The sequence below is a fragment of the Lepidochelys olivacea genome (genome assembly GCF_965140295.1).
Source record: "Lepidochelys olivacea isolate rLepOli2 genome assembly, chromosome: 16".
Taxonomy (NCBI): domain Eukaryota; kingdom Metazoa; phylum Chordata; order Testudines; family Cheloniidae; genus Lepidochelys; species Lepidochelys olivacea.
The window spans coordinates 17,254,067-17,315,014 of NC_140426.1; the positions used below are offsets into that span (position 1 = coordinate 17,254,067).

Here is a 60,948-nt window from a genome sequence, read left to right on the forward strand (position 1 = left end):
CTGGTCACTGTGGGAGGGGAGGGTCCCCAGGCGAGAGGCTCCCACTGTCACGGACTGTTGGCCAAGAAGGCAGTAATGCTAGCAGTTGGTGGGTAGGCAGGGCTTTTCAGCCAAGGATCCCAAAGTGCCTTACAAATTATACATGGGGATTGCGGCTCCAGGGACTGAAATGCAGCTACCTCTGGGCAGGGACTGGCAGCTGCTTAACAGCGCACAGCAGTGCTTCAAAACAATTCAAGGTCCGGATCCTGTTTCCTGGTCCCACTGAAGTCAGTTGCAAAACTCCCATTGACTTCAATGGTACAAGACGGGGCCGGGCCTGAGGACAGGAACGGAAGGAGAATGCCACATCCAGCTGAACTGTATTAACCCCTTAGCAGCGGAGGGACAGTTCTGTGGTGCATCCAGAATGCAGCTACCAGAGTCCTGTAGCTGCCTTCAGTTCCCTGGCCCAGCTCTTGCAGCTTTCCCTCCCCTGAAGGCCTTGCCCACTTCCCCTCCACACCCAGCCATCTCTGCCCCTGCCTGTCAGTCACTAGGAGTGGAGGATGAATGGCACCTGCTAGCACAGGACCCCTAGAAGACAGCTGGAAATTGCTCCAAAGACCTTCACTGAAGAGCCCTTACCTAGTCCCTCCCCAACGGCTGCCATGCTGGGAAGAGCAGTCCCTCAGAGCTCCGAATACAGCCGGTCCCGGTGCTTGGATTGGGCCAGGCCATCCAGGCAGCTGGTCTGGTAGTAGCGTGTGGCAGTGAAAACCAGCCCAGCTCCAACCGAAGGCTGGCATCTGAGTTTGAGCAAAGTTGGGAAATTTTGGGGAGGGCCAGTTTAGTGGCTGCAGGAGGGAAGATTGTCCCAGCTGTGTCTTGTTGGACGGTCGCCAGTGAACTAGCACCCAGAATCCGAGCTCCTCCTTTGTAGATAGCTTTGCCTGGCTCTGATTTCCTGAGGGCAAGAGTGGCACAGACACCCTATGGATCAGATTTGCAGCTGCAAGGCCAGAGTCTCCCAGGTGCACACTGAAATTTAAGCCCACTTCTCCTCCTCCCCAGGGAGTGAATTGAGAGAGAGAGAGACCTCTTCTCACTTGCTGCTATGGGAAGTGCAGCTTCCAGGAGAGAACTTTATGTACAGGATTTATTTTCTTGCAATGGTTAAAGGTAGGGAAGGGCCCAACCCTGCACCCAAGCAGCTCTCAATGCTGGCCCCGTCTGGCTCCAGCTCCATACAGTGCCCGATTCAGGTGTGCCCACTTTTCAGGGCTGTGAATTCCTTCCCCCTGCTACAGACTGCACGCTACCCATTTTTTAAGATGGGGCCAGTGACCGAAGGGAAGGGAAGGGAGAAAGCAGGCAGAGCTGGAGAAGATAGATGGCTCCTCTGCAATAAAAAACTCTGGCTTGAGGAAAGGAGCCTCTGATGCCCAGGTGAGTGATCTGCCTTGGAACAGAGTCTGGTTCCTCTCATTCCTGTTCACCCCTCTCTGCAGCTTGGGACTCGGGTGTGACTGCAGGAATACAGGAGCTCCGTGTAACTGTCCCTGCTCTGATTCTCAGCACAGCACAGCTCCAGCCTCCCCTGTCCAACAGAGACCAGAGAGGCAGGTCAGTGGGTGTTTGTAGCAGACAGGATCCCCCTTCCCCTCAAAACTACAGAGAGCCACGCTGCATGCAAAGTGATTCCACCCCCGCACCTGAGTGCCCCTTCAAAAGACAGACTAAGCTCCATGCCGGCTACACTCCTTGCTTTGAACTGGGGGGCGGGGGAGGAAGGGGGATTTTCTGCCCTCGGACACACCTTGCCTCTGCCGGTGCCTGCATTGTCAAGTCTGATCAGGAGGAGGATCAGTTGGCCCTGCTCCCTCTCTCTCCAGATTTAATTAACGAGCCTTTCATCTCTACCCTGAAGGAATCTGCTATCTTCTGTCTTCTTAATTAACGTTCATTAAGCAAATCAGAGGAACGTTTTCTCCCAGCCGCCTGGAAGGCTCTTAACCCTTGTGAGGCACCTAGTTTGGGTTGGCTGGGGCTGGGTGGCGAAATGCTCGGGAAGGGATCCTGGCTCTGGGGCCTCGTGGCTGTGTGACCTGATGGTGACAGCGTACCATCGTGTGAAAGTCAAACCCATGCAGCTCTTCCTCCATCATGCTTGGAGAAACTGGACCAGAGCAGATGGGCAAAGGCTCCTTAGCTGGGCGTGGAGGTACCAGGCTGTGGATCAGTTCCATGCCATTGGCATCCCAATCTGACAGAGGGAACAAGGATAATTCCTGAGCTGCCCTCTGGGTGCCCTCCACCATTCTTGTCCCACTGCTTCTCCTGCCTTGAGAAGGCTGGAGTCCATTGGCTTCTCCCCTGTGGCATTTGGAAATTCCCATAATACTTTGAGGTGGCTTGGGGTCTCCCACGGAAGAACACGGCTTAGAATGAGACGGGGGGATCCTGTAACTATATTCAAGACCCCTCCCCTGCAAGAGGACGTTATCTTTCCAGGCTCTAGCCACATGAAATGAAAGGAAGAATCCTCTGATGATCTTGCTCTCAAAGGAGGAGGAGCGAGGGCAAGCCCAAAATAATTTTGAATTCAGTCACAAGACTTGTTGACCCAGAAAGACGTACTGATTAGAGATGGACATGGACCAAACCCCCTGGCTCGAGCTTATTTCTCCAATCAGCCAAGTCGAAGCTGAAGCCAGCTGTTGTCATTTGAAGGGGCTGTAAGTGTGATCGCTGACTGAAAACAGGAGCACGCGCTCCAGGGAGTTTACTCCCAGGCATGACACGAATACCCCTGCGGAAAGCAGGTGAACAATTTTGCCATGCTTCATAGAGGGGCCCCTGCTGCAGTAATCCAGCACAGACCTATAACAGGGTTCAAAAACCAACTAGATCAATTCATGGAGGATAGTCTGTCAATGGCTATTAGCCAGGATGGGCAGGGATGGTGCTCCTAGGTTCTGTTTGCCAGAAGCGGGGAATGGGCAGCAGGGGATGGATCATTTGATGATTCCCTGTTCTATTCATTCTCTCTGGGGCACCTGGCATTGGCCGCTGTCGGAAGACAGGACACTGGGCTAGATGGACCTCTGGTCTGACCCAGTAGGGCTGTTCTTATGACCTCTCGGTTAGCATCCAAAGTGGAGTCACCTGGCAGGAACTCCTCTTGCAACAGGGCAAACTGCTCTGCTGATTACCAAGCTGTGTGCTAACTCCGCTGCTTTTTCTGTGACCTATAACTGTAGCAGGATCCTGGCAAAAAGGGGTCTCTGGAAATGCTCTCTCTCTCCAAGTGTCTGCCGGATCCTGACAAACAGTGGAGTTCTCTCTGGGACATGTAAAAGATTCTGCCTCTTGCCAGCATGCCAATCAATCAACCAGTGCCTGACAAAGCCCATTCTGGGAACGTGTTAACAGTTCTCTGCCAGGGTGCCAACCGGAGTGTGTCTGACGAGCCATGAAGCACGTTCCAGGACACTTCCGTGGTCCCTTGCCAGACTGTCAGTCAGCAGTGGCAACGATAAATCATCACGCACTTTCAGCCATGTCAAAGTTTTCCTTTCTCTTGGCCAGCTGTGACAACCTATTGCTGCAAATCGTACAGACCTGCTGCTGATAGAACCTCCAGTCACTTCCAGTGTAAGTCTAGTCCAGCCATACTTATCCAGTAGTAGTAGAGTGGGCCTTAATAAAGGCCTTTATGTTCTGCTCCCTTTGGATCTGCATGGGTGAACGACACTGCCTTTTGTACTCAGTACAAGTCCGGCTGTTATGCCATTGAGCAAGATGCATCCTTCACCGCCGTCATTGTGAACAGCCCTGGCACTTGCCTCTTTGCCTACCTGCTTTGCAATGGTTTCTCATTCAGATTCTCATCTAGCATAGGGTGACCAGATGTCCCGATTTTATAGGTACAGTCCCAATTTTTAGGTCTTTTTCTTATATAGGCTCCTATTACTGCCCCCCCACCCCATGTCCCGATTTTTCACATTTGCTGTCTGGTCACTCTAATCTAGCACCTTTTCTGGATAAAGTAAAACAGATCTCAACACAAGCATTGGCCTGGCTAACTGGTTCTTGTTCATCTGTGTATCCCCGTAAAACTAAATCAGTAATGTCGTCTTCGCCTGAGTCCACAAACGGCCATCACCACCAGCCACTGATCCATGGTTAGCAACAACTCTCACTGCCCAGCCGTTGTACTGGCAGGTATCCCAAAAATGTCCTTCTTCTGCTATTATATGTATTATGCAGTGCCTAGAGGGCCCAACCAAGATCCCTGCCCCATTGTTTAGACTCTGTACAAATACACAGTAAAAAAAACCCGGTTCCAAAGAGCTTACAAGCAAGCTAGGCACCACAGATGAATGGTGGGAGAGAGGAAGGATTATCACTTCCAATTTTTAGCAGGGGAACAGATGCAGAGACTTGCCCAAGGTTACACAGCAGGTCTACAGCAGAGCTGGGAATTGAACCAAAATCTCCTGAATCCCAGTCCAGAACTGTCACCATGAGCTGCTCTTTCGGTCTCCCTAGTGCTTTGCAGAAGACAAAGTGGGTAAAGGAGTGGATGTTTGGACCATTCATAAAGGAGGACCAGGCTCACTGATCACAGAAGGTTTGTGCACACTTCCAACTGGGCCTGGAGCAGCTGCAGGGGCAAGGAAGAGAGCAGCTCGACAGCCTGTGCCCATCACTTCTGGACAGCACTGGACACAGGGCTGGGTGCTCATCTTCAGCAGCTCTTCCTTGTTCCAGCCAAGGGCAGCTCTCTGGCTGCTACCGCTGCAGGCTTCAGGGGCTCCTGGTGTGACGATGTGACATGTGACGCAGCAGGGAGAGGGGAGTGTTGACCGGGGAATGTGCCCCGGGGATGGGAGACCTGAGAGCCTGTCACCTGAGCCGGGAGAGGGAGATAACACCTCTGCCCAGGAATGTGAACAGAGGCTGCAGGAGAGAGCCTGCTGGGGGGGTTTAGTTTTCTGTCTACCAACCACAGCCTCAGGTCGGATGGGCACTGTTCATACAGTTGCTCCAGTACAATTAGGTCAAGCAGGTCCTCTTTAGCTTGGGCCCCAGCCGTCCACTTGCGGGCATACCCCTGCATTCGGTTGACCAGTTGTAGGTATGTGATCTCAGGCGTTTTACGCTGACTCCGGAACCTTCTCCGGTACATCTCAGGGGTCAGCCCAAACTCATGCAGCAGGGCCTGTTTGAACAGTTCATAGTCCCCTGCCTCCAGCCCTTTCATTCGGCTGTACACCTCCACGGCTTTGGGGTCCAGTAAGGGAGTGAGAAACTGGAGCCTGTCTGCAGGGTCAACCCTGTGCATCTCGCAGACATTCTCAAAGGCAGTCAGGAAGCTATCTATGTCCTCCCCCTCTTTCCGCTGGGCCAGGAAGCACTTATCAAAGCTCCTTGCAGTCTTGGGTCCCCCCTCACTCACCACAGCCGGGGCCCCACTGCTCCTCAGCCTGGCCAGCTCCAATTCATGCTGTCTTTGTTTCTCCTTCTCCTCCTGCTCATGCCTACGTTCCCGCTCCTTCTCCTGACGTTCCCGCTCCTTCTCCTCCTGCTCATGTTGACATTGTTTTTCATGATCCTCCAGCTCCCTCATTTTCATCTCCCTCTCCCATTCCAGCCGCATCCGCCCCAGGGATGGGGAGCTCCGCTGGGAGGATCCCCTGCTGGCTGCCGGGGTCAGGGTGCCCTCGGTATTCACCGGGCTTCCCCCAACCCCTCCCCCAGGCATAGGTAGGAAGGGTCTCGGGATGTCCTCGGCAGCAGTCTGACCCCTCCCAGCCTGGTCAGGCCCCAGGGCCCACGCTGCGTCCGCCGGGCGGCTTCCCTCCGGGACAGGGATCGGGTCATCCAAGCGATCCCTCTCCTCCAACTGGGCAATCAGCTGTTCCTTGGTGGACCTCCCAATGCGCAGCTCCACCAGGTCACTCTTAAGGCATTTAGCGTACATCTCCCTGCTGGCCACTCACAGGCCTGGGCAGCTTTCTACAGTTTCCAGGAAAAACCCCTCGTGTGCAAGTCCTTCTTGAGGTCACCGAGCTGCAGACTCCTCCACCCCTGGGACCGCTCACTGCAATCCCCCGGGGGACCCTGTTACTGCAAAAGTCCTTCTCTCTGGTCACACACTCCCAGGGGTTAACCGCCCCCTGAAACTGAAAGTGTCTCTCTCTGAATCTTCAGCACGCCTGGTCCCCGTCAATCCCCCTTCGTTTTACTGTTCCCCAGTCACTTACTGCAGGAAGCACCGTTCATGGGCTGCAGTACATCCCACCGCTACCACCAGTCATCGCGGAGTATGGGGGAGTCCAGGCCCTGCACCCCTCTTCCTGGGATTCACTGAGACTTTCAGCCAGCCAGTAAAACAGAAGGTTTATTGGACAACAGGAACACAGTCCAAAACAGAGCTTGTGGGTACAAATAGGACCCCTCAGTCAAGTCCTTCTGGGGGAGCAGAGAACTTAGACCCCAGCCCTGGGGTTCCCTGTGTTCCTCCACCCAGCCCCAAACTGCAAACTAAACCCCCCCAGCAGGCTCTCTCCTGCAGCCTCTGTTCACATTCCTGGGCAGAGGTGTTACCTCAGGTGACAGGCTCTCAGGTCTCCCATCCCCAGGGCACATTCCCAGGTCAACACTCCCCTCTCCCTGCTGCGTCACATCGTCACACCGGGGCAGAGCTTTCCTTCTGAAGTGCCCATGGTGTCAGTGACTCCCTGGCAGAGGCCCCTTCTTGATGCTGCAGCTGCTTGACAGGCAGTTTGCATTTCTCTTCCCTGCTTTTTTTATTACGTGGGGGAGCCTTCCCCATCCCATCCTGGACCCAGGCAGCTCTGTTTGGCAATAATGTGCCAGCCTGAGAGAGCACAAAGCACACCCAGAGGCCCTGATAAACTGCAAAATTTGTTCCCAAATATCCAGAGTCATGCGAAGAAGAGAGAGAAGTAGTTCTTCCCTGCCCCTTCTCTTCATCTCAGATTCTCTTCCCTCAGGGCACCCGGCAGCAATCTCCACCGCCCCAGGGCTCTTGCACTGCCCACTTCTAGCTGGCCAGCTTTTATATTTTGTGTCATTTCTCCCAGGTCCTGCCCGGGCTGGGTGGCATTGATAATAAGCAGTGGGTGGGTAAAGTGTCAGATTCTCTTCAGCTCAGTTCTTACGCTCTGGTTTCCTAGCCATCCTCCCTCCCTGAGCGTGGCCGCTCAGCTCAGAGCCTCTCTCCTGCAGTCTGTGTGCAGACCAGTCTATACCACGGCCTGGCTGAAGGGCCGGGCTCCGCAGAGCTGGGTGTAGAGGGGAGGACCGAGGTGGAGGGGGGAGGCAGATGCCCGTGTTGGGGCTTCATGCGCACAGCAGAGAGCGCAGGTTGACCAAGGCTGTGCTCCATGGAGGATGTGTCACAGCTGAGTCTGGGAGCGTGTAGGGTGTGCTCATTCTGGGGGGCTGGAAATGGGACAGCCCCCAGCTCTGCTCTTAGGGCGCGCTGTGCCAGTCAGTTAGCTGGCCCCATGCAGTGGGGGTCAGAAGGCCCGTCCCAGCACTGGCCACGAGAGAAGAAGCTGTTGGAATGAGAATGTGCTAGAGAGAGAGGGTCGGAGAAAACCCCCTGCCTGTTCGGCCTCCTTCCCCGAAACCGCTGGCCTGGCTCCTCATACCTCTCTGCCCTGCTTCCCCTCAGCTCAACTCACCCACCCCTCCTCGGCCCCACCTTACCCCACATCACTGTACTCAGTTTACCCCATGTTCTCCCAGCCCCCTCAGTCTCACCCCAAACCATCGTCCTTCCCCCCATGATCGTGTCTCCTCCCATCCCACCGCACCATGATCCCCACACACCCCAACTTCCCTCATCCTCCCCTGCCCTCCCTTTCCCTCAGCTTCCACCCCACCCCATCTGATCTCCTAGCGGTTCCCTTGCCTCAATTCCCTGGGGCCAGAAGCCCCCTAGCAATGTACTTTGAACAGCTCCAGCCCCGAAGGAAATGGTTCCTTCCTTTCCTTTCTGTGGAGAATTCATGCTCACCAACAATCCCATTCTCCCCCTCCCCCCCTGCTCCTCCCCCCTCCCCAAAATCCATAGGAGGAAAATGACTTTATTTAAAGGGGAAAAAATGGAGCACGGGGAAACATCAGCTGCTTTGCTACAGGCCATTTCGCCATGAGCAGCTGATGTGAAGTTTCTCAGCACTGGGAACTCTCCCTTCCTTGAGGAATCAGTTGCAGCTGTCAGAACTTGGGTCGATACATGCTAATGAGGCTTTGAAACTGCAGTGCTGTGGGAACTGCTTTTGGACTCCCTAAGACCTTGGTAATTCACGGCTGGTCTCCAGTGCCCTCTCCCCAGTGCTGAGAGGCAAGCTGTGAGACCTAAATAAATAAATAAGAACAAAAGAAAAGGCGAGGGAGGGAGTTTAAATTATAAATAAGGGCTAAGTTTCAAGAACCTTTCCAGAGAGCTTCTAAGGGCGAGTTATTCTAACCAGGGAGCACTGCTGTGGGTAACTGAAACAGATTATAGAAAAGCAAGGAGAGCTTGTCCAGAAGGGACAGTCTGTTCTCTGTCCTACTTCTTGGCTTGGCCATCGGCTTCTATTTATTTCTGAGTGCACCAATGGGCTTTCTTCTGCTCTGGTGCTTCAGGGAACGCATGGGTGAAGAGTTGAATCTTGCAGTGAGGCCTGAAGATGGAAAAAGCTGGACACTTCCTGATCTCCTTTGGGAGGGTGCCTGGCCCCATGCCCTTGAAGGGGCTAGCAGCAGCTCCATCAAGTCTATGCTCTTTCAGCCAACCTCCAGTTCCCTTCCCTCACCTGACCCTATTCTTGAAAGTTGAGACTGAGGTGTATTGGCAGAACTGAGAGGGGGGGTCTAGGCCTGGCATAGCAAGGGGTGTTAAATCAAGGTTGAGCTGCAAGGGACAAGCTGGCGGGTGAGGGGCTGTAATAGCTGGATGTTGTCGGCTGGGACTGAGATGTCTTGGCAAAGCAGCGTGGAGGCCCAGGGCTAGACTAGCTGTGGGTGCTCCGTGGCTGGAATGAGGAGCATGGACAGAGCTGTGTGGAGATGCTGGGATGGAATAAGTGGGGTTGAGCAGGTCTGGGGTGAGGTGCATTGGCAGAACTGTGCAACCTCAGCAGAGAAGGTGGGTGCTGGATGTGACTGAGGTGCATTGGTAGAATAGTGTATAGACCTAGGACACATTTAGAGGTAAAGGTTGAGCTGTGTGTATTCCAGGGTACAAGACACAACATATGTGCCCCAAAGCTAAAGAACATTTGGGGATACTGGCAGCTGGGGTGGGAGGATTGTTCAGGGTGGAATCGCAGCCTCAGCCTCACACCTGCCTCGCTGCAGGGAGTCAGGCGTTGTGAAGTGGTTGGCATTGGGAGTGAAGTTCTCTTAGCAGGACTGAATTGATGCTGTCATTTCCCCATGGTGAGGCTTACGCTGGCCGATAGCAGTTCAGAGGCATGCACCAAACCAAGCCTCTGTGTCCATCCAAGTGTCCGTGTCCTCAGCTACTCTGTGTCTCGGCACCCACTTCTTCATCAGCACCATTATGGCAAGCCATATAGAATTTAACAGCCAGGAGGGTGTATAGAAATTGCTCTTAAAAACATATAGAATGCAACAGAAAATGCAGACTTTTTTCATATTTTGTGACCCATCCTATTGAATCCTAGCGTGGGCCACAAAGACTTGTATAAAATAACTGCTCTCTGTTAAATTCTGTAGGACTCTTCCACAAAAAACTTGAAAGAATGACCAGAGGCTCCCTGTTGTGGATTATGGAGTGAGTCTGAGTGGGGGAAGCCTAAACAAGCTCCTAGCAAATCAGACAGAGGCCAGCATCTCCTTTCAGTCAGCAGCTGGGGACCATTGGGTTCTGGAGGTAAGTCTCGGGCCTCGTCTCCATTGTGGATTTAGCCACAGGAGTAGCTGAGTCAAAGTAGGTGCCCATGCCCCAGTGCAAACCCTCAGCAGACACGCAGTGCACCAGAATGAACCCAGACTTGTAAACCAAAATAAGCTGTTCCCGTGCAAGGATTGTGTTACGTGAGTGCAGCTCCTCTATGGTAGGCATTTGCATGACTGAGAAGGAGGACTTGTGGCACCGTAGAGACTAACCTATTTATTTGAGCATGAGCTTTCGTGAGCTACAGCTCACTTCATCGGATGCATACCGTGGAAACTGCAGAAGACATTATATACACACAGAGACCATGAAACAATACCTCCTCCCACCCCGCTGTCCTGCTGGTAATAGCTTATCTAAAGTGATCATCAAGTTGGGCCATTTCCAGCACAAATCCAGGTTTTCTCACCCTCTGCCCCCCCCCCCCACACACACAAACTCACTCTGCTGCTGGTAATAGCTTATCCAAAGTGACAACTCTCTTCACAATGTGTATGATAATCAAGGTGGGCCATTTCCTGCACAAATCCAGGCTTTCTCACCCCCCCCCCCCGCCCCGGAAACACACACACACACACACACACAAACTCACTCTCCTGCTGGTAATAGCTCATCCGAACTGACCACTCTCCAAGTTTAAATCCAAGTTTAACCAGAACGTCTGGGGGGAGGGGGGGTAAGGAAAAAACAAGGGGAAATAGGCTACCTTGCATAATGACTTAACCACTCCCAGTCTCTATTTAAGCCTAAATTAATAGTATCCAATTCGCAAATTAATTCCAATTCAGCAGTTTCTCGCTGGAGTCTGGATTTGAAGTTTTTTTGTTGTAAGATAGCGACCTTCATGTCTGTGATTGCGTGACCAGAGAGATTGAAGTGTTCTCCGACTGGTTTATGAATGTTATAATTCTTGACATCTGATTTGTGTCCATTTATTCTTTTACGTAGAGACTGTCCAGTTTGACCAATGTACATGGCAGAGGGGCATTGCTGGCACATGATGGCATATATCACATTGGTGGATGTGCAGGTGAACGAGCCTCTGATAGTGTGGCTGATGTTATTAGGCCCTATGATGGTGTCCCCTGAATAGATATGTGGGCACAGTTGGCAACCCCCCACAACCTGAAGCAAATACTCACCAACAACCACATACCACACAACAGAACCACTAACCCAGGAACCTATCCTTGCAACAAAGCCCGTTGCCAACTGTGCCCACATATCTATTCAGGGGACACCATCAAAGGGTCTGACGGATACCATGCTTCTTCTGGTCTCAATCTGAATCTCAGATGTCCCATGCCCACGCAGCCTGCGCTGAGTAGCAAGTGTTTGGCCAGGACGGCACCACTCTGATTCACCTCAGGGCCGGTGCTCTGTGGTTGAGACCCCTCACACTTCAGCCCTTTCGGCTCTTGGTTTTAAATCCTCAACTGGTCTCTTGGGTGAGGAACGCATCAGAAATGGGCAGCACAAAGGCAAGTGAAGCAAAATGTTCTTTTTGCCTGAGAAGCTGCTCAGGGAATCACGGCCTGGCGCTCCTTGTAACCCCGCTGGGCTCCTGCTTCCCCGTTCGGGTGACCTATTGTTCCTCTGAGCACCTCCATCCCACCCCAGTAGCATTTCCCTGCTAGTAGCTTGACAGGGATTAATGATGGTCTGTCCCTGCCACCTACTGGAGACACTTTTCAAGTCTGAGCCTCCCTAGAAGAAGAAGCTATCTCAACTCCTCAGAGCCCGGAGGCTTCCTTAAGTGCTTGGGGAAAGGGGCCTTGGAGCTCTCTGACTGCTCTGCTCAGTCGCACAAGAGGGAATGGGGATCCTGGAGTCCTGCACCCCAAACTTGCCTTCCTGCGGGGAACCAGAGAGGAGGAGTTTGGGCGACTCAGCCCAGTCCCCGATGGGAGAGTGCCTGGCCATCGTAAAACACAGTTCAGCACAGTTGGCGTCACTTGAATAACAAGGGTGCTGGAGGTTAGGGCAAAGATGGTGTCTGAGTGACGGGGTCCCTGCAAGCAAAGCTATGCGGGGAGCCCCAAACTGGAACAGCAGGGGTGCCCCTGGTCAGGATTGGGGAGCACTGACAGTGTTGGGGGTGTGAGAGCCGAGGCAGAGCTAGGCATTGTGCTCAGTGACACCCAAGGTCTCCCTTGCTCCTCAGTTTGGCACAATAAGAAATAGAGGGAGACTCTCCGTTTTCATGTAAAAAAAAAGAAAAGTTTCTTTCTAGCCCTCTTCTTGCAAAGAGCCTGGAAAATGTGACGGATGTGAAACATTACAGAGCCATTGCTGGGCTGATGGGAACAGACTGCTGGGCCCTATTCCCACAGCGGGGGCCCATACGCCTTTTATGTAAAATGAGTCCGGTTTGGGGGGTCCCTCCTATAGAATCCTTCCCAGAATTCTCTGGCTGGCCTTGTGCTTTGCCACAAAGGCCCACAGTGGTGAGACCAGGATGGAGGTGGTAAGGGTGGGTCAGGACAGGGGCTTCCAAGGATGTGCTGAGGCTCTAGGTGCGCCCCAACCACAGCCAGGGCCAGACACTTTTGGGGTATCCCTTGGCATCTATAGGCCATGGAGAGAAGAGGGGCTGTGGCCTCTTTCCGTCACTCCACGTCCAGTGAAGCCTCCATAGACCCTGGCGTCAATCGTGGGCCAACAGAAGGTGAATACGTTGTCTTGGATTTAAAAATAAGCCAGTTTTTTGGCATTTCCATCAGCATCCACAAGATGGAACCTGGAGCGAGTGGATCCGAGAGCGGGGCTGCTCTGGCAAAAAAGGAGGGACCTGCCAGAGTCTCCAGAGGCTGTGACTGAGAGAAGGAAGCTCAGTGTCCTCTGAGGCTCGCCATGGCACAGGCTCCTTGTCTGTGTGTCCTGGCCTTGCTGTCCCTCGGGCCGTACCCTGCCGCAGGGGGCATGGACTCCTGCTACGACCCTTGGGGGCGGGCACAGCACTGCACGCCCGCCTTCGAAAATGCAGCGTTCGGCAGGGAGGTGTGGGCGACCAACACGTGCGGCTCCCCGCCTGAGGATTACTGCCTCCAGATGGGAGCCCGGGACACCACCAAGCTGTGCCACCGCTGCGACGCGGGAGACCCCTTGCTCCACCACAACCCCACCTACCTGACCGACTTCCACAGCCAGGAGCAGAGCACCTGGTGGCAGAGCCAGTCCATGGCCTTCGGGATACAGCACCCCAACTCTGTCAACATCACCCTGCACCTGGGTAAGCGCGACCGGAACCGCCCTTTCCCAGGGAACCTTCTGCTTTCAAGGGGCCTGGCCCAGAGTGGCAGGGGCTGCTGGAAAGAGAAGGCCCTTGAAGTGAAGAGGGAGTTGGCTGGTCTGGTCGTCTAGGATTATCCCCCCCCTGCCCCGAGAGAGAGCAACATTATACACATGTATAGATGAGATTAAAAATGTGAGCTGGACCTGTGGGAGGAAGGATGGCCCAGTAGTTGGGGCATTAGTCTGAAACTCAGGAGAGCCAGGCTGAGTCCCCCACTCCACCATTCCTTGCGTAACCTGCATCTTGGCAGGGGGTTGGACTAGATGACCCTGATGGTCCCTTCTAACCCTGTGTTTCTATGATTCTATGGCTTTGGCCCATGCAATTAGAGGGATGACTGCAGCCCACCTAGGCATTCCCATGCTGGCTTTACACTAGTTAGTGTGGATAAAAGGAGTGGTGAAGATGCCCCCGTAAGGGCCAACCATGCAAGTATGTACCCAGAGTCCCGGTCAGGCTTGTACAGCCTCTGCGCCCTCGTCTTCACTGCTATGTTTAGCCATGCATGTATGGCTAAAAAAGCTAGTGCATGTATGCATGTTGCAGTCGCCCCTTGGATTGCAGTGTAGACGTACCCTTAGCCTCTGCATGCCTCAGCTCCCTATCTATACAGTGGGGATAACAGCACTTCCCTGCTTCTCAGGTGCTGTGAGGATAAATGCATTGAAAGCTGTGAGTTTCTCTGGCGCTGCGGTGATGGGAACCAGATAAGAACCTTTCTAGAAATAGCTGGGCCCATAGTGAAGTGGGGCAGGGCACTGGAAAGCGGGGTTTGTTTATGGCGAAGGGGGGACAGACTGCATAGGGCCCTGCCGACTGAATGGGATAATGTGATCCAGAAGGCATGTGAGTCCCAAACTGGCAAAACACCTTTCCCATGCTGCCATTTGCCAGCTGCATTTGTCCAGCCTCAAAACAACTGTGAAAGGATCATAGACTGTATCCTAAGTCTTTGCACTTCTATAGCACTTTCCATCTGTGATTTTATGAAGAGTAATTAGTGGAGCTGCATTCAGCCCCTGTGCCAACCATCAGTATTATGATCTCCAGCTCACAGATGAGGAAACCGAGGCACAGAAAAGTGAAGCAACTTGCCCAAGGCCACACAGTCAATCAGTGGCAGAGCAGAGAGTAGGTCGCAAGAATTTTGGCTCCCAGTCCAATGTGGTAACAACAAACCCCTTTTTTTTCTCTTGGGGAAAAATCATTATTTTCCACAGAGTTATATGTTGAATTAAATGAATTGCACAGGTATGTAAAAACAGATGGGATTCTATATAGCCAATAACACTTGGGTATTCAAAGTAGTCACCAACAGTTGAAGGTGTATGGTAGCTTGTGCTTCCTATTTAAAGCATCCGATGAAGTGAGCTGTAGCTCACGAAAGCTTATGCTTAAATAAATTGGTTAGTCTCTAAGGTGCCACAAGTACTCCTTTTCTTTTTGCGAATACAGACTAACACAGCTGCTACTCTTAAACCTTATTTAAAGCTGTGTATTATGGGCCGGGGTCACCAATGTTCTCCGTCAGTTTTACACTAGTGTGTATCTCCATTGACTTCAATGCAGTTCCAAGGGTGTAAAACTAAACTAACATGGTGGTGAATCAATTCCTATGGGATAGGTTTTCAACTGGTGTAAAGGAGCATAGCTCTGATTTCAGTGGAGCGACGCCAGTTTCCACCAACTGAAGATCTGGCCCATATATTTCAGATATTCTAAAACTGTCCCACTTTTTCAACAGTTAAAATGTAAGGGCTTATGCCTTCTATTATAAATAAAACTGAAAAGGTTTCCCTGCTATATAAACTCTCCTGGCAATTAGCCACCTCCGCAAATATTTTCATTCTTTCATATCCTGCCATCCACATTCTGAATACAAGAGATTACAGAGAGTCATTGTTGGAGCTAAACAAATAATAAATAGTAATAATAACAGCCAAAAGCTGTCAGAGTGTGTGTCTGTTTAGCTTGGGCTACTCTTGGGGGACATGCAATGGTGCATTTCCCAATGGAAGCAGTCGATAGCACCGCTCCTGCAAAGCCATCAGGGTGGAAGGTTCGTGCTGTGGCCACTGATTCCTAAGGGAACAGTGGGGGTAAGGGCAGAGGGAGACAGGAGCAGCTTGTTTCCAAGAGAGGTCACTCCTTTCCCAGCCCCCCGTGAACAGCCAGGCAGACATCTGTTCTGAATCGCCAGAAAGTTAGGACTGGGCTTCCTGCCTGGGATGAAAGGCGACGCTGGAGGAGCCGAGAAGCGCTCATTCCATGTTCCACCTCCATAAAACCCGGTTTTTCCTTTTACAGCTTCATAGATTGTAAGGCCATAAGGGATCACTGTGATCATCTAGTCTGATGTCCTGCGTAAGACAGACCCAAGACTTCTCGGAACTAATTCCTGCTTGAACTAGAGCAAATCTTTTAGAAAAATATCCAAACTTGCTTTGAAAAAATTCCAGTGATGGGAAATCCAGCACAACCACTGTTAAGTTGTCCCAACGGTTCACTACCCTCACTGTTAAAAACTTTTGCACCTTATTTCCCCTGTGAATGTGCCTTGTTTCAACTTCCAGCCAGTGGATCTTGTGATAGCTTTGTCTGCTAGACTGAAGATCCCTCTGTTATCAAATGTGTCTTCCCCAAGTAGGTATTTAATAGACTGTGATCAAGTCATCCCTGAACCTCTTTGTTAAGCTTAATAGAGTGAACTCCTTGAGTTTTTCAATATAAGGCATGTTTCCCAATCCCTTAATTATTCTTGTGGTTCTTCTCTGACTTCTCTCCAAGTTTTTTTTCCCCAACATCCTTCTTGAACTATCAACAGCAGAACTGGACACAGTAGTCCCACAGTGGTCACACCAGTGCCACATAGAGGTAAAATAACCTCTGTACTCCTACTCGATACTCCCATGATGAAACATCCAAGGATCACATTAGCCCTTTGGCCACAGCATCAAACTGGAAGCACATGTTCAGCTGATTATCCCCTCAAATCCTTTTCAGAATCATTGCATCCCAACATAGAATTCCCCATCCTGTAAGTATCACCTACATTCTTTGTTCCTAGATATGACTTTACATTTGATCTTATTAATACGCATAATTGCTTGCACCCAGCTTTCCAAGGGATCTGGATTGCTCTGTGTCAGTGTCCAGTCCGCTTCATTATTTACCTCTCCCCCAATCTTTACCTGCCAACTTTATTAGTAATTATTTTATGTTTTCTAGGTAATTGATAAATTACCTTGTTAAATAGCATAGGACTCCACTAGAAACATACCTGATGATTCCCTGTTTACATTTATATTTTGTAACCTATCACTTAGCCAGTTTTGAATCCATTTAATTGTGCCATGTTTTTGTATTGTTTTAGATTCTTAATCAAAATGTTGTGTTGTACCAAGTCAAATGCCTTACAGAAATCTAAGTATATTACATTGCTGTTATTACCTGTATCAACCAAACTTGTAATCTCATCAGAAAAGATGATGAATTAGTTTGAGATCTGTTTTTCCATAAACCCATGGTAATTAGCATTATTTATATTACCCTCCCTTAATTCTTTATTAACTGAGTCCTGTATCATCTGTTTTTTGACTGGCTCATCCTGTTTACCCTTTTAAATATTGACACAACAGCAGCTTTGTGTTAATCCCCTGGAACTTCGCTAGTGTTCCAAGAATTATTGAAAATCAACATTAATGGGCCAGAGTGCTACTCGGCCAGCTCTTTTAAAACTTCTGGATGCAAGTTAACAGGACCTGCTGATTTTAAAAATGTCCTGCTTCAGTAGCTGCTTTATAACACCCTCCTTATAATCTATGAAACATCTCTCTGTGCCTAAGAGGGGGAAGGAGGAGCCAGTTTGACTCTTAAGGGATGGATCCTTGTGTAGCAACTGTTCATGTCATTGAGGACTAATGCGTGGTTTCTCCATCTGAGGGTACAGCTGAGAGTGTAGGTGGATGTGACATTTACATATATACTCAGCCCATCTATAGTCCTTTTCATCCAGAGACCTCAAATAGTTTTACTGACTTAAACAGTTTAGCCTCCCAGCCCGGTGGATCTTTCTCATTTTACAGATAAGCAAACTGAGGCCCAAAGAGTAAGCAGCAGAGCTGGGAATAGCACCAGGAGTCCTGTTTCCCATTCTCCTCCTCTACCCGCCAGATCGTGCAACGTGCAGTGCTCATTTTCTTCCTCTATGCACAGTTTGCTGCTTGTCGGTTCTTTTACTCCTCCCCTCCCCTCCCCTCCGCCCCTGCTGGGCTACTAACGGAAAATCCTTATGTGCCAGAATTTTTGTTGGTGTTAGCCACGTCTGTAGTCAAATGAATTATCCAGATTCTCACAAGAACACAGTTTGGCCCATTAATTTTATCCTAGTGTCTTGGGCCAAGAGCAAACTCCAAAACCTTCTCTGATGTGCAGTCTTTTATTAATCTGATAGCCTGGAGATTGAACCTGGGATCTCCGATTCCCGCTGCTCCCACCGTCTGCTACTTAGCTGGAATCCAAGCTGATTCTGTGAGGGTCATTCAATGGTTGTTTATTGACACAGTGCAGAGACCAGCTCCCCTCCTAGAGGAAATTGTTTTGCGCATTGACAGCTGTGACCTCCTGCCATTTTGGTAAACGCCCCCAAGGAATTTCCTGTCTGGGAATAAACCCACCCAGGGTGTCTGGAATTCCACCCCAAAGACCTTCAGGAGTCCTACATGAGACCAGGGTGTGAGTCTTTCCCAGGACAGGCAGGACATGGGCATCATCAAGGCAAGCTTCAACAACGCTGCCCGTCCAGTGTGCCTCTGCCAGGATGGATTGATTTAAATCACCAATTTTAATCATGATTTAAACAGCATGGAGTTAACCTTGATTTAAATAATCAATTTTTAGTCTTGATTTGCACTTGTACTTAGTTGTTTTTTTTTTCCTAAAGAAGACTTGATTCTCATTGGTTGGTAACCACTGAATCATGTTGATTTGCAACTAAATATAGCTTTAGCCTAAATTTGGTGCTGCTTTTTTTGCTAACCAGAACAATACACTGTATCTATACGTATTTCTTTAAGCAATTATATAGCTTAACATACATGTATTCAGATTTGTAATTTTTACTTTTTTTATTGTTAGAAATGGTGATTGATACATTTCTTATTTACTAGATGGGAATTATTTCTTTTACTCATGATTTGCATCAAGCTGTTTGGAGGGAAAATGAAATGAAATTAATGCACAAAAACATTTAAATTTTTTAGAATTAGTTAAATTAAACCTTAAATGTGCTGGATACACAAGAAAAAAAGTTAATCAAACCATCTTTTGCATTTAAAACTGACTGACTTATTAAACAAAGGAAGTGTTATCTGTAGTTAGTGAATTAAGATGATTCTTTCTGATCACCATGTCCTTCAAGATTTTAGAACTAGTAGATCTCATCCCCTCACACCTCACTTTCATCCATAAATTGGGAGAGGAAAACAATTTTTTCTAATGTTTCAACTCCCACCGGGTTTCTTGACTTTGAATGAATTAGTCATTGAACTGAACAAGTTGAATAAACTGAAATGAAGAATATATTCTCACTGCATCTGCAGAAGAGGCCAATGCTGTCAAAAGCTGGTTTTGTACTTCAACGAATGGTGGTTCCAGGTGCTGAGCCAGTGACTTCCACCAGCTCAGTGCTTTGACTTTTGCCTAAAACTTTGTCAGCAAACATGTACTGCCTAATATTAATTTCTGAAGTTTAATTTACATTATCTTAATCGATCATAGTAAGTTTACCCCATAACATAGGTTATCATAATTTCAAATTTAAATAGGTTTATTTTTTAAAACAAAACTGTATTTAAATTAACCAAAAAAATCTGAAGATTATTATTTTTCATCATCCAATTTTATCCACCGTGGCCTCAATCTGGACCTGGAGGGAACCACTACTTGGGGTGAGAGGTCACCCGCCCCACCCCAGCCAATTCTGAGCCTCTGCAGAGAACACAAGTCAGAGCCAGTTGTCATGGTGGTTTGTGTTCTGCCTCCCTGGGAACTAGACTGAGACCCACCAAGTTAAAGAAGTATGGGCTGGATGAATGCACTATAAGGTGGGTAGAAAGTTGGCTAGATTGTCAGGCTCAACGGGTAGTGATCAGTGGCTCCATGTCTAGTTGGCAGCCAGTGTCAAGTGGAGTGCCCCATGGGGTCGGTCCTGGGGCCGGTTTTGTTCAATATCTTCATAAATGATCTGGAGGATCTGGTGTGGTTTGCACTCTCAGCAAATTTGCGGATGATACTAAACTGGGAGGAGTGGTAGATACGCTGGAGGGCAGGGATAGGATACAGAGGGACCTAGACAAATTGGAGGATTGGGCCCAAAGAAATCTGATGAGGTTCAATAAGGATAAGTGCAGGGTCCTGCACTTAGGACGGAAGAACCCAATGCACAGCTACAGACTAGGGACCGAATGGCTAGGCAGCAGTTCTGCGGAAAAGGACCTAGGGGTGACAGTGGACGAGAAGCTGGATATGAGTCAGCAGTGTGTCCTTGTTGCCAAGAAGGCCAATGGCATTTTGGGATGTATATGTAGGGGCATTGCCAGCAGATCGAGGGACGTGATCGTTCCCCTCTATTCGACATTGGTGAGGCCTCATCTGGAGTACTGTGTCCAGTTTTGGGCCCCACACTACAAGAAGGATGTGGATAAATTGGAGAGAGTCCAGCGAAGGACAACAAAAATTATTAGGGGTCTGGAACACATGACTTACGAGGAGAGTCTGAGGGAACTGGGATTGTTTAGTCTGCAGAAGAGAAGAATGAGAGGGGATTTGATAGCTGCTTTCAACTACCTGAGAGGTGGTTCCAGAGAGGATGGTTCTAGACTATTCTCGGTGGTAGAAGAGGACAGAACAAGGAGTAATGGTCTCAAGTTGCAGTGGGGGAGGTTTAGGTTGGATATTAGGAAAAACTTTTTCACTAGGAGGGTGGTGAAACACTGGAATGCGTTACCTAGGGAGGTGGTAGAATCTCCTTCCTTAGAAGTTTTTAAGGTCCGGCTTGACAAAGCCCTGGCTGGGATGATTTAATTGGGGATTGGTCCTGCTTTGAGCAGGGGGTTGGACTGGATGGCCTCCTGGGGTCCCTTCCAACCCTGATATTCTATGATTCTATGAAACCAAAGGAACTCTCACAAAAGACATTAGAAATGCATTATTTCTTGCAAGAGCGATGAGTTGGAAGCAGGTCAGTGAGCACAGAACCCAGCTGCAGATAAAGCCTCCACTAGGATTAATTTAGAAAGCTCCCAGAGGGTGGAAGGCAACCAGAGAGGAACAGCAGAGTTGGAAAAGAAAGAGAAGAGAGAGTATGGGTACAACAGCCACGCTGGGCCCGATCCTCAGAGGTGCTCAGCCTCCGCTCCCACTGAACTCAGTGGATATTCAGCACTCAGCGCCTTTCAAGAGTCATCCTGTAAAAGGAGTTGTCTCCAAGGGGGAGCAGTTGCTGTCAACGTCCCCTAACGCTTGCTGCCTTCTTGCAAGGTTATCAGCAAATCTCTCCCGAAGACAGAACTGCAAACAGTAGTCAGGTTTCTGTGATGACAAGAGAGAATCTGGGCACTGCTGATCCATGGCAGATTCTTCCCCCCACAGCCCGGCGGTAGCCTGAGTTATCTCCGCTCCCTGACAGCATTCTTACAAAGTCACAGCCCATAGCCGACATAATTCATATGGGTCCAATTAAAGGCTGGTTTTTCTTAGTCCCCAAATAACCCGTCTAACATTCTGGACTCATTATCTTTTCCAACAAAGCCCAAACCTTGTAGCGGATTGTTTTGTACTATCAATAGTAGTATAATTATGGAAGAACCAGCTCTCGGAGTTGAACCCAGTCCTTTGTCTCTGGCAATTAAGCAGTTTGATATTTGTATTATTTTTTCTCACTAATGTTTTCAATAAGCAATTGTAGTGGTGGATTGACTGCCCTCGGGGACTGGACCCCCTCTGTTTATCCTCGCTGCAGCCTCCTCCGCACGCTGCTCTTTCAGCGGGTGGTGTCAACGTTCACTCAAAAGGCCAACAAGGGAGCTGAGTCTCCATGGTCCACCGAGTCCTTCAGCTCCTTTCCTAATGCTGCCCTGAAGGAGGCCAGTTGGTGATGGTGGGCCTGATTCTCCTCTCCCTTACGTTGATTTTACAGCAGTCTAGCTCCATTGGACAAGCTCTTCAGCTGCTGTAAATCAGCGTAGCTCTGTTGACTTCACCATCTGAGGAGCTGGCTCATTGACTTCAGTGAAGTTCATTCCTGAGTCTCATGGGTGTGAGTGAGCTCAGAATTGAGCCTTTTTGTGTGTGCGCAGGATACTTGTCTGCTGGAATCTGGCTTGAGACCCAGCAAACCCATTTTGCAGAGATCACCAAGCAGCTATTAGGTGGCAACGACCTCAAGCTAGGCTGGATTTCGGCTGGCACCTGAGAAGCTGAGTGTCTGGTCTGGGTCCCAGCTCTGATCTTTTGACCTGGATGGATTGGCTGCTTTTTAATATCCAGCATCTTCCTTCCCATCATTGGCATGGACCAGCACTGGAAGAGCAGCTGCAAAGCTGTCTTTGGGCTGACGCATCTCTCTGTGTGTCAAGAGAAACAGACAGAGAGAAAATAAACAGGTTGCTTGAAACAGCAAAAGCAGGAGCTATCAGGGACACTGGGCAGGCTGGGTCGCTCTGAGCTGGTGTTGTCCAGGGGAATCCAAGGTGCGACTGGCATCCGTGTGAGCAAGAATTTCCTGCCTGGTGTTGACGTGGGGCATGTCCAGGAGAGGAAACATCTGGTCATCCCTGCCCCATCAACTGGGGACGGACCTGTTCTGATGGCTCATTCCTCTGGGGTAGCATCTCTGTAAAACATTCCCTTTTCTAGCATTTAAAATGTGGGTGTGAATTTTGTGCTGGTAAGAAGAGTGTCAGAATGACAGTCCTGAAGTCCTCTGTGTATTCACAGAACACCTAGAGCACAGGGCTGGGCCTCAGGATTCCTAGGTTTTATCCCCAACCACTTCAGTAATTCCTTTCCCTTGGAAAAATCACTTCATCAGCTCTCTTGAACCTCAGCTTCCCCAGCTGTAACACGGGGACAATGTTACACCTCCTCATTTAGAAGCAGCTGTCACAGGTTCCTCGTGGCACAACATATGGGGTTAGCATGGGCAATAAGTCAGTTACCCCATGACATGAATGACCTATGTCAGCAGATTTTGACAAGCATTTGTAGCTCCTGAAATTGGTGGTACCCAAAGAGAGATGTACAGACTGTGGATGAGCTCTTGGCACCTAACCACGTTGCCTTCTCTTCTCCTCCTTCTTCAGGGAAGTCCTATGAAATCACCTATGTGCGGCTGAAGTTTCACACAAGCCGGCCAGAGAGCTTTGCTATTTACAAACGCAGCCATGTGGACGGGCCCTGGATCCCGTACCAGTACTACAGCGCCTCCTGTGGGAAGACCTACAGGAAGCAAGAGCGGCAGTACCTGCGGCCTGGTGAGGATGAGCAAGTGGCCTTCTGCACTGAGGAGTTCAGCGACATCTCCCCGCTGAGTGGAGGGAATGTGGCCTTCTCCACCCTGGAGGGCCGGCCCAGCGCCTACAGCTTTGACAAGAGCCATGTGCTACAGGTACTGGGCTCAGGGTTGGAGGCAGCCATGTGTGTCCAGCAGACCAGGTGGCTCAGGGGAGCTGGCATTGGGAACCGTGTTTGGAGATCTGCGATATTGTTAGTGTTCAGGTACCATATGGGTAGGCACATTAGAAAGATCTGTTCAGATAAAGGGAGATTCCGCTCTTAACTCCATTCTGCTCCGATGTGAGTGTATGTGTGTGTGAATGTACAGATGTGCAATATGTTTCTGAGCTGGATTTATAGGGGTCTGATGGACCGTGTTCAGCTGGCCCAAACTCTGATCCACCAAGCCCTTGGTGAATAACCTCCAGCACCCTAGTGGAATGGATCGTGCTAGGCTGGCCTTAATCCAGTTCTTCCAGACTCTTGCTGGCTAACCCCATTCCCAACACCATTGGGAGGTCTGCACTGGAACTGGAAGGTGTAATTTCCAGCGCGAGTAGGCATACCCGCTCTAGCTATGCCTGACCTAGTGTACTAAAAATAGCAGCACGGCTGCGGTGGACGTGCGGCAGGATGGGCCAACTGCCCTGAGTACGATGCTGTCCGAGAGCCTAGGCACATACTCCAATGGCTAGCCCTTCAGTCGCCATGGCTACACTTCTGTTTTTAGTGCACTAGCTCAACCAGAGCTAGAGTGGGTATGTCTACTCAACTGGAAATTACCAATTCCAATGTAGACATATCCTGGGACTCAGAACATTTAGTCTTCGTTCAACTTCATAGTCTAAGGTTCTCCCTCATTTTGCTACCAATATTGGGAACTAGGGTTGTGTCCAGGTACCAGGCCTAAGGTTGGACCACACTGTGCTCTCAAAGGGACTTGAAGGTGGTGGAAAGTACATATTCAGGGGGCTTAGTGGAGAGGATACATCCTATACACTAGCAGCAGAACGTCCCCTTCAGCTCCCGTCAGTTCTTCCATGCAATGTTAACATTCCAGTCTCTGGCTTTATATCATCTGACTTTGTGGCAGCTCCTTCAGTGAATCTCCTCCTGACCGGAACCCTCGGAGAGAGGACTTTCACAAATGTCAGATCTTCCGCTCCAGCTCTGTGCAGAGAACGGAGGTCTCTGATGAAGGGGTGGGGATGGGGGAGAAGTAGAGAAGCAAAAAAGTTCTCTCTTCAGAGTGACCCCGCTGGTGCCTGCTGCTTGCGTGCCCTGGGAAGACACAGAGCAATGTCCTTATCATACTCATTCTCCCAGAAGCAAGGAGGAAAGTTGTTTTCCGTAAATCACTCAAAAGCTAGCCATTACCAGCTGTGACCCAAAATGGACCTGGACCAAAATCCCAGGTCCAAACACACTTGCATTTTGAAGACTTTGGATCCTAAATTTTATCTCATCCATCCATCATTCATTAGGTCACCTATCACTGTGGGATCTGAGCATCTTCCATCTCAATGGGTCCAATCAAGCCCAGACCCAAACTTCCCAAAACATTGGCTATTTTGAAACTGGGATCCAGTGTCAGGTCTTGGGGCCCCTCTCCGCTGCCAGCCAAATGGGGAGAACGTTTCAGGGCCTCCCTCGGCATGGGAGGACATGGTGCAGATGGAGAGAAGACAAGTTCATGCCACACCTGGACTGCACGATTTCTGGCATGTGCATGTGCGTGTCTAAGCAGCATGAGGGTTCGATGAATTAAGGAGAGGACGTAGTGCTATACACATGGTGGTTCCTCAAGGTGGTGTGGTGGTTCTGCTGCCTCCTCTGCTCCCTCTTGTAAAGGGGCTGCTGACCCTCCCCCGCACCCCCCCCCAGGGTGATGTGTTCGCTTGGGCCACTCACCAGCTGCTCTCTTGTGGCCTGAACTCCTCAGGAGTGGGTGACCGGCACTGACCTGCTCATCTCCTTGAACCGGCTCAACACATTCGGGGACGACATCTTCAAGGATCCCAAGGTGCTGCAGTCCTACTATTACGCCATCTCCGACTTCTCGGTTGGCGGCAGGTAAGGCGTGGGTGGGGCATGGGGAGAAGAAGTGGAAGGAAGGATGTTCTTGTGGTAAAGGGATAGGACGGGGAGTCAGGACTCCTGGGTTCTGCCCCCAGCTCTGAGACTGTGTGATTGGGACAAGCCATTTAATCTCCTTGTTCCTCAGTTTTCCCATTTGTAAAATGGAGATGATGGTACAAAGGGAGGATGTGAGGCTTAAAGCCTTTTGAGAGCCACAGATGAGAGGCACTTACACTCCAGTTCCCCCCTGTTTAAGCAGCGCAGTCCCTATTTTGCACATGGGGGTTATAGTGGCTCACAATCTAAAAAGGAGACAACAGTGTAATACTGTTTCAAAAAAAGCGAACATCGTTCTGGGCTGAATTAGCAGGAATGTAGCAAGCATGATGCAAGAAGTCATTTTTCTGCTCTACTCTGCCCTGATAAGGCCTCAGCTGGAGTTCTGTGTCCAGTTCTGGGCAAGGCGCCTCAGGAAAGATGTGGACAAATTGGAGACAGTCCAGAGGAGAGCAACAAAAATGATTAAAAGGTCTACAAAACCTGACCTATGAGGAAAGATTGGGGAAAAAAATTAGGTTTGTTTAGTTTGGAGAAGAGAAGACTGAGGGGACACAAGTCTTCAAGTACATAAAGGGGATAATAAATTGTTCTCCTTATCTGCTGAGGACTGGACAAGAAGAAATGGGCTTAAATTGCAGCAAGGGAGATTTAGGTTAGAAACAGGAAAAACTTCCTAACTGTCAGGGTAATTAAGCACTGGAACAAATTGCCTCAGAAGGTTGTGAAATCTCCACCGCTGGAGGCTTTTAAGAACAAGTTAGACAAACGCCTGTCAGGGATGATCTAAATAATACTTAATCCTGCCTCTGCAAGGGACTGAACTAGATGACCTATCGAGGTCCTTTCCAGGCATATGTTTCTAGGATTATACTTGCCATCTTCCCTCTCAGTCCCTCCAGAAAGCTCTCCCAGGCCCATGCATCTCAGTGGACTTAGAAAGTGTGTCACTCTTTCTCTGCCCAAAGTTCCCAGCTTCAGCTCCCAGGTGCTGGGGCTTTATGGATGTTCTCGTTATCAGATGGAAAAGGAACCTTCAGGAGGCAGCAGGCAGGGAGTCAAGGGAGATGGATCTCCAGCAAACAGGACCTGGCAGGGGAACAGGCTGTGGAAACCTGCTCATGTGTGGAACAGGCTTTGTCCTGCTTGCATATGGTGCACAGTTTGTATTCAATACGTAGAGCATTTACACGGCCCAAGCAGTTGGACATAGAGCTGCGGTGCGGGTTGCCGGTCAAAACTATTGTGGGAGAAATGAACCCTCGGCTCCCATGCTACGCCTTCGCAGAGGGAGCTCCAAACAAAGCCCTGTTCGGGGATTAGCAAACCAGCCATAACACACAACTCACCCAAACACAACAGCAGCGCTAGCAGAGCCTTCCGGCTCCCGCCTGCCCTGGAGCAGGGCCAGCTTTCTTCCTGCCGGCGCACAGGGCTTGTGGTTGTGGGAGACTGCCCTTTCGGTGCGCAGTGCCCTCGGCTCCTGGGGTCCAGACTGTCTGTGAGCTTTGGGGCATGGGTGAGGCTTAGCAGGCTGGAGCCAGGGAGGGAGGCTGGTCTGTGAGAGGAGGAGTCTCCAGCTGTTAGCAGGCAGGATGCTCGGGAGAGCCCCCACTTTTCTCTCCTTTTCCTTCAGTTGCCCCCTGCTGGTTCCCAGTTGCTCCCTCAGACCAGCCGAGACAGGTCTCCCTAGTGGGTCAGGCCATGGGTGGGGAGGAACTGGTGCAGGGCTCTGTGCAGGGAAGAGCAGCCAGTGGCCAAGATCAGATGGGTGGGGTGCAAAGGCCTGTGGGTGACTGCAGAGTGTGGAGGCTGAGCTCCTGTGGAACTGAGGGAGAAGGCCCAGGACACCAATATCCTCCTCTTCAGTGTCCAAAGGGTTAAACCCTGGCCTGTTCAAACCCAGTGCATTCTAAGCAGGGTGGGCCGTATGGCAAGGGGCAGCTTGCTTGGCTTGTATGACAGCTGGCCCTGGGCGCTCAGGCCTGGAGTCGCTGGGCTTGACAGGAAGGAGAGGACAAAGTTGGAACTGCTGCAGGGTTTAGCTGAGTCCTTCCTCTTTTTTGATCCGCCATTGCCGGCCCAGGTTTCTCCTGCTAAAGCCTGGTGGAGTTCTCTGCTTCTGGAGGACAAACTGGGCCAGGCCTGCAGTACCTGCGAGTGAGCGTACTGCAGATGAGCACTCCCATGGAGGGCACCTCCCGCCCTCCATGCTCTTCCCCCTCGGGTGCCCGGAACGAGGCTGTACTGTCAGTATCTCCCTGCTCCCATCGGATCCCCAGGGTCAACATCTCAATGGCCAAGTGAGAGCTGCTCCCCACGCTCCAGAGTAGAGACGCTGGGAGAGGAGCACACAGCAACTTCATCTGACACTCCAGTCCCAAACAGCTGGAACTCATTAGCGTCTGATCAGGCCACCCTCAGTCTCAATGACCTCGCAGCTGGTGCTGCTGGGGAGCGCCTGCGGGAGAGGGATGGGTGGCCTTGAAATGGGCCCAGCCTGTGCTGCTTTCCCTCCTCCTCCTGTTTGGGTGACGTCTGTTCTGTCCATACCCCGATGCTCTCCTGGGGGCCCTGAAACCAGCCCAGCAGCCCACCCCTCAGGCACATCCCTGTGCACTCACCAGCTGCTGGCTAGACACTACAGTGCACTTGACCTGCCAGTTCAGCCTGTCTTCTGCTAGCTGGGCTAGAACCAGTGCCCTTGTATGCTGTAGGCAGCTGCCCCGGCTGAGCCATGGGGGGCTGAGCTAAGCTTGGTTCAGCTGGATGTCCTTATGTGCCACCTAACCCAGTCCACTTACCATGGTCCAAGTTTTTAAGTGAGGTAAAACTTGGGGTATGCAAGACAATCAGACTCCTGAAAGGGGTACAGCAGTCTGGAACCGCTGCCCTAGAGTAGCTTCACCTCCTTGAAATAACACCCTGGCACCACCACAAACTGGACCGAATCCAGGGGTGAGCCCGTCATTGGAGTCAGTGGATTCCCTGCAGTCCATGGAAGCTGGGCATGCCTACGGAGGGAATGGCTCTGCTGAGCACAATGTTCATTCTAATTAACGCTCCCAAGGCTCAGCCGAACCCTGACAGTGACAGCCCCTTGGCTCCCTTGCAGGTGTAAGTGCAATGGCCATGCCAGCGAGTGTGCCCCCAATGAAATGGGCCAGCTGGTTTGCCTCTGCCAGCACAACACCACCGGGGTGGACTGCGAGCAATGCCAGGCTTTCTACCAGGACCGGCCATGGGCGCGAGGAACTGCTCAGTCCGCCAACGAGTGTCTCCGTGAGTACCAGGTCTTAGGGCCCTGCAGGCGCTCTCAGGAAGCTGACTGGCCCCACTCCTCACTCAGCAGGCTGACTCTGCCATTCAGAAAATCATTTTTTCTCGGGGTCCCGGGAGCCTTGTTCCTGTAGGTTGCCAGTTCGAATCCAGCCCTGGTGGGCAGTGGCCAAAAGCTGCTAACGTCAGATGCTGGGGGAAGTCAGCTTAGGGTCCTGGTTCTGACCCAGGGCAGTGCCCTCTCCTGCACCCTGGCACAGCAAGAGAACAGCTCCTTCCTCTTGCAGGACAGCTCCAGCCACTGTGGAAAGAGATGCCCATGCTGCACCCAGGGGGTCACCCATCTGTTACATCAGCCCTTCTCTGAGGGCAGGCATATATTTTGGGTTTTCCATCCAATTAAGACTATAAGCGTCATGGGGCACGGGTCTGATCACCTGTATGTAGCAGTGCTCTTAGCCCCCGGGGGTGCTCAGCAAATAACAAGGTCGACTCAGAGGCAAGAGCGCTACCTACAGTCAGAGACAGACACACGGACGATTGTCAGTGCATTTAGCATCTGGACGCTGACGGAGAAACTGTGGGAACTCTGAGGACTAGCACAGATGCGCGTGGCCTTGCACGGGGAATTCCCTGACTGCACCCCAGAAGCAGGAAAGGGGGCTGCATTTCCATTATAGGCTCTTGGCACAGGGGTTACCTTTGTGCTGTGCTTAACCCCTAGCACAAAGGGGTCCTGACCCATGACGGGGGCTCCTGGTTCTCCCAGATTACAAACAATACAGAATAATAATAATAGCCGTCCAGTGAGGTAACACATCATCCGTTCACTCCAGGGGACCTGGGCTGGAACCCAGCGGAGGTCCCAAGTGCCATGGGTTTGTCTCAGCTCAGTCCCTCCCCACCCCCCAGTGGCAAGTCAGACCCAAGCCCCTCCATCTCCATGTCTGTTTTGGCCCCTGTGACATTCTCGCTCTTACCTGCCCCCCACTCCCTCCGGCACAGCGTGCAACTGCAGCGGCCGATCGGTGGAGTGCTTCTACGACCGGGAGCTGTACCGGAGCACGGGACATGGTGGCCATTGCCTGAACTGCCAGGATAACACCGACGGGCCGCACTGCGAGCGCTGCCGGCAGAACTACTACCGGTGGGGTGGGCAGACGGCCTGCCAGCCATGCAACTGCAACCCGGCGGGTATGTGGTGCACGGCAACACCGCTGGGGGGAGGAAACGGGGTGGCCCTGGCGCAGGTGATGCCATGTCCCGCCAGCTTGTCCAGCCTCCACCTGGCAAAGCCGTGACCCCGGCACTGCGCTTGGCCTGTGTCTCACGGCAGGGCTATACTAGATAGTTACAGCAATGTTGGTTAGGGCTGTGACTTTTTTTTTTTTCTTCCCACTGACACAGTTATGCTGGCGAAAGCCCTAGTGTAGATACAACAGACCTCATTTCACTCCGGGAACCGGTATAAGCTGCACCTACAAAAGCCTTTTTTGGCCATATAAGTGCGTCTGCACTGGGAAGCTATGCTGGTATAGCTATCCCAGCCAAACTTTTCGAGTGTAGACTAGGCCCCCTCACCCGCTCCAGGGAGCGAGAGGCCTAAATCCTCTTAACTGTGGCAGAAATGGGGGCCCAGTTAACTGCGGGGAAGGGACAAAGGTGCATCCTCAGTGATTGGTTCGAGACCTCTTAAAAAAACCATAAACCTTAAATGTTCAACCATGTCCCATCCCGAGGAGCGTCTCTCCCACCCTGCCCCACGCCACGCCCTGCTCTCTCCATCAGGTCCCACACACACTCTACTTTTCTGCGACTTGTCCTCTTTGCCACCTATTGCAGCATGCTCTTCCCTCAGCCCATGACTCCTGGAGGCACCTCCCTTCCCGATCCACCTCCCGCAGGTTCCATAGCGCTGTGCTCGAGGCAGAGTCCTTGCTCCCCTTTGTGGCGGGGGCCGGGGGGGGGGGAGAGCAGTCTCCCTCTCTTGCCAGCCCCTCTCTCACGGCTTCCTCTTGGTTTGGTTCCTCGCAGGCTCCCTGCGGCTCCAGTGTGACAGCTCGGGGGCCTGCGACTGCAAGGCCAGCGTGACTGGCTGGAAGTGTGAGCGCTGCCGGGCCGGGTTCCACTCCCTGAGCGAAGGGGGCTGCAGGTGAGAGAACTGGCTCCCCTGCACTTCAGGGGAGCTTGGCCCCTCTCCGCTTCCCACCCCTGAGCGCAGCCTTGGCCCTGACCTGATAGGGCCAAGGGCTGACAGGCGGGTGAGTGGGGAGTTGGTCTCACGTTGTTGGCTTTTGCCTCTGCAGACCCTGTGCCTGCGACCCTGCCGGCAGCGTGGGGACCTGCGACCCCAACTCGGGGCGCTGCTCCTGCAAGGAGAAGGTGGAAGGCTACCTGTGCAACAGGTGAGCGAAGCACCATCTCGGGCCGTGCTGGGGACTGGAAAAAGGCTGGGGGCTGGAAAAAGCCTCCCCTCCCCCCTTTCAGGTGCCAGGGCGCCCAGTGTGAGCTCAGCCACTGCCGGGTCAGTCTCTCCCTCCAGGGTGGGCATGAGCGAGGCAGCACCCCTCCGTCCCCACGGGAGCAATGAGATGGGGGTGGAGACCGGAGGAACGGCAAGCTCGCTGCTCCCTACTGTGCCATCTGCTGGGAGAAGATAGGACTGCAGCAGCCACCGGTTCCCCACAGCCAGCACTCTGCCCCCACTCCCCGTGGTGCCTCCTGCTGGGAAGAGCTGGGAGTGCAGTGGTTCATCCCCCGGAGCCCGCACTCCTTTCCCATTCTTGGCAATCCTCCTGCCTCTGCTCTGCTCGCGCCGGGGGCCCACGCTGGCTGAGAGAGGCTGGGAACGCAGTATTTGAGGTATCCCCTGCAGCGTTTTCTCTCCAGCGACTCCTGCTGGGAGAGGTTGGGATTTGAAGTCCCTTTCTTCGGCCTCCTTTCCTCCCTACTGCCTATGCACACACCCGTTGCTCCTCAACTGCATGCTTTGGGGAGCAGACAGGAGGGGAGTAGCTATAGTTCCCCCACTGCAAGCGTGCATGCCTGCCCCATCCCCCGTTCAGCACCACTGCTGTGTTTTGTCACCCTGCATCCAGGTGCCAACCTGGCTCATTCAATCTGCAGCCCCACAACCCCGCAGGCTGCACCAGCTGCTTCTGCTATGGCCACTCGACTGCGTGCACTGCAGCCGCCCAGTACGAGGTGCACCACGTCCGCTCTGACTTCAGCCAAGGTACCAGCCCCAACACCAGGGCCTGCTCATTGGGAAAGGGGAGGCAGGGCTGGAGGAGGGAGACCCGGGGATGGAGGCTAAGCTTTGCACTGAGGTTTTTTAAAAGTTTGGGTCTGGCTTAGATTGGGGGAGGGGGCGGTCCTCTGGCCTCCCGTCACTCTGCAAATAAATCACTGATACCAGCCGAGTTTAAATTTGCCACCATAAACTCCCCCTGCAATTTCAACTGGACCCAGTATTCCCCTTCACTTCCTGCCCAGAACTGCTGCGTGGCATTATGGGAGGCCATTACATAACTACCACCTTCCTCCCCAGAGTAGCTCATGGAAGTGGTGGATGCCGTGGCCCCTAGATACCGGTATATGGGCTGTAAAGTACCGGCTAAATGGCAGATGTTGCTACTGAAAGCTGTGACCATCCTGCAGTGGCCAGGGGCTGAGGTAGTTTTGAAAGGTTTGAATGGCCTTTCCCCGCAAAAACCGTGGAGCAGAGTCTGGTGAAAAAGCTCTGTTGGCTTGGGGAGGGGATAGATGAACATGTGGGAGGAGGTTTCCCCTGGCTCCCTCTGGATTCTCTCTGCCTCTCAAACATGGCTCCTAGTAAGGGGTGAACAGCTGGTGCAAGGGTTCTGCTCACACTTTGGAACTTCTATGTCGTCTTCCTCCTCCTAGGGTGACTAGAAGTCCCAATTTTATAGGGACAGTCCTGATATTTGGGGCTGTTTCTTATATAGGCACCTATTGCCCCCCCCCCCCATCCCCATCCCGATTTTTCAAACTTGCTATCTGGTCACCCTACCTCCTCCTCCCAACCTTGGCCTAACATTGTGCATAGCGTGGGTTATTCCCACCGGGGAAAGGCCCCTGCATGACCCTAGCTTTGATGGAGGGAACGTACTGCTCAGGCCATGAAAACAGGACTTCATCTCCACTGGGCCTGCAGCCAGGATATGTCTTATAAGGCTTCAGAGTAGTAGCCCTGTTAGTCTGTATCTGCAAAAAGAACAGGAGTACTAGAAACTAACAAATCCCATCTCTGTGCTGCATATGTGAGGACATTCTGCCCTCTGCTGAGCATCACAAGAAACATACATAATACAACCACTGAGCATCACCCTGGGGGTGGGCTTCCTGCCCCAGTGGAGGAAAAATTCCCATGTATTCCCCATGTGGGTAGCTCAGCTATCGTGCCCATGAATGTAACCTGACCTGTGCACGGCTGCCATAGAGCTGGTGGTGTGGAATGACATCCGATGAAAGCTTATCCTGATGGTATTAAAAATATGTTACCAATTGCCACATCCCTGTCATGTGTTCCATAAATTTGAAATAGAGCCAGCCTTTAGACCATGTGTTTTTCTGTGGTAGGAAATCGAGCCACGTTTGGGTTGCTCGTTTCAGGACAGATTTTCAAGGGCTCAGCTCCCAGTTAGCTAGTCATGCGCCAGCCCTTTCATAGTTCACGTTGAGCAGAGCTTTTCTGTTCAGAAGTGGATGATTCTTTTAGTGCTCTAAAATCGGTGTGCTGTCTCAGATTGTCTTGAAACTTGCTGTGCCTCCTGGGGCTGTTGGCTTGTATTAATGGGCCAGTTTGGGGGTCATTTGGGCAAGACATTCCTGAGATGCAGCCCCCCTAAAAATCTAAATAAGGGCTAGATTTCCAAATGTGTTCTTGTTGTGATGCATCTGCTCAGATCAAATCGATGACTATTCTGCAGGGGGTACCGACTGCATGCTCCATGTTATATTTCCCATCATGCCCCACTGCATGCTCTGATTGTGTGCATTTGTTGCCAAGGGCCTGAGGGCTGGAAAGCTGAAGCTCCAGGTGTCAAGGAAGTACGGCTGCATTGGGCCAATGGGGAGATCTACCTAGAGCAGGACGGAGAGGAACCAGCCGAGTTCATAGCACCAGGTACTCGATGTGGGAATGCCCAGCTGAACTGCTACATTGTAACTGTGGTTACTGTGTGGCTGCAATAAAACCTGCACTGTGTGTTTAAGAATCCACAGTTAAAACAACGTACCAGCTGCCGTGTTCCACCCCAGAGGTGGCTGTATTTCAGTGGTAGATGAAGTCATTCCTTTGTATGTAAGGGAGGCAGTGGGTGCTAGTGGATAGGATGCTGGACTCAGAAGACATTAGTTCAGTTCCCAGCCCTGTCACTGGTTTCCTGGGTGACCTTGGGCAACTCAATTCCCCTGCTCTGTGCCTCAGTTTCCCCATCTGTAACATGGGGATAATGATATTGGCCTCCATTATAAAGGATATTGATATCTACTGAGGAAAGGTGCTACCTAAGAGCTAGGCATTAATATCACTGTTATTTGTGAAGAGCTTTGGGTCCCCTTGCCATGACAGGTGCTATATAAATACATGATGCCATTAGTATTGTTACAAGGCTAAGAGGGAATTGAACCCTTAGCGTCCAAGCCATTAAAGCCATTCTCACACTCCCATTCCCCCTTGTTAGGAAGCATGTTGACGTTGACCGAGTGCTAATCTCAGTGCAGATTAGAACAGCAGTGGAAACCCAGAACTATGTGTGAAATGAGCCAAGATCCATTGTACGCGCCAGGCCTGTGTCTGGGCCAGTTGGTTCTGCCATTGAAATCCATGGGAGCAGGATTGGGCCCAGAGGCTGGGAGTGTCTCATGGACTCTCCTCTCTTCCTTTCACCTCCCAGAGAAGTTCCTGCGTGACCAGCGCCTCAGCTATGGGCAGCTCCTCTCCCTGCTCCTCCGAGCGGAGGGGAACGGGAGCCGATCCTCTCAATTTCCCGTCCGGCTGGTCTTAGAGGGAGATGGCATTGTGGTGTCTGTGAGCTATGCTGCCCCAGCAGGCCGTGGAAGCCAGCCCCACCATGGAGAGCACAACGTCACCTTCAGGTACAGGCTGGCTGACCTCACTTCCTGGCAGACAGGCTTCTCCCTCACTAAAATCACCACCTCAGCTGGCCCCTCTGTTGGCTGAATCCAGCAGGGAGGCCAACAATTGAGTGGACCATGGAGACTGAATTCCCTCTCATCTTCGTGGCCTCTCTGGGCAGGTTTGAGACCCACTGGCAGGGCACCGTGGGGAGAGTTTGTACCAGTGCTCCGTGTGCTGGACCTGTTCTGTCAGGCCAGCACCTTTCAGCCGTGCTACTTCCCATGGCCTGGTTCTGGTCTCAGTGCAAATCAGGACTGATTCTGCTGCGGTCAGTGTGCACTTACCCCGTGTTAAACCAGCGTAAGCCATAACAGAATCAGGCCCACTAAGTCACCCAGAGTACCTTGCTCCATGGCCTGGGAATGCACAAACAGAGCAGGGTTTCCTCCTGCAAACTTGCCAGGCCCCTTTGTCTGTGCCCCCTCTAGTGACTTCCCAACATTCACCTGCCTCGTTGCTGCCCTTCCCGTGCCTGCTGCCCCCTCCCTCAGGTCAGGATGGCACCCATTGTCTTTGTGTGGGCAGCTCTTGTAAGGAGCAAGGCCGCACCCTTCCCTTCTGGGCTGGTTTCCCACAGGCTCCACGAGGCGGAGGAGATGCAGCCCTCGCTGTCGTCCTTCAACTTCCAGCGTCTGCTCTCCAATCTGACTGCCCTCAGGATCAAGGCTGGCAGCAGTGACACACCTTGTAAGTGATCCCCTGATGGCACCACAGGCTGGGGGCTTCCTCCTGCGAAGAACACAGGAGAGCTCTGGGGCTGGGCACTGCACTGGGTAGCCCTGCAGTGCAACAGGGAGGTCAAAGGCTCGAGGGGAGGGAAGAAGATTTAGCTTGTAAGCTCTCCGGGGCAGAGGCTGCGTGTGTACAGCACCTGGCACAATGGGGCCCTGATCCTGATTGGGGCCTGTGGGTGCTGCTGCCATATAAATGATTAATAATCATGGTCACCAGGTGGAGGCTGCACTGGGTTCCTCTTTGACTCTTTTGAATGCTGCTGACCGGGTGTTCTTTGGCCAAGGTCTTGAGGTTCAGAGACCCGCCCCACTGTACCTGTGGCCCTGAGTCTGAGGATGGAGTCTCCCTCTGAGTTGCAGGAGGCAGGTGGCATCGTGGGAATCTGTTCTCTGATCAGCGTGGGCTGTGATCTGACACTAAGCAGGGTTGGGTTAGGGGGTTACTCGGATGGGAGACCTTCCCGAGACACCTCGTGGTCTCAGGGATTCAGTAAGCAGCGTCCCTCTCTCTGAACTGGGGTGGTCTGATGCTAGGGGCATTGTGCGGCTGGAGTTACTGTTTCTGTGTATGAGACATAAAGCAGAGTCCTGCAGCTTATAGTTCCCACAGCTCGTGGTCAGCCTGGATGATCGAATGGGCCCTTCTGACCATCCCATGGCACTCTTTGTAGCAGTTAGCGTCATGGCCGCATTCAAACTGTAATAGTTACATTCTGCCTCCCAAAATTCCCTCTGCAGGTTCAGACTCAACATGGCATTTTCACTTCCCATCCTAAACTCTTGGGCAAGATTGCCCGAGCTGTTAAGCGACAGCTGTGCTCCACTTCTCAGGTGGCTGCATTTCAGTGGTGGGCGCCCTGATCTCTCTCAATTTTACATACTGTGGGGGTGTTAGAAGGCTTAGTTAGTAAGGGCAAGATTTTCCAAATTGCCTTGTGATTTGCAATCCGTCACTTGTTTGGCTGCCACGCTTAAGATGTCTTAAAGAGACTTGGTTTTCAGAGGAGAGGTGCTCAGCACTTTCTGAAACACATCTTGCCTAAGATGTCTCAAATCAGGCATCCAGAATCACTAGTCATGTGTGAAAATCATGCCCTGAGAGTATTTTGTAAAATGCTTTGAGATCCTTACATGGAAGGCGCTGGAGTTGGGCACAGTGCTCTGATCCCTTTTGACGGCCCATCCTGGAAGGGATGCTAGAGAGACTGGATTGATGGGTCCATTGTCTCTGCGCGGGTTATATTCGCCCATCGTAACTTCTGTTTTTCCCTTCCACAGGTAGAGTCTCCCTGAGTGAGGTCCAGCTCACCTCTGCTCGCCCAGGTCATTCCCTGCCTGCTCAGTGGGTGGAGGAGTGCATCTGCCCACAGGGGTACACCGGGCAGTTCTGCGAATCTTGCGCTCCAGGCTACAAGAGAGAGATTCCATTGAGCGGGCCCTTCACCAGCTGCATCCCCTGTACTTGTAACCAGCATGGCAGCTGTGACCCTGACACAGGTTTGGATGCCCTGCTTTCTGTTAGTGATTTGCTTTTACCATCACACGATCTCTCTCCTTCCTCTTCTAGAGACCTTCATGGCATCAGTTCATTTCACAGCCTCCATTTATCCATATAATTACTGTGCAGTTAGGCTGTAAATAGATAATAAATCTGCATCCTTCCCAAAGAAGGTTGGGAATTACACTTGAAGTTACAGTACCCAGCATCTCAGGTTATTGCCATGTAAATTTCAGGGGGGTGGTTTCATAATACAGTCATTTCAGAGACAAAAATAACTGCCTCACGGTAATAATAATCATGCATGCATCTACCACCACAGATGTGCATGGCATTTTATGAATGTAAGTAGGAAGGAAAAGCAGAGGTGTCAGTGGAAACGTTACAGGGGCCTGGATGGGGAGTTTGAATGTAATGCATGAAGAGGCAGGAGGCCAATGGAATGATTGAAGGAGGAAGAGTGAGGTGGGCAGATCTTGAGGAGATGAAGATGACCTTGGCAGGGTGTTGGGGGCAGACTGGAGTGGCAGAAGTAAGAGGTAAGGAAGCCAGGCAGGAGAAGGCTACCGCACTTGCGTTGCAAGTGGATGAGCACATGGACAAAGGATTTATCAGTGAGCATAAGATGGATATGAAGGGGAAGAAGCAACAGGCTTTAGTGAAGGAGGCAGGGTAAGTGAAGGGAAGAAGCTATCTGGAGGTGGAACATAGACTGCATGTACCATGATCAGCAGTTGCAATGTAACTACACTATTACAGGGTTTTATACACAAAATGCTCTACCAGTAACCAGTGAAATTTTCACACCCATTGTTAGGTCCAGTGTTCCCTCTAATTTTTTCCATCCATGTGCAGAATGAATTTTGTTATGTGCACCATTTCGAGGTAATGTGTGGATGTGCACCACCAGTAGAAACCAAAAATCTAGATATAATCTATATTTTTAAAAAGTTACTATAGGGATAATTACTCCAGCCAGGACAGGTTAGGCATTTTAGAACTCACTATTCAAATAATTCAATTTAAGCGTAAGAGAGAAATAAAAATTATGAAATGCATAGACCCGTCAAAAAACTAAAATAACACACTTTGAAAGAAGTATCCAAAAGTAACAACAACCACCATACAAATATGTGTTGGGAAGTGAGTGTGAAGGACAGAGTGTGCGTGTGACAGAGACAGAAACGCATATTGCCCCTTTAAGTAAGTTGACCTCCACTTTAAGTATGCTGCCCTTTTAAGTAGATCAGCAAGTTCAGACACAGCAGGAGTTGCCAGCAAGCTCCCTCCCTCCTGAGCCCTGTCGTGTGCCCCCTGTCGTACGCTCTGTGGAGATGGAGTACAGGGCTGGGGTGAGGGGGACACCCTGACATCAGCACCCTTTTCCCCTCTCCTTGCTTTGCACAGCAAGCAGGAGGCTTCCGGGAGCAGCTCCAAGGCAGAGGGCAGGAGCAGCACGCGGCACTGGGCGGAGGGACACCTGAACTGTGCGGCACTTGATAGCCCGCTGGGCAGTTGCCCACCCATGCAGCTTACAGGGAGCTTAGGTTAGGTCTTGTAGTCTCTGCAGGCTACGGCTACTAGAGGGAGACATGTTCGTATGTAACCCACATTAGGAGAGTGTGTGGGGATGGGGTTGTCTCCCTCCAGTGGCTGGTCTATATAAAAGATTGCTGTAGCAGCACAGGAGGAGACCTAGTCCTTTAGCTCAAGTGGGAGAGACTCTTACCTTCAGCTCTGTGGGTCCAAGGGTTCAAATCACACAGTCCTCCCAAGTAGGGTGGGTTATGTGTGGTCTGTCCTAGGCAGCCATGTTTCCTCACTAGAGGAGCATGAGATCACAGGTCTGATACTACATCTCCCGAGGTTCTGGGCTAGGGGGGAAAGCAAACAGATACACATGGAGTAGTGCTACATAGATGTAACCAAAACCAGATCTGCAAAGGCTGCCAACTTCAAATGAATGGCAAACGGCAGAGACTCCCTGCTATGAGCTCCTCCTCCAGGGAAAACCTCTGGGTTTCTCTGTCAGTGGGGAAAATCTGCTGGCTCATGGCATCACATGAGCACTCCGGTATCCAGACCAAAAGTTCAGCTGGGGTGACTGCATCTGCTGTCTGCAGATTCCTCATGCTGTTCCCATTGGACACGGCTTTGTTCTTCACTGCCTGCCCTCGACTGTCGCCAATGTGCTCCGTTGGTTCAGCTGCCACGTTTAACCCCAGCCTGTGCCGCAGTAGCGGGGTCACAGTGTGTGCTCTGCACAGCACGCAGCTGTGAAAGGAGCTGCAGGGACACTCCCGTGCTGTCCTGATTCACACTGAGTAGTATTTTGCTCATCAAGTTGTCTCATTGACTGCAGAGCGGCTGCTTTACTCAGGGAGTAAGGCAGAATCGGGCCCATCTGATTGTATGAAATAATATAACATAACTCCATGGCCACCTGTGACCTTGCAGCTGTCAGTGTGTAACATTGTGAACATTATGGTGACAGCAAGGACAGCATCCAGGTCCAAAAAGCACAGACCATAAGCTAAAGTGGTACTAGCAGTATAGGGCCTGTGACACACAGCTGAGCCATCCTGAGCATGTATAATTAGACAGGCACAGTACATGATGTGCTCCCCTGGTCAGGTATAGCTCAGACATGGGCACCTGGCATATCTGCTACCCAATAACATACTGTCCATGTCACACAGAGCTCAGTCTGTCCATGAGTCCTCCTCTCGACATTCCCCGGCTAATGCCGTGGCAGGCCCTAATGGAGCTCAGTTCAACATAGTCCCGTCAAAGGGACTTGGAAATGATGATTTACTTGTTACTCAACTGAAGAAACCCAGGGCCCAGTGTCACTACTAACAGGACACCCCTCACCCCCACCCCACCGCCCGTGTCTTGCTGGTGTTCTGGCCCTGGCATTGTAACATCTGTGTTGCATGAATGAGGAATTGTTTATGGCTGGGACAGAGAGTACTTTAAAGAGCAGTTTTTAACATGCTCCTCTGCCGTGCCAGACAGAAATATTACAATGTTCTGCAGCTTCTCTCCCTCTTTTGTTGTGGAGTGCGGTGTCTGGATGTCTCCAGTTTAATATGATTCCTGGGTGAAATTCCACCTTTGATCTTTTGGCCTTCATTCTGACAATCAAGCCGCCCATCCATCATACAGGCATCCCTTCATTAATTTGCCACCCTTCTCTCTCCCTCCCCGTTTCTCTTTCAATTCCTTCTCTCCCCGTCGTGTCCGACGCATTTCGCAGCTTCACCCGTTGCGCTCCAAACTGCCCCATGTGTGCTCTTCCCAGGGACCTCTGAGTCCCTCAGGCCCCTCAGCGCACCCTCTTCCCCCTCATTGTCGTGTGTCCCCCATGTGTTAAGCTGACTCCATGCCCTTGGGAAATTTTCCCAGAAACCTTTCCCACAGGCTAGCTTGCCTAGGATGATCTGATCTTTCCAATTGCATGACGAAATCATCATGGGACTCTCTGTGCTCGCTCTCTCTCCAGTGAATTGGACTGATTGATGGAGGCAGAAGGGCTCCAGCCAAAGTGGGAGGGATTCAGAGTTTCCCCATGTCCCCTGCTTGCTTCCTCAACCTGTGACTCCCTGGCTTGGGTCACACGAGGAAGTTACACTCATCTGCGGGTTCCGGACCGGTTCCTTGTGTGTTGCATGATGCAAACGGTGCATGGGTTTGGACACATCTTGCACCATCTTGGAGAAACACGTCAATGATTTCAGACTCGGACAGATTTTTAATATTGAGAATTCACTGGGCGTCCAGCCTGACGGTCGAGTGACCCATGGAGAGCTGGGCTGCCATGTCTCTTTCAAATTCTGCTTGTATTACTCAGGCCTTATTCCATGGAAGCCAATCAGTGTTTCTTGCCTGAGCAAGGACTGCAGGATTTGGCCCATAAATTGTAGAAAGGAAAACACACAAGCACACCCCTATTGTTGTGGGGAGCTGATTCAATCAAATCCAAACCTGGATGTGATTGAAATTTTGCAGCGGGCCCCATCTCTCCAAAGGGCCCAGTGAAAACCCTGGGTCCAGACTCTGGGGAGGTTGAAATTTGGCTCAGACGCATTCTAACTAGCAATTCCACCAACCTGGAACTGAGGCCTGACTCTTCTCTCCTCCGGGTGTAACTCTGTTTGACTTCACTGGGGTTCCTCCTGATTCATCTCTGCTGCAGCTCCATTGACGTCTTGGGGTTTGCTCCAGGGATGGATTTGTTCCTCTGTGTCTGGATGGTGACACCAGGAATAAATCCAATGTAGAACCTGGAGCATGAGTTGAAAGGGATCCCTGAATGTAAAGGTTTGCAGCGGTAGCTTAGCTATTGCCCCTAGGGATGACTGGAGGGACAGTTGGGTGAGCAGGAATGGGTCGTGGGTTGGGCAACTGGGGAGCCAGAGTCATTGGAAGGGTACAGGGGGCAAGGCAAGGAACACTGGAGCGCTACAAAAGTTTGGCTAGGTAGTGAGCATGCAGTGGTGGGATGGGCAGATGGGGTGGGCTGGCCGAGGGGCTGGTATATTGATCCAGCGCAGGGGTGACTAATAGAGCTTGGCCTGTGGGGGCTCACCTTTTAGGACGTGAGAGAAATTTTCTGCTGAGGTCAGAGCCGAGGGTGGCTCAGCAAGCGGAAGGCAGAGGCACCCACCCATGGCTGACATGGGAAGCAGGTGCTGTGGCAAGCCCTGGGCTTGAGCAGAGGCAATGCCATGCTCACTGTCAAACTGGTGTGCAGCCTGGATGGCCAGAGACTGGGCACTAAGGTGGGATATTGGTGAGGAAGGGATGAACGGAGGCATGTCTATGCTGCAATTAGACACCTGCGGCTAGCCCGGGTCAGCTGATTCAACCTTGCAGGGTTCGGGCTAAGGGGCCATTCAATTGTGGGGTAGACATTTGGGCTTGGGCTGGAGCCTGAGCTCTGGGGCCCTCCCACCTCTCAGGGTCCTAGAATTTGGGCACCAGCCCAAGCCCCAATATCTACACTGCAATAAAACAGCCCCTTAGCCCAAATCAGCCAGCACAGGCCAGCTGCGGGTTTTGAATTGCAGTGTAGACACGTCCTGAGGGACCTCGCCCATCCCAACTAAACCAGCTTGTTGAGAGGATAGGGCGGGATGCACAGTCTATCCACTGCAGGGATGGGCTGGGGAAAATACTTCAGGGGTTTTCTAGGACCAGAGGATCCAACTCAGCCCATGCCGTGGGTGATGTCTGACTCCACCCCAGTGCTACCCCCTGCTGTCCTCAGTGGGGTCACACTGGGGTAGCTTCGAGCAGACCTTATCCCAGGAGCATGAGGGGGTGATCCCTGGCCCAGGCAGGGGCCTGGGTTTTTTGCATCCTGACTTCAGGCTCTCCAGCCTGGGGTGGGTGGTCTTTCTGCTCTGTCCCCTGCAGGGCACTGCCAGTGCCTCCATCACACCGAGGGCCCATCCTGCGAGCGCTGCGCCCTTGGCTTTCACGGCAACCCCTTCGTGGGGCACTTCGACGACTGCCAGCCATGCCCGTGCCCCGGCCAGTCACCTTGCATGGCGATCCCGGAGAGCGGGGAGCTGGTGTGCACCCATTGCCCCCGGGGGCAGAGAGGTAAGGGGTCGAGATGGGGTGGGGGAAGCGGTTCTGGTTGGGGAGGGGAGGGGTGGGTTCGCTGGCAAACTCCCCACACACGGTGTCGTCCCGTCCCTCCACTCCCATTGCTCACCCTCTCCAGGAAGACGCTGTGAGCTCTGTGACGATGGGTTTTTTGGAGATCCCTTGGGGAGGAACGGCCCGGCCCACCCTTGCAGCCCCTGCCAGTGCAACGGTAACGTGGACTCCAATGCTGTGGGCAACTGTGACCCCGACTCCGGCCAATGCCTGAGGTGCCTGTACAACACGTCAGGAGAGCACTGTGAAAAGTGCAGGGAGGGCTTCTACGGGAGTGCGCTGGCTCGGAGCCCCGCCAGAAAGTGTGCCCGTGAGTACGGATCCCCTCGCTCACCCCTGGCCCTCCAGGGCTTCCCCCTCCCTGGACGCGGCCTTCTGCTTATCAGATTCCACTTCACGGGGGCATGGGGCCCCGTTCGCCCCCAGCGTAAACGGGCACCGCTGCCGTGGAGGGGAAAAGAATCTGCACCCCATCAACTACAGGGCTGGATTTGGCCAGTGGTAGTACCAGGGTAAACCAGTAAAGCGTGGAGTGTGGGCTGGCGGGGGAGTGTGGGGGGTGGGCAGTGCTGTTGAGGGGTTAGAGCGGGGGGCTGAGTTAATGGAATTGCATCCCTGTGTGACCAGACCTGCCTTGGGCTCTATGATTATAAAGCTTTGCCCCGCTGGCCACCCCGGCTTCCCGAAGAGATGGGCAAGGGGTAGTGTGTGAAGCCTTCCACCCCCTTTAGAGTTCCTTGGTTTTCTAGGTGGGGAAACTGAGGTACAGGCGGGTGAAGGGACTGTCCAAAAGTCATGCAGCAAGTCAGGGGCAGAGCTGGGGATAGAACCCAGGTGTCCTAATTCCCAGTCCCCGGCTCAAGTCTGCCTGCTCCAGGTTAATAGCCAGTGTTTTCTCCCCCTAGCCTGTGAGTGTAACCCTGTCGGTTCGGCCCAGAGGCTGGAGGCCTGCGATCCCCTTACTGGTCAGTGCACCTGCCTCCCTCACGTGACTGGGCGAGACTGCAGCCGCTGCCAGCCGGGACATTATGACCTGCAACCAGGGACTGGATGCAAGAGGTAGGTGGAGATGGAGCCCTTGTCAGCGCACTGGGGAAGATGGTCTCTGAGTATCACTGCCCTGGACCACAGGGGATCCCCCCACAGGAGAGGGACCCAGCGGCTGGTGACGGGTTAACAAGGCTCCCTGCACTCTGTATTTACTGTGTGGCGCAGCTGCAGGAGCCAGACCCTTGCCCAGGTCCCAGCACCAGGTCCCCCGTAATTCTAGAGCCGCAGCATGAGGTCCGGTGCCCACTGAAGGCAACGGCAAAGCCTCCCCATGGGTCAACGGACCCAGCCTTCAGCCTCACGTCACCTAGTCGCTGCATGGGAAGCTCTGATCTTGAACCAAAGCTCCCCCCACCCTCCGGCCCTGCACGTGTCACCTGGGACTCGCTCTGTCCTAGTGGTGGCTGGGGATGCCCCCAGCACCCAGGTGTTAACACAGTGCTGGGCACACACTGCAGCTGACCTTGTGCCTGTTCCCATCCGGCTGGGCCCTTGGTGCCCGGTGGTGGCTGGGCCGAAGGTTTGTCTGCACTCAACACCTTCCTTTGCCTTTGTCCCAGCTGTGAGTGTCACCTGGTGGGATCCCAGGACAGCCAGTGCAACCCGCTCACAGGGCAGTGCCCCTGCCAGCCCGGTGTAGAAGGACAGTCGTGTGATCGATGCCAGCCTAGCTTCTTTGGGTTCTCGGTCAAGGGCTGCCGAGGTAACAGCAAGGAGGAGCAGCTTCTCAAGAGAGGTCATGTCACTCCGTTTCTCTCCCATATCACTGATGGCTTATGGTATTGGTGCAGGACCCAGGACTGGCACAGGGGGCGGGCTGCTGTGGTGAAAACTGCACCATGCCTGGGTCTTGCCATGTCCACTGATCATTCCCTCTCCTCACAGCATTCCTGGCCCAGTAACTGAATAGTTCAGTCCCCTTCTTTCTAACACAAAGGGGGCAGCAGGGTCTCCCGGTCGGGGCAGGAGCCTGGAAGACTCGGCTCCTGGGTTCTCTTCCCAGACTTGTCCTGGACTTGCAGTGTGACTCTCGGCAAGTCCTGCACCTCTTGGTGCGCCCGTGACCCTTGCTGAGCAATGGAGGTCAGCGTCTGGCCTGCTTCTCCAGGCCGTCCAGGGCTCGTGTCTGGAGCTCTTGGAGAGGCTGGGAGAAGAGGCTCTAGAGAAGGGCAGTCAGCCGTGCGTTCTCCTCCGTGGGCCAGGCTCTGATTTTGATTGCGCTAGTGCAAATCTGGAGTGATTGCTCTGGATTCAGTGAAGCTACTCCTTCCCGTTGGCATTATTCTGGAGATCAGGGTCTATGCCTTAGCCGCTGGGCTGACCGGTCATGGCTCCAGTCCATGGACGGACTTGGACCCTGCCAGGGATGCAGCGCCCCTCCTTACCTTGGGTCGCCTAGGTCTGGCTCACGCCAGCTGCTGTCCTCTGACCCCGCTGTCCCTTGTGTGCAGCCTGCAACTGCTCCCCGCTGGGTGCCGTCACCCCCCAGTGCCACGAGAACAGCACGTGCATCTGCACGAGGGGCTTTGTGGGCTACAAGTGCGATCAGTGCGAGGTGAACTTCTTCTACGCCCCGGAGCGGACTCTGTGCCAGGAGTGTCCCGTCTGCTATGGCCTGGTGAAGGACGAGGTACGGCACCCGCCCTCCCTCCCGCCACACCCCCTGTCAAGGGGATTACAGAGCCAGGAGCTGCCCCCTCCTCGCAGGCTTCCTCCAGGGCCAGCGCGGCTTCGGTCCCCCTGCCTGTCCAGGCCCTTTAGCAGCACCCCGGGCACCCCGCTCCCCTCAGGGGTCAGTACCGGGTGTCTGGATGGAATGCTATGGCCTGTGGTATGCAGCAGGTCAGACTAGAATGGACCCTCCTGGCCTGGACCATTACGAATCTGACCCCCGTCCCCTGCCTCCTTGACTGTGCTGATCCTCCCCTGCCTCAGAGCCCCCTGCTTTCTCTGCCCAGGCCTGCCTAGAATCCCCTTCGCCCCACGCACCCCTGACCCACCCTGACCGCTCTTCGTACTCATGGAGCGGCACTTACTCCCTCTTTCTCATGGGCCCCGCCCCATCCCTCACACTGCCGTTCCCCCACCCCCATGTGCTGTGCCCTCTCCCAAGTGCCATCACTTTGCGGGCCACAGCCCTTTACCCTACCTTGCCCTGGCCCTATACGCCTACCCTATATTTGCCTATATGTTGCTCTGTCCTATATACCGCCCTGCTCAGCCTGGCCCAAAGCACCACCCTATCCCGGCCCACACATCACTCTTCCTTGGCCCTATAGGCTGCCTCTCAAGCCGTCCTCTCTGAAACACCCCATTGCCCTTGCAGGCTGACAAGCTGAAGGCCAAGCTGCAGCAGATGGAGGCGTGGCTGCAGAAACCAGACTGCAGCAGCCCCCGGACCCATTACCCAGAGCTAGGAGAGGAGCCCCGAGGAGACCAGCTGCTAGGTAGGGGGGGCAGAGGCAGGGGAGGCTCATCTCCTGGGGTCAGTGCAGGGAGGGCCCTGGGAGAGGAGCAGTGCACATCGGTTACTCTCCACGGCGCTCGGGGGCGACGGGGATGAAGGCAGCGTAAGGGCCACGTGGACGGGGCTCCCTCCAGAGCCTGGTTCCGCCATGCATTCACGTGGCCCGAGGGAGTCGCTAGGGAGCAACATGGGTGCCAGCCGCGCAGTACAGAGGCACGCTTCCCTTGTGGACAGCGGGGATGCCAGTGTTCCTCCAGTCAGCGGGGGCCAGAGCAGAGAAAAACGCCGTTCCCCATCAGGCGCTGGAGTCAGTGGGACCTTTGCACAAGAGCTCGGTGCACTGGGTGCATGTTGAGGGCTGAGCCCTCTGTTGGAAATCGATCTGCCGGTGTCATGGCAGGGCCGCTGGGTGCGGAGCACGCGTGGAAATCTGGCCGCAGTTGTGGGTGCTGAGCCTTGGGAACCTGCCCCTGAGCGGCCTTAAAGATCTTGTCCCGCACGGCTGTGCCGCAGCTGTGGGCATCACGTTACCAGGCGGATACTGACAAACTGGAGGGGCTCAGAGAAGAGGATGAGTTGGGTGGAGGGACCCGCAGGATAAATGTCCAGAGCTGGGCTCAGCAACGGCTCAGTGCGGGGAGGAGAGAGGCGCTTGATTAATGGCTACAGGTATTTGGGTGTTGCCCGGGGAGAGGAATTGTTAAGGAGGGCTCAAGAGGGTGGACTTAGGTGTAGTGGAGGAATCCATCTGTCTATCATCAGAGCCCCCCGGCACTGGAACCTGTTAGGCTGGGGAAGACGTCCTGCTTGCCATGTAGACACACACAGGTGTGAGCACGGGCCGGAGTGCCACTCCCCACCCCTGGGCAGGAGACAGCAATGCGACACCACAGGTTTCCCCCCGCCCCCCAAGGGAAGGGGTGATGGCTGCAGGAGCGCTCTCGCTGTGCTGCTTGCAGATGCCAAGGCGGTGTTCCTGGAGCAGCTTGCCCAGCTGGAGGGCTCCGTGGGCACCACGTGGGGTCGGCTGAGGAACGTCAGCGGGACCGTGGGCTGCCCCACTGGCGGCGACGAGAAAACCTGCATCCTCCTGTCAGAAATCAGCACCGTGCTGCGGTCCGCGCAGCGGGAGATCCAGCAGGCTGCGGCTACGCTAGCGACAACGGTGCCTGGCTCAAGCCCAGCACGCTGGGCTTCTCTCAATCCCTCTCCCGCGGCACAAAATGGCTCTGAGCTGCGCTAGGGGCTGGTACTGCTGCCCCATCAGGGAAGGTCCCTTGTTACTTTCCCATCCCCGGCCTGGCAGGGGCCATGCTCGCAGGGGGTAGTAGGACCTGAATCAGTGACCTGCTCCTCCGGGTGAAGGAGCAGCACCAATAGGCAAGCACAGCGCTCCCCCACTCCCCTTGGTGACCTTTCAACCTTGCAGCCCTCCAGGTGCAATGCCCCCAGGGTGAGATTTCTTCCTTTGCTCTCTTTCTAATCCAGGGGAAATCCGTTCAGTGACTCTGCCACCCCCATGAGATCCTGGTGGCAGAGTTGGGGGTGTGGGGGATTGTTCTTCCCACCAGGAAAGGCTGGGGAGAGCCCTAGAAAGGTGCGTTCAGAACCATCCGGTGAGACTCACCCAGAATGTGACATGGAAGGAGTCTGCCCAGCCCTGCGCTGTTCCCGCAGAGGGGTCCCGGGGGCTGAACCCTGGGGTTTCACATTCATGTTGTTTTATATGTTTGGTTTTTTTAAGGTCATTCCTCATGAAATTTCCCAGCAGCCCACCAACTGGAGTCGCCTCGCGCTGGAGTCCCGGGCGCTGGCTGCCAGGTACCGCGCTTTGGACATGCGTGCACATAGATGCACACCCAGATTCACACCCATGCATGCCTGCGTGTGCACACGGGCACATCTCCCACAGTCTGTGCAATACGGGTTCGCCTCACTCTGACACCTCCTCCTCCTCCAATCCTCTCGCTGGCTTCCCTGCAGGGCCGGCTCCAGGCCCCAGCGAAGGGAGCAGGTGCCTGGGGCAGGCAATAGAAAGGGGCGGCCCGTCCGGGTCTCTGGCGCCAATTCAGTCCCTCTCTTCCTCTTCGGCGGCACTTCAGCGGCAGCTCAACCAGCTTGGTTTTTTTGTTTTTTTTTCCCTTTGCCGCTTGGAGCGGCATAAAAGCTGGAGCCAGCCCTGCTTCCCTGCTCTGGGCACCTTGTTTTCTCTCCAAGGCTCTGCCCCGGCCTATCTCTCTGCGGTCGTTCCCTCTCTTCCTCCTCTTCCTCCTCCTCCTCCCACTTTCAGGCTCCCCCTCACTCTTGGAAGCAACTCTCCCCCTCCCCCCTCCTTGAACCTCCATCCTTAAAGCCAGGCCTCTTGTGGATCCCCTGCTCTGAGCAGCTCACTGACCATCCTCATGCCCCCTGGTCTGCTGACCCATGTGTTGTGCCTGAGGCAGAGGGAAGGTCTTGGGACAGGTGCCTGAGCTTGTCCCGTGTGCTCTAAAGCACCCCGTGCTGGGAGAGTTCTCAGTAACCAGCCAAGTGCACGGACCGTGCGGTGACACCGGCATGCTCTGGATCACGGTGTCCTCTGTTAGAGAGCAGAGAGGTGCAGGTGAGGGGTGGTCATGCCACCTGCCCGCCTTCTGGGCTCCAACGACTGGAGCAAGGAGCCCAACAGGCACCGTGCGGCTCTGGAGCTGGGAGCTGGATGCCATTCTGCCTCGTGTGTTCTGGCTGGAATCGTTCCGTTCCCGCTGCGGGCATCGGGTGAGTGGTGGCGATTCATCCGACTCGATCTCGTTCTGTTGCCTGAGACAGCGAGCTCTGGCCAGACTGACAGCACAAGGTTAGATCCCATCTACGCTCTGCTTCTGGAGCATAACCTCAGGGCTCACCTCTGATAGCATCTCTCGGGTGGGGGGTCCTCTCTGCAGTCACGAGGACGCAGCAGCTCAGCTGGAGTCTGTGGCCAGGAGAGCCCTGCTCGCTTCCAACACCAGCTACGCTCTCCTGCAGAGCATCCTGGAGGACAACGCTAGCCTGGGGCTCAAGAGAGAGCTGGAAGACCGGTATGAGAACAGCAGGGTGCCTATGGGAGTGTGGCACAGGAGCCCCTTCCCCACGATGCCCTGCCAATGTGCCTCAACCCCAGCTGGCAGGGACCCCCACTAGGGGCAAGAGGGGAGTTGTCTGCATGGCCCATTCAGTCCTTGGCCTCTTTGCCAAGCCTGCCAACAAGGGGGTTGGTTGTGGTGGTTTTGTGCTGTGAACACCTGGGCTGAGACCCACCAAAATCATTGCACACAAGCCACCAAAGTGCCATCGGGTAGTGCTGGTTCCCAGATCACGATCAGTCTGGACCAGCCTCAAACCCGCAGGCTACAGGGGACTCCCTACACCAGCAATCCCCTGAGCCCTGCATGCCTGGCCAACTGCCAGCTCACTGTGTCCTTTTGCCAGCAGAAGACGCTCCTGCAGTGAGCAGCCCAGGCCCCTTTCCTCCTGCGAGATCACAGGTTTGTCTTGTGCCCCTTCTGTTTAGGTACCTGGAAATCCAGCAGGCGCAAGAGGAGCTGGCTGCTGGCGTGCTGGAGGTGGCAGCTGAGGCCAAGAGAACCTTTGTATCCATCCACCAAGCTAATGCAGACATGGCAAAGAACCTCGACGCTCCAGAGCTGGTGGGCAGCCCTTAGTGCTTGCACATGCTAACAACTGCAGGGCTGGGGAGTCATGCTGGAGACTCAGATGGGTCCCAGCCAGCAGTGTGCCCAGTCCCAGCCCAGCAGGGCCCCTCTAGGGTGGAAAGGAGATTCAGGCTCCATGGCCGAGTCATCTGTCTAGGTACTTGTCCCCCCCACATCACTATGGTATCTGGATACCTCCCACTTGTGCCTGGATTGTATCCTCACACCCCTGTAAGGCACGGTGGGAGTTGAGGCACAGGAGAGATGAAGACACTTGCCTAAGGTCATCCAGAGACCCTGTGGCTGAGCTGGGAATTGAACCCAGGCCTCTTGAGTTCCATCCAGCTCCTTCCCACTAGACCAGCCAGCTTAGTTCTCTGCCTTTGTGCTGAGCCAGCCAGGGGACAGTCTGAGCCACCTCTGGTGTGGCCATGGGCGTGACCATAGTGTGGCTAGCACGGCCTTTCTCCATCCACAGGCGCTGGCTGGCAGGGAAGGGAAGGGAGCAGCTCCTAGCCTGAGAATGGTGCCGAGTGCAGCAGCAGCTCAGATCTCGCCTGCCTCTAAGGGCCTTTTGGGGAGGCTGAATATTATCCCCACTTTAAGCCAGGAACAGAGCCCAGGTCTCTTGACTCACTGTCCTATGCTCTGACCACTAGATACTTCCTCTGAGCTCATTCCCTGCCTCTCGGATGCTGGGGGCTTGGAGCAATGGGAGATGCCCCCTCCCGACAGCATCTGCTTTCTGACCAAGCTGTTTTGGTGCCTGATCCCACAGCGCTCCCTAGTGGTGCAGACCGGAGCCCTGACTCGGGAGGTGATGGAGCTGGAGCAGGGGGTGGAGGTGAAAGAGCGCATGGTCCTGGATGCGCGAGACTCTCTGATGGCCGCGCCACTCACGGAGCTGCAGAGGGCTCAGCAGTTTCAGCAGGCAAGTGTTGCAGGGAAAGGTGGCCGGGGGCTGAAACCGGGGAGCCACTTTCCTGGCAAACTCGGAGCCTGCCACTGATTTAGGCTGGGGGGTGATATTCATCTGCATCCATCTGCACCCACCAGCGCAGACAGGAGTGGGGAGAGTGAGGTTCTTCATCCTTTCCAGGGGACAGAGGCCTCTGCATCCCCACAGGAGCCCTCAGTTTCCCTCATCCCTTCCCCGCCCACACACCCTACCCTCTCTCTAGGCCCTGTCTCCTGCTGCGGTCCTTCTGGCCACAGAGAACTAGATGAGGCCGACCTCCCCAGCACCCGCGCTTGCCGCTCCCCCACCAGCCAGAGGGGACTGTCTGCAGTGGCTGGGCCCACTCAGGGGCGAGGAACAGGGGCAGGAAGGGCAGAGACATTCCCCCCTCAAAAAAACCCCTCACTGGGGGTTCACCCAGGCCGGCATGGGCAGAATAGGAGCCGGAACATTCAAAGCTGGGCATAGTTCTTTTCCCTGGGCCCTGTAGGGCTCTCAGATGCAGAGGGCAGTGCCCGGGTCCCCAGAGTCAGCCCAGAACATGCCTTGGCCCCCTGCTGTCCTGCCCCAAGAAAACCCACCCAAGCAGTCTCTGAATAGCATCATCGGATCAGCAGGAAGGCTCCCCCGATGAGACGCCCTCACGCCCCGAGATCTCACTCCTGCCTCTCCTTCCCCTGCAGCTGCGGAAGGGGGTTGATGCTGCCCGGACTCTGGCAGCCTCGTCAGTTTCGCACGGAAAGGCCGTGGTCTCTGAAGCAAAGTCCCTGCTGTCCAGCTTGGAAGGTAACAATCGCTGCCCAAAGCATCTCACCAGAGCTCAGCTCTTCCGCTCCCGCCCCCCCCCCCCCAACTTATCCCAGCAGAGCCAGGGCGTGGGATGTGCCAACCCTGCCTTGCAGTGTGACACACAGGGCCACCACCCTGCTCAGCCCCATGGAGTTCAGAGCCCCTGCAGGAGTCAGAGGCGAATGCAGATGGAGCAGGGAAAGCACATTTCTACACTGCCAGCAGGGAGTTCTCGGTGCTGCAGAGAGCAAATCAGAGAATGGGACCTGACCGGGGCGGTGGGGTGCACGTGGCTCTGCTCCCGTTTCCGATCAGTCAAACACTGATGCGCTGGGGGGCGTCCCTCACCCCACTGTACTGCAGCAGATGTGGCTGGAGGAGGCAGCGTCTGTCAAGCCGTGGGAGGTTAAAACCTCTCGGAGGCTGCTAGGACAGGCACCGCCTGAGCAGCACCATTGCCAGCTTCCCCACCCTGCCCTTCTCCTGACACGGAGCGGGGCCATGCCCAGCCCCTTCCGTTCCTGCTCTCTGTGCTGAGGCTGCTGATCCCCTAGCTCCTTTCTCAGGGTGCCATGGGATAGACAGACGTCTGATGCACGGCAGCCTTTGAACCAGTGACCTAGAGGCGACAAGGTGTGGAGGCTATTACCAGTCCTCCAGCATGGCTGGCTCCCTGCTACGGTTTGGGGATGGGTTTATTTCCCTCCTGCTTGGATGCTGGGAGGGGAAGGTTGGTTTTGACTCTGCCCCGTTTCCCAGGGAGATTCTAATGCCTGGGGGTTGCTGGGTTCTCGCTCTGGTTCTGTTGAGCCTGCTTCTCCTCTTGTTGGCCCTGGGGTAGATCAGGATTAACTCCATTGATGTCCAGGAGGCTACACCAGTGCACGCTGGGGTGGAGGGGCCTAGTCTCTTAAATGCTGCCTTTGTCTGCAGGGGGGAAGAGGGTGTTTGCACGTCAGAAGGGGCAGGCCGCCGTGAGCAGGAAGCTGGCCATCGTCCGGGACAGAGTGACCGTGGATGCCCAGAAGAAGATTAGACAGGCAGAGAGGGTGCTGGGAAACACTGTGTCTGTCTCCACTTCAGCCAAGAAGACAGTCAGAGAAGCAGAGAGAGTCGCCAAGGAGAGCTCCAAGGTCTGCAAGGCTGGTGTTCAACTGAGAGGGTGATGCATAGAGAGGGGGGCAGGACAAGCCTGAGCAGGGCTTGCCGGGAGTCTGGCACATGGCAAGTGAAGGGGGAGCTGGAGTCAGGCTTAATGCAGAGAGATGCTGCACGGGCTTCCCCAGCATAGCTCTGCCAATACACCCCCCTCCTGACCTGCAACACCCCCTGCTACCCTGGTACAGGATCCCACCCCAGCTCTGCCAGTGTACCCCCATCCTAACCTGCAGCATTCCCTGCTGCCCTGGGGATCCCCCCAGCTCTGCCAATGCACCCCCATCCTGACCTGCAACACCCCTGCTGCCCTGGTACAGGATCCCCACCCAGCTCTGCCAATGTACGCCCATCCTAACCTGCAGCATCCCCTGCTGCCCTGGGGATCCCCCCCAGCTCTGCCAATGCACCCCCATCCTGACCTGCAACACCCCCTGTCTTTCCTAAGAGCAGTTCAGAACCCCTTCTGTCAATCAGCCTTGATTCTAACCCGCAGCCCCCTGATCCCCACACAGCCCTGCCTCCTGGCATGCAGCATCCCTTGCCCTTTAGATCCAAGGCCCTCTCTTGAGCAGGGATTGTAAGTCATGCTGGGCTGGCTTTGCAGCGTGTCTCATGCTCCAGCTGACTTGCCTCTAAGTCCAACATGAATTCCTGTGTCAGGAGGGCAGGGTTGGTGCATCCACTCTCCGAGCTCAGCATCCCCCTTACGGAGCCTTCACTTACACCACCAGGTGAGTGGCCCAAAGGCTCTTGTTGTTCGAGGGTGGGGTCCGGGCTACCAACCGAGCTCTGTCGATAACCTCTCTAAGAGGACGTCTTGTCTCAGCACAAGGAGGGGATGGGATGGGAGAGGAGCTACGCAAAAGCCAACTCCTACAGATCCTTTCCCTTTGTAACCCTGTGCTGCCCACGCCGTGCAGAGGTCCCAGGCCGTGCTGAGGGAAGGGAAGCGGGAACGCAAGCGCGCTGGTGAGCTCGCCAAGCGCATCAATGTAACCCTGGCAGAAGTCTCAAGGCAGGAGCACGTGTCCAAGAAGCTCAGGGAAGAACTCGAGGCGTCTCACCAGGTGAGCTGTATCCCATGGGACTGTGGGGAAGAGTTCCCCTTTCCTCACCAGTGACCTGCCCCCCGGCTCCCACACCATTGATTCTGAGGGCAGGCGCAAATCTGGAAATCTCAGCAATTTATTTGGACTGAGGCTCTGTCCAAGGAACCCCAGGGCACCATGGCATGCAAGGCCCGCATGTGGCATGCTCTGGAGAATACCCCACATGCAGGCTGGGACGCCATCCATGGGATCGCCCACATGGGGCTGATCTGTTGGCACTGGCAGCTAGAATCCTCCATAGGGCTTGTTATCTCGGGTGTGGCTAATGCATGTCCGTATCTCTGTTGGAAGGTGAGGACAGGGATGAGTGAAGCTAAGAAGAGCCTCAGAGAAGCCCAGAGCTCCCTGGAGATGGACATTGGGACCCTGAATAATCTGCTCAGCAGCTTAGGTAAGAAACCCCCCCCCCCCCGGGCGCTGGTGGTACATCCCCTTCCTGGGCACCGAAGCCATCTGATCCACTCAGCTGTCTGTCGACCCTGTTGCACAGTCACGTGGGACAGCTCCACTCCAGCAGCATGTGCTGCCGGGGGGCCATGCTGCCTGGGACCTGTGAATGTCATGAAAGCTTCCACCATCCTGATCTTGAAGAAATCTCCTGAGGGATAAATGCCCTCGTGGGACCTCAGAGGGAAATGCTGCTGCAAAGCGTGGCCTGCTGGAATCCCTTGGTGTTAGCTCTTCTCTGTGAGCCAAATCCAGTTCGGGCATCTCTGTTTACTTAGATGCTGCAATTCAAGTTGGGAACTTGGCTCTATATTTATTACAACAGATCTGTAGCCACCTAGGATGTCACAGCTGAGTCTCTGCTCTACATCGTGGTCACTAGGACCTTGATAGCCACAGCAGGGATCAAACCCAGAGCTTCCTGCTCCGAAACCACAGCCCAAGCACTTGAGTGAAAGGAGAATCTCCACCTGCTGTCAGCATGCCGCACCACGTGCAGTTCCAGTTTTCACCAGTAAAGGGCAGTGCTGTACTTTTCTTTTTTAAGCCTGCACTTTTTTGAGTTGCTGCTAATGCAGCCAAGGAGAGCACTTCTCTCCCAGTGTTGTCAGTGGCCTCCTGAGTCACGAAAAGACCAGGACTGGCTGATGCACAATCCACATCCAGAGCTGCTTTTTGTCCTGGCCTCTGGACCTAGGTGCTGGATTTGCATGGGTTGTCTTCCCCCCCTCTCCCCGTTGGATCCTCAGCGGTGAGACCAGACTGTAATTGTGGGGTCAGTTATGGCCTGGGTGCAGTGTCAGGGAGGGCAGCCAGCAATGAATCAGGCTTCCTACCAAGCCAGGAGCTTGGGGCACACAAGGAAATGGGAAGTTTTCTATCCTTTTTATTTGATGTTTTTAATTTACATTACTGAGATCTGGGCGGAGGGGAGATAAAACTCTGTGTCACTGAAAACGCCAGAGATTATTGAACCCAAAGGGATTTCAACAGCCAAATTTGGCCAAGTCACATCCACTCTTGGGGCCTCTGTTTCCCCTCCCACCTTTTGTCTGTCTTGCCTCTGCAGGCTCTGAGCTCACTGGGACAAGCGCATCCTCTCCCGGTGTGTGCACATTCAGTGCCTAGCACAATGAGGCTGTGATCTCAGCTGGGGCCCAATAGTAAATCAGCTTCTCCCTCTGGATGCTGTTAGTGTCTTTTTCTGCATTTTAGCTTAGGCTGAGTAGTGAAACTAGCCTGGTTGGTTTTGCTCACTGTGGCAAGTCAGTTTCATGATCAGGTTTCCCCATCACTGAGGACATTCCCACATCCAAGCCATAGATAATAGAATATCCAGGTTGGAAGGGACCTCAGGAGGTCATCTAGTTCAACCCCCTGCTCAAAGCAGGACCAATCCCCAATTTTTGCCCCAGATCCCTAAATGGCCCCCTCAAGGATTGAACTCACAACCCTGGCTTAGCAAGCCAATGCTCAAACCACTGAGCTATCCCTCCCACCTAAAACTGGTGCTCCAGGTGCTTTGCCAGGGTGGGAGCCGGGGAGTGACGATCGCTAGCCCCATGCCACAGGTGTGGGAATGGAATGTGAAGTCACTTGCCCAGGGTCAGAGCAAGGCAATGCAGGGTGAGGATAGCACCCAGGTACCACAAGGCTGTTCCCAGTCCAGTAGGGAGCCATGTTTACATTAATTCTCCCCCCCACCCCCCGCTTTATTCTTTGCAGTAGCTGGGAGCTTCCAACTCCCTTTATGCCCTTTTAATTCATTCCCACCCCTGAGGCGTGAGCCCAGCATCTGTCTAAAGCCCCTTTGGCCTGGCTCCACACAGGGCTGCCAGGGCTCTCTGCCTCCTCCCTCACTGCTGTCTCCTCTTCATCCCGCCCAGGCAACTTGGAGCAGGACACGCACACAGCCACTGTGCTGAGCACTAGCCGCCTGCAGCTGGACCGCCTATGGCTGCGCCTGGCCAGGCCCGGAGCCCTGGAGAGGAAACTGAACCATCTGCAGCGGGAGGCAGAGCAGCAGCAGCAGAAAATCCAGGCATTCGAGCGCGACCTTCAGGAGATCAGAGCCGACAAGCTGAACCTGGAGGAGGTTCTACAGAGCCTGCCGGAGGGCTGCTCGAGCTGGCAGTGAGCGGGCCCCATGGACAACCCCCATTGCCCCCACCTCCACAAGGAACTGCAGAGCCATGGACATCCCCCAGCTCACCGACAAGCTCCTCAAACCTGACTTCCGCTCTTTATGCTGCCTTCCCACAGAACAGCGAGGCAAGGTCTATGTCTAAAGCTCTGGGACAAGGACCACAGCCCCCAGCAGGACTGCCAGTCCAAAGGGTAAAGCTTGTCCGTGCAGGAGCCAGAGCCGTCTTGGGAGCCAACCCCAGACTGTGGAACAAACTCCTGTAGGAACTAAGGACCATCCCCAGGCCAACCCACCTGCCGCTTCCAGTGCCAGGTGCGCTTTCCACTGGCCTTCGAAACACACACACACACACTCTCTCTCTCTCTCTCTCTCTGCTAGTCACATCACTCCATGCTCTACTGGGCTGTGCTCACACACCACGGGCTGGTGGACCACAGCGCACCCTGAATCGAATGGGAGAGCATCGAAGAAAGAGCTCGCGATGGGGGTGTGGGACTGAGAGAGGGCTCAGTGCTGCCCCCTATGGGGGAAGTACACAACTGCCTGCTCCATGGGTCCTGCGGTCACACCGGTGTTGGTTGTAATGGGCACCAGTGCAAGTGCAATGGCAGCCTTAACCTGGTCGAGGTGGAGGGGATAGGCCATGCCCTGCCTCTTGTGCTTTCACAGCTCTGCCAAGGTGGGACGGGTCCGTAGCAGCTCTGCTATTGGCATCCCCTGTGGCACAGCGTATTTCCGGGCACTCAGGGGATGTGAATGGCCCAACGCCATGGTCTCTGTGTAGATGGCACCATCTCACTCAATGTGTCGGGGGCGGGGGGGGGGGATTACTAGCCATGGCCTATGTTCGCACTTGCGGCTGCATCAGTGTCACCCCTGCTCTCAAGCTCAGCTTGGCTGCAGCCCGTAATTCCCAGCAGCTCGTTGGCCTCCCCTTGCCCTCCCTACCAGGAGGGCGAAGCAATGAAGAGCTGGGCAGTTGCCTTGGGCTTTGCAGCTGTGGTAGAGGGATCTGGCGTGACTGCTGACAAGTCCAGTGGCTAATGGCTAAAGATTGACTATAATTCCCAATAGATGGGATCCCTTGCAGGGAACGGCTACAGATAGAATGCTCCTCTGAAGTGGGCGCTGTTTTCCCCTTCCTCTAATGGGTTGGTCCAGCTTGGAGCCAAGCAGTACATTAGGTAAGAGAGATCTAGCCCCTTCTGCTCTCATTCACATTGGTTTTGCGGTAGCATAACTCCAGGGGAGTGACTCCTGATTTTCACTGGTGTAATTAAGATCATGCTAGGGGCCTGCTTCTGGTTTGCCTTTTAACCTGATTCTAATGTGCTTTGGTGCCATTCACACTATTAGAAACTGGTTTAGCTAGAGCCGCCTGTCAACCCCTTTTGCGAGGCTGCTGGAGTGGATTGTGGATCCCCCTCGCCCCACTGGCCCAGCTCTCTGGAAGTGACACAGAGCTCGTTCCTTTCCCAGAATACACCATCTTGTTCTCGCCTCTGCGCAAAAGTTGGCACCGGAGAAGAAAGCCCCAGCTGGGTGTTGTCAGACTCTTCCCCCTCTCCCTGCCCAAGGACAGCTCTGTGAAAGCACAACAGTTGTTGCAAAGCACAGAATGATTCTAGCTTGGCTGGGAGGCCTGGACACACAGCCACATATTTGCCTCCCTAGGAAAACAACTGGGCATCTTCAATCTGCACACACACTCGCTGCTGTTAGAGAAATGTCAAGCTGTTGCCACCTGCCCAGTGCTGAAGAAGACATGATTCACCCGCCTTCCCGGCCTCTTTAGAGACCTGTTTCCTTAGCTGATGCTATGTGCTTATAGCTGTATCCATTAAAAAAAATCTTAATATAATACATATGTTACATTCTGCTTGTAGTGCAGTTCCCGGGCTATAAAACAGCTGGCAGCTGTGTGTGTGTGTGGGAAAATACATGACATACCTCTAGCATCTGTCCTCCAGCAGGCTCTCAGAGCTCTGTAAAGGAAAGCCTTACAAGAATGACTTCACCTAACAGTGAAGTGCAGCTGCTTCTGGGGTGGAAAGTGGCAGCTGTTTAACAGCTCACAGTACAATGGCACAACAGTTTAGGAGAGGAAGTAAAAACCCCAGTAGCCAATTGAAACTGCAGGGGGAATTTAGGGAGGCAGAATGTGATTGGAGATTCTGGCCAGGACACTAGGGTTAACACACCCTGTTCTTGAAAAAAGTGTCTAGGATCTTTAATGACCATAAGGGTTTGGGAGCTCAGTTTCTTCTTTAGCACAGCACCACAGGGGGGCTGACTAATTACTGACTCAGACAATGCTACTGCTTCCACCATCCGGGTTCTTGTCGTTTCCCATTGATTCAATAGGCATCCTTGTGTTACTTTGCACCGTTCCTGGTTCTGTGTGCGTGTAGTGCACTAACAAGGCTAGGGCTGTATAGCCAGTCCCCAGTGGAGGTGTAGAAAGGAACAAACCCCCTCCTATGTTCCTAAAGACACTGCTATCAGCTGCAGAGCACCCCAGCAGCTCTCCCCTTAGCTTTAGAAAAAGGAGTCATGCAAATCCCAGTTCCTCCTGCTGATACTTCTGCGGGTTACATTTGCTCCATTCCTAGGAAGGCTGGTGCAGTTTGCAGGAAGTGATAACACATGTGTGTCCTGGACACATACCCAAGCCTGTTGGGAGAACAGAAGGCCCAAACTGTTAGTGTGAAGGGCAGGGTGGGCAAGGGACCGGAAGTAGGGTGATGTGTTGAGTGACAGAGATGGGCAGGGGGCGGGATGTTTGAAGGTAACACAGCACCAATTGATGACAAGTCCATCCAAAAGAGGCCCACTGGCCAAGATGTGGGGTTGTGGGGAGCAGGAGGTCGAGGGGAGAGGTGGATCTGTGAGTTAAAGATGGGCACTGAAGCTGTAGGAGTGGAGATTGTTCATAAAAAAAGCCATCACATGAGCAAAGCAGAGGGCCAAGGCCGGAGCCTTGTGGGGGCTGTTCCTGAAGAGGGGAGGACAGGGACCCACCGGATGAGATGCCAAAGGAATTAGCAGGAGAGGATGGAGCCATGCAAGTCAAGGGAGGGGCACATTTTCAGCAGGGAGGGTCTGAACAGCAGAGGTCTGTGAGGATGAGTATGGAACAGGGCCAGGAGGGAGGTTTAGCAAGAGCAGCATGAGTGAAGCGGAGCAGGAGGAAGCCAGACTGGAGAGAGTCAAGGTTGGAGGGATGCAGGCTAGCAGCTCTGTGGGTCGCTGTCAAATGTTCCAAGACCCAAACGCTCACTCCCACAAAGGGGATGGGTCTCTGTGTCTCTCCTGGGCAGGTACCAGTAACACTGTTTGCTTGTAAAAAGAAAAGGAGTACTTGTGGATACAGACTAACACGGCTGCTACTCTGAAACCTGTTTGCTCCTGCACCTCTCCTAGCAGCCCTGAACACTCCACACACACTCCAGTGATCCACGACACGCTGCAGGGTGCAACAGGGCATATTAAGGATCTGCTCGGGGACCATGCAACCCCAGTCCCTGAAGCTCCTCATGCTACTGCCCAGACTTGGCCCAGCATTCCCTGCGATCCCGAGGTGCCTGGCTCCCCCATACAAACCCCTCTCTCTAGCCTGCATTGGCTGGACGCAGCATCACACCCACACTGTGGACACTAGAGGGAGGCTTTTCCCTTCCCAATGCTTTCAGCCTGCTGTTAAAACCTAGTCGGTTCCAGTCAGTTTGATCCATGCGTGGGGCACAGCTCTGTTCGTGGGCAAAGACAGCATTAGCTAATCCTGAGCACCTATGGAATGGAATGGGAGGGAACAGGGTGAGAGCCCTAGTCTGGGACTTGGGAGGCCTGAGTTCAATACCCGCCGCTGGCACAGATTTCTGGTGGGGGTCTTGGGAAAGTCACTTAGTCCCAGATCTTCAAAGGTATTTAGACTCTTGACCTCCACTAAAATAGGATCTGGGCTTTAATCTCTCTCTGCCTCAGTTCTGCATCTCTAAATGGGGATGCCCAACATCACGGGGTGTTGGGAGGTGCTCAGATACTACCGTGAGCAAGGGTCACATAAGCACCTTGGATAGATAAGATCTACTTACCTACTCTCATAAGATGCAAGGCCCTCTGTGTGCAGGGCCTTTACTTCCTGGTGTGGCGGAATGAACAGGTGCCAGTATCTTGCAGAGGTCCGTTCTGAAAGGCTTGCTGGAAGCTGGGTGTTTCAAGGAGCTGTCTGAGAGGGGTGAGTCGGATGCCGACGTCAAGGGGGCAGCGTGGAGGAAGATGCAAAGACCAGACCAGGAGAGGGAGCAGATGCTAGAATAACTGAAAGTACGTGCAGGGTGGAGGTGCGGCCCTCAGCCCCTTGTCCCTGGACTTTAAATCCAAAAACAGGACACCTCTCCTGTTGTTTTTGGGCTTCCAGCTGGTGACTCAGACTTGGCTTCTCCAGGCAGCAGCCATTCCAAGGGACTCGCCCAAACTCTGATTGTTTCGTTTATTTTCTTTAATTAAAATAAACAGTATTGTTATTAGTGGGGATCTAGTGGTTATGAAAATGGGAGAGTGAAATGGGCTGGAATCCAGCATGGCGGACTAACCTGCAGGAAGGCGCTGGGCAAGATCCTCCCGACCCCACTATCTTTCCCCAGCTTTGCTGATGCACCTCAATCCTTACCACTGCACCCCCTGCTATCCCAGTTCTGCCCTCCTCTCCTAGCTGTACTGATGGCCATCTGCAGCAGTCCCTGATACCCCACTCCTGGCTCCTGCACAGCTTGACCCTTGTCTCCTCCTTTTGTTTCAGTTCTGAGCAAGTGAGGAAGAATCTTGCAATTGTGCCAGTTTGTTGTTTTTTTGTGATATGGACAAAGGACCACAAGGGAGCAGGCTGA

The 60,948-nt window shown here is 53.4% G+C and overlaps 1 protein-coding gene across 1 annotated transcript; it reads left to right on the top strand.

Annotated features, from left to right (window-relative positions):
• The first annotated feature begins 12,770 nt into the window (after positions 1 to 12,770).
• On the top strand, positions 12,771 to 57,920 carry LAMC3 (laminin subunit gamma 3). Its single transcript, XM_084650452.1, has 28 exons — positions 12,771 to 13,160; positions 22,586 to 22,890; positions 24,721 to 24,851; positions 28,030 to 28,196; positions 29,199 to 29,387; positions 30,228 to 30,345; positions 30,500 to 30,598; positions 31,292 to 31,428; positions 33,226 to 33,342; positions 34,115 to 34,316; positions 34,937 to 35,046; positions 36,372 to 36,590; positions 42,013 to 42,201; positions 42,326 to 42,571; positions 43,167 to 43,320; positions 43,872 to 44,014; positions 44,763 to 44,941; positions 45,638 to 45,758; positions 46,738 to 46,943; positions 47,523 to 47,599; positions 48,703 to 48,837; positions 49,311 to 49,446; positions 50,231 to 50,383; positions 51,094 to 51,196; positions 52,133 to 52,332; positions 53,278 to 53,424; positions 53,758 to 53,857; positions 55,800 to 57,920. Exons 1-28 carry the CDS (start codon positions 12,782 to 12,784, stop codon positions 56,048 to 56,050), a joined length of 4,713 nt encoding a protein of 1,570 aa, XP_084506578.1. The 5' UTR covers positions 12,771 to 12,781; the 3' UTR covers positions 56,051 to 57,920.
• The last annotated feature ends 3,028 nt before the right edge of the window (positions 57,921 to 60,948 follow it).

Excerpts from the sequence above, each read along its gene's own strand:
- LAMC3 (XM_084650452.1), top strand. The coding sequence starts at position 12,782 with ATGGCACAGGCTCCTTGTCTGTGTGTCCTGGCCTTGCTGTCCCTCGGG. Across the intron at positions 30,599-31,291 it reads GAAGGCTACCTGTGCAACAG|GTGCCAACCTGGCTCATTCA; the intron begins GTGAGCGAAGCA and ends CCCTGCATCCAG. Across the intron at positions 45,759-46,737 it reads CCGAGGAGACCAGCTGCTAG|ATGCCAAGGCGGTGTTCCTG; the intron begins GTAGGGGGGGCA and ends TGCTGCTTGCAG.